This window comes from Camelus bactrianus, chromosome 1 (assembly GCF_048773025.1).
Source record: "Camelus bactrianus isolate YW-2024 breed Bactrian camel chromosome 1, ASM4877302v1, whole genome shotgun sequence".
Taxonomy (NCBI): Eukaryota; Metazoa; Chordata; class Mammalia; order Artiodactyla; family Camelidae; genus Camelus; species Camelus bactrianus.
The window spans coordinates 106,784,304-106,856,392 of NC_133539.1; the positions used below are offsets into that span (position 1 = coordinate 106,784,304).

Sequence of the window (72,089 nt, forward strand, 5' to 3'; positions counted from 1 at the left end):
AAACCCTATTCCTCTACCTCAGAAAGATGCGCCCCTGCCCAGGGACCCTCTAGGGTGTGCAGGGCCCTGAGCAAATATTTTTCATAAAATTGTCTATATAAACCATTTTGACTAAGACAAATAATTGCAATTAACTTAAAATTTAAATTAAGTTAATTTTGAAGAATTTAAAATCCATGGGCTCGTGTGATAGAGTGATTGATTGTTGGCAATAGAGAAAAAAGGGTGGAGAAGAAGCACTTACGGATTTGTTTATTGTCCAGTTGGTGCATGGGAAGACTGTAGACATCACACCCTGTTCAGGTCCAGGAATTATCTCTTCATGTTCTTCACTGTCAAATGCACCATTCCTGGCTAATTTCATACCCCTCATTATGAGGAAATGTGGTAATGTTATTGCCCCCATTGCTGTGGTTGTTTGTACTGAAACAAAATAGATCTGCTTGTACCTGCAATTCCCTGATCCCTGTTATTTAAAGCTGGTGACATCGTTGTTTACGAGGCTGCATCTGCCTCATGACACCTGTGAGTCCTGGTGTCCAATGACCCTCTCCAATGCTGTGGTGCCTCGTTGTTGGTGAGCACAAATACAGATCTCATTTGCAGTATACAAGAAAATGAGAAAGATTAACTTTCTGGTCTTGTTACCTTTACCATTTGGAATTTTATAACATGAAGGTAGAACCCATCTTCCGATCATGTCTCCTCTTGAAATTTTTAGGCTTTAGTCACTGCCTTCCTAGAATGTGGTCTCTCTCTGTAACCAAGCAGGACTTTATGGGGCCTTCCCAGGACAGACCCCTCCCCTATGTCCTCTGCTGTAGCTCCTCTGTGAAGTACCCAGGTAATAGTATCTCATTTCTAGTTCCTGAGTTTTTAAAAACCACCACCAAATGGAAGAAATTAATTACTTGATGACCAAGGGCAATGTAGCCCCCAGACTTTCTAGTGTCTAAGGGCTGCTCACCATCACTGTCAACCAATCAGAGAATTGTGCACAGCTGATCAAACCCTGGGATGCCCCTCCCTCAGCCAGCCTTTAAAAATGCTCAGCTGAAACCCTTCAGGAAGTTCGGGGTTTTTGGGGGGGGCATGAGCCACCTGCTCTCTTTGCTTGGCCCTGCAATAAACCTGCTCCAAACTCCGATGTTTCGCTTTGTTTGGCCTTATTGTGTGCTGGGCACACGAACTTGCATTTGGTAACATTTCAATATTGACACACTTTTGCCTGCAGGGAGGCTGGGAGTGGCGTGAGAAGAGCATGGTATTCTGCAAGGCATGTCCCTCTGTCCTCTGTGGTGGCTAAGGACTGGCCCTGGGGAGGACAATGTTGCCACATCAATTGGCGGCAAGAGAGGATGTCCATTAAAGGACTCGCCAGTGCTGCAAAGTAACAGTTTCAAGAGGCCCCGGGGGATGTAGGTGAGACACCTCGAGGACTGCTGGACACTTGGCATGGATCCTGTGAGGGCCTGAGAGGCTTCTCTGGGTGCCAGCAGCAGGAGAAAACGTAGCGTCCACACCTGCTGCTCCCTGATGGCGTAGGTAGAATGTGGAGGGATGAGAACTGATGCATGAGCCCTGAACTAATTCTGGGAAAAACGTGTCACCCCAAATCAGCGTGTTAACACCATTTTAGGGGCCCAATCTTTCCCCCCTTTTTTCAATTTTATTAGGCAGAATTATTACAGTTTGACTGCACATATACATTATATTGCATGTAAATACCTGTAAATAATATACAGCACATATTTTTTTAGTTTACGTATGTGTACTGATCATTGTTTCTAAGAACAGTTTAGAGCTTTAGCTTTTTAAACTTATATAGTTATTAAAGGAATAAAGCCAACCACAAAATAAGAATGAACAGAATGAGGTAATCCAATTGTAAAGGACAGTGAAATGTACTTACACATATTCAATAAATCAGTCATCTAAGTTATAAGTAATAAGTAGTTCATTTGTGTCCTTGCTTTTTAATTTAATTTTACTTTTATATAGGGGCCCAATCTTGGATGATCTTCCAGAGAAATATTGTACTAAATAAGAAGAGGGGTTTACTGGCTCAGCCACTGAAACTGGTGGCACGTAGGCATGTGTCCCAGAGCTCTTTGGGGCATCTGAGCAATCCCACATTCAGAGTGGAGAATCAGTGCTGAGAAAGGAAGAAACAGGTACTGAGTTCTGTGTCCCAGTCTGTGCTTGAGGTGCCTTCTCAGTCGGCACTGCTGGCCTCAGCCAGTTCTAGGGCCTGGAGGGGGACTCAGGAAATTTCCAACAAGGCACTTGAGAGAGCAGACCCCCACAAGGCCTGGGGCCCCTTTCCTGCCCAGGTCAAGCGTGTATTGCTCCTGCTCCTCTCCTCACTCAGGTGCCCACATCTCCAGGTGCACGTGTAGAGCTGAGCCCTGGTCCTCTGCACACGGACACGGGAGGAGACGATAGGCCGTGGTGAGTTCTTGTTTGGTGAGTGAGGGTAGATGTGGGTCCTCTGACTTACGTCTTCCATTTGGGGTAGTCACTTCTTTTACCAGTGGATCAATGAAAGGAAATACTGTCACAAAAAGAAACATTTATTTTGTTCTTGACATACAGCCTGAATCTGCACTGAGGACAGGGCGTTTCTCCCATCTTGCGGAGTCTGCCCTGACCTTGGCCTCAACAGGGCTCTATTCTTGGATGGAGGAGCTTTACTTTCTTGCTTCACCTGGAAACCTTCCACTAAATGTTTGCTCTTTGCTTACCTGAGGGAGGCCTCCTGCCTTGGATAAGCTCTCAAAGCTGGAGATACCACCTAGTGAGCATGAATGTCTGTGTACGTGGTGTTTTGGGGGCTGTTGTGGGTGTTATTGTTTTGTCTTTTGCCAATTATTCTTGTGACATAAAATATATTTTTAAAAAAATTTAGGTGTGTTTCATGGTACAGTAGGTGCTGGATTCCTAACTTAACAGTGAGGCGGGAAGCCCCATAAAAAGACCAGCAGGACCCCTATGCAAGGCTGCTGCTCTCCTCTTCGCACCGTCCGATTCCCTGGCCCAGAGGCTCTATCTCACTTTTTGCCTCTAAAGCGGCTAACTTACACCTAGAATTCTATTGGCTCCCTGAGCTCACTCTCCTTCACTCCTGATTGGTTATTACTCTGACTTCTGATTGGTTATTACTTTCACTTCTGATTGGTTATTACTCTCACTTCTGATTGGTCCACTTCCCTAACTTCTGATTTGTCCATTTGTAGTACTTCATTTGCATGGAATGCACTCCTGATTGGTTTATTTCTACAAAGCTTGTTCCTGGTTGGTCAACTTCTGTTGTACTTTATTTGCATACGATGTTGCAAAGTGTAAAACTGGCAGCCTATAAAAGGCCTGTATAAACCTACAAACGGGGTTCAGAGCTTGAAGTGTTAACTTTTCTGGGCCGGTTGGTGTCCGCGTCCTGCTTGGTCTCTCACCTGGATCCAGGATGCTGTCACAACTGAGCTGTAGCACATTTTCCCGCAACAACAGAGGAAGAAATGAATGTCCTGAGTGACTTGATGCAACTAAGGTCCACGGTAAGGATCTCCAACCTGGAATCACACGTTGGGACTGTGGACTGAAGAAAAATGCACAGTCTAAAAGTTGCAGGTTACGTTCTTCTCGGGGACCTTACTGAGGACTGTAGTCTGGTAAGGCAGCCTCTCACACATGTCAGAGGAACAGTTCCAAAGAGGTAAGGGAGGAGCCAGGCTATATGGAAGTTTTCTTGTTGAAAAAAAAACACGTATTTGAACATCAAAAGATTTTTGCTAGTCACACACAAAAAAGACATCTCAAGTTAATGATTTTAGTGCTTTTTGAAGATGCAAGAATCTGGGCTCATTGAAATCATTTCTCAGATTTGCATCTTAATTATCTAAAGCCAGTATCCTATTTTTCTCCATCCAGAATTCCTGTCACAAAGCACCACATTGGGCGCGGCTATGGTGGCTGATGGCTTGAAGGCAGGAAGAATTTCCTTGTTTCCTAGAGTGCCAGGCAACTCGGCGCTGGGACGACACCCAGGACACCGGGAGCACACCCTGGTAAGCCTGGTTGGCTTCTGACGCTTCTCAAGCCCTCATGCGATGGTGCTGCCACAGGGTTCTCCAAACCCCCAGGAAAGTAAGGCGCATCTTTGTGGGGTATCAATTTTATTTAACTGTCTGAGGGGATAAACGTTAAGCATTTTAACTGGTAAATAACTTTAACCCTTAAAACATTACAACAAATACAGATATATTATGAAGCAGAATGCAACGTGCACAAGACTCCCTACCTAGAGCTGGGATTGAGATGGCCCCTTCAGGCTTCCCAAGGCCGAGTTTCTCTTGTTTTCTTTTTTTATGTTTAAAAAATTATTTTTGAGATAAAATTCGTGTAACATAATGGTCACCACTTTAAAGTGTACAACTCAGTAGTTTTTAGTATATTCACAATGTTGTGCAACCATCCCCACTGTTGCCCTCTTTTCTAGTTGTATAAGTTTTTTAAAAATTTTATGAAAAAAATTTTAATGGGAGTATTGGGGATTGAACCCAGGATCTCATGCATGCTAAGCACACACTCTACCACTGAGCTATGCCCTCCCCTTCCACATATTAATTACCCTCTTTTTAAAGAGGTCCTTTCATGAAAGAATTTGGGATGCTGCCTGCCTGACACTCTGCTACCAGAGTAGAATTCACAGCATCAGGGATAGGAGGTGAGGAAGAATTCTTTTTGGTGTCATGGGGATGCATTTTCAGTTCCTGTCAAGTCCTTCCAGTGGGGATGCATTTTCAATTCCCGTCAAGTCCTTCCACCCTAGCAAACCTCTCTGGGAGGCAGCTCGTTCCGTGAGTATCCCTGCTGTGCTGTGGATGGAAGGTCACTAGAAGAAACAAGGATGGAGTCTCCCTGCCATGGAAATGACTGAATCATAAAGGACTAAACAGTTTAGAAACTGTGAAGATTCCTGAGAGAATAGTAGGGGCTGGTCTTGCTTCTAATTAGGTTTCAATGCAGAGACAGGTGTCCTGTCAATTCCCTCATTCAGGGATGCCTTTGGTGTGGCTTTAGCAAACAAAGTCAGCATTCCCGGGTGATCCAATGTGAGTTTGTGTCTTTCTGTAAAGATTTGAGGCAGGGATTCCAGGCAGTTTAGATAATGGCCGCCTTCTCACTGAAGATGCCCGTGGTTATTCCAGGGGGCCAGGATTGTGGTTATGTTGTTTATCACTTTTCATGCAAACTCACAAATGGGTTGCAACAATGGGGAGTCTGTTTGGCATTCCTGGCTAGTATCTCCACTGCATGAGGACACGGAAGTGGGAAAGCCAGTCTCTGAACCTGCCTCTGATTTGGGATTTTCTCTTCTTAAAGATTTTCCAGAGATTTTTTTTTTTTTAAAAGAATTTTTATTGAGAGCAAGAGCCATACCATAGGACTGTTTCTTAGTGTTTCTGGAAGATTTTTTTTTTTTGTACTTTTTTTATTGAAGATTTTTTTTTAAAATTTTTATAGTCAGTTTACAATGTTGTGTCAATTTCTGGTGTACAGCACATTGCTTCAGTCATACGTGAACATACATATATTCGTTTTCGTTAGAGATTCTTGAGACAACCCTAAACCTTCTCAAAACCATGTAGCAAAATCCTGTTAACTTCGATCCTAGATTTCATAACTTATACCCACTGCAAGTTCTGAGGAGTTGGTGTGTAGGAAAATGGCTCCTGCCTCTTTGAGAAATGATAATTTGCATATCTGTGAATAACAATAATTATTCCTTGTAGACTAGTACTACGTGCTAGATGCTTTACACATATTATTTTTAATCCTCCCAACAACCATGTGAGGTAGGTATCAGTCTACTTGACGGGGCTGCTGGGGCCAAGAGAGGTTTGTAACAGGCCCACTTCTGTACAGCTCGCTAGGGAATGCTCTGGCTCCAAATTTCCGGGGTCCCTCCTCCCCCTTTCCTTTGGGCCTTACTTCTCACTTGGCCCATTGTAGTGTTGCATTGAAGCACAACAGGCTTTGAGTCTGTTTTATTTTTTTTTTTCTTTTTATGAAAACATAAAAAATTTTAATTCCTGTGGAAGATTTTTGCTCTTGATACATGTTCTTTTTTTTAAACATTTTTTTCTTTTCTTTTTTTTAAACTTTTTTTTATTGCGTTATAGTCATTTTACAATGTTGTATCAAATTCCCGTGTAGAGCACAATTTTTCAGTTGTACATGAACATATATGTATTCATCACATTTTTTTTTTTTGTTGTTGTGAGCTACCGCAAAATCTTGTATATATTTTCCTGTTCTATACAGTATAATCTTGTTTATCTATTCTACACTTTGAAATTTCAGTCTGTCCCTTCCCACCCCCTGCCCCCTTGGCAACTACAAGTTTGTATTCTATGTCTATGAGTCTGTTTCTGTTTTGTATTTGTTTGGGTTTTTTTTTTAGATTCCACATATGAGCAATCTCATATGGTATTTTTCTTTCTCTTTCTGGCTTATTTCACTTAGAATGACATTTTCCAGGAACATCCATGTTGCTGCAAATGGTGTTATGTTGTCGGTTTTCATGGCTGAATAGTATTCCATTGTATAAATATACCACTTCTTTATCCAGTCATCTGTCGACGGACATTTAGGCTGTTCCCATGTCCCATGTCTTGGCTATTGTAAATAATGCTGCTATGAACATTGGGGTGCAGGTGTCATTTTGGAGTAGGGTTCCTTCTGGACATATGCCCAGGAGCAGGATTCCTGGGTCATATTGTAAGTCTATTCTTAGTCTTTTGAGGAATCTCCATACTGTTTTCCACAGTGGCTGCAGCAAACTGAATTCCCACCAGCAGTGTAGGAGGGTTCCCTTTTCTCCACAGCCTCTCAAGCATTTGTCATTTGTGGATTTTTGAATGATGGCCATTCTGAGTGGTGTGAGGTGATACCTCATTGTAGTTTTGATTTGCATTTCTCTGATAATTAGTGATATTGAACATTTTTTCATGTGCCTATTGATCATTTGTATTTCTTCCTTGGAGAATTGATGGTTTAGGTCTTCTGCCCATTTTTGGATTGGGTTGTTTGTTTTTTTCTTATTAAGTCATATGAGCTGCTTATATATTCTGGAGATCAAGCTTTTGTTTCATTTGCAAAAATTTTCTCCCATTCTGTAAGTCGTCATCTTGTTTTACTTCTGGTTTCCTTTGCTGTGCAGAAGCTTGTTAGTTTAATTAGGTCCCATTTGTTTATTCTTGCTTTTATTTCTATTGCTTGGGTAGACTGCCCTAGGAGAACATTTTTGAGATGTATGTCAGATAATGTTTTGCCTATATTTTCTTCTAGGAGGTTTGTTGTATCTTGTCTTATGTTTAAGAGTTTGATCCATGTTGAGTTTATTTTTGTGTATGGTGTAAGGGAGTGTTCTAGCTTCATTGATTTACATGCTGCTGTCCAGTTTTCCCAACACCATTTGTTGAAGAGACTGTCTTTATTCCATTGTATATTCTTGCCTCCTTTGTTGAAGATTAGTTGACCAAAAGTTTGTGGGTTCATTTCTGGGCTCTTTATTCTGTTCCATTGGTCCATATGTCTGTTTTTGTGCCAATACCATGCTGTTTTGATTACTGTAGCTCTAGTATTTTATGAAGTCTGGGAGAGTTATTCCTCCAGCCTCTTTCTTTTTCTTCAGTAATGTTTTGGCAATTCTAGGTTTTTTGTAATTCCATATAAATTTTATTATGATTTGTTCTAGTTCTGTGAAATATGTCCTGGGTAATTTGATAGGGATTGCATTAAATCTGTAGATTGCCTTGGGCAGTATGGCCATTTTAATAATATTGATTCTTCCAATCCAGGAGTATGGGATATCTTTTCATTTTAAAGCTGCCTTTAATTTCTTTAATCAGTGTTTTACAGTTTTCCGTGTATAAGTCTTTCACCTCCTTGGTTAGATTTACTCCTAGGTATTTTATTACTTTGGGTGCTATTTTAATGGGGATTGTTTCTTTGCTTTTTCTGTTGATTCATCGTTAGTGTAAAGAAATGCAACTGATTTTTGAACATTAATCTTGTAACCTGCTACCTTGCTGAATTCGGCTTTGAGTCTGTTGACTGAAAAAAAAGACATAACATAAAAGTTGAGAGTTATGTTTTATTTCAGGACTTACTAAGGACTTAAGCCCTGGAGACAGGCTCTCAGATAGCTCTGTAGGACTTTTCCAGAGAGGTAAGGGTTGGGGGAAGGCATAGCTCAGTGTTAGAGTGCATGCCTAGCATACATGAGGTCTTGGGTTCAAGCCCCAACACCTCTATTTTAAAAATAAATAAATAAACCCAATTACCTGCCTTCCCTCCACCCCTCAAAAAAAGAGATAAAGGAGGAGTGAGGACATACAAGAGTTCAAACAAAAAACCCAAGTTGTAGAACATCAAAAGATTACTGCTAACTACAGAAAACCAGGGACCCCAAGTTGATTTTAGCACTTTTATATGTATGGGAAGATGTAAGAGTCTGGGCTCATTGAAATCATTCCTTTGACCTTCACCTTAACTATCTAGGGCCAGTGTCCTGTTTTTCCTCCATCCTGAATCCCCTTAGGGTTCACAGTCAGGGGCTGATGGCTTGAGGGCTGCAACATCCTTTGTTTACTGATATGGCAGGTGACATTTTTTTGTCCACATGTCAGATAGACATGATTCAACTGCCAGCTCCATTAGTCACTAGAAGAATGACTGGGCGAGTCATGTAACCTCTCTGAGCCTCAGTTTCCTCAGCTCTAATTGTGATAATGATGCTTTGGGAGGTTGCTGTGGGAATGAAATGAGCTGAAGCACTTGCAAGTCCTGGCGTGGTGTTGGCACAATACAGAGTCCAACAGCATCTCAACAAGTGATACTTTCTCTTTCTTCTTTATTCATCTCTGCATCTGCCATGGCACCTGGTACAAAGTAGGTACTCAAGAAATATTTGAGGACGTAAATTCAAAGGATTCTCCATGACCTTGTTTCATAGGGACGTTGTGAAGTTGGACCCTCTCCAAAAGCTCCCTGAAAGATCAAAAGCAGTTTTGAAGGATGTCAGAGCTCCTCACACTTAAAATCTTTAGGATGAAGCAGGAAGACAAGAAAAATCCTAAAAATAACAATAATCCTAAAATTCTGAAGTAAAATTCGCCAGGTGGAGTGCTGTTGATTTTCAAGAAATAGTGAGTTGAGGATTGCCAAGAGCCCAGAGGCAAGGGACAAAAACTGTGACGAGAATGGCTCTTGGGCTTGGAGGGCTGTCCAACAATGAATTGGCTGGAAACAGTGCACTTTTGTTAGTGTATGCTTGTTTAAGAGCAGTTAAAACATAAAACACAAGACTTTGAATACATAATGTTTGAATACGTGTTGGAGGGAGTGCATCCTCCCTGTGAGGCAGGAGTGGTTGGCTGAGGTCTTGGAATCTCAGGGTCTCAGGAGGGCGAGCGTGTGGCAGGTGTGCTGCCTGTCCCCAGCCAGTTCCATGACAGACACTGCTCCCTGGTCATGGCATGCTTGAGTCCTTCTCACCAGTCACTTGGAATCAGTCTGAGTTGACATTTCAGATCCAGTCATTTGTTGTCCCTGGCTCCGAACAGGGGAGACTTTTGTGCCCGTTTAGTACCCAAGGTTCAAAGACCCCCCTCTTCCCTCCAGGGAAGCTTCAGTCTAGTCTCCTGACATGGCCAGGTCATGGCACCAAAGCTTCTAGAACCTCTCAGGATGCCAGTAAGATTTTAGTGAAGTGTGGTAGTTCCCCCTTATCCATGGGGTACACATTCCAAGGCCCCCAGTGGATGCCTGTACCCACGGATAGCACCTAACCCTACATACACTATATTTTTCCTGTACCTACATACCTATCATAAAGTTTAATTTATAAATTAAGCACAGTAAGAGATTGCTGTTAAACAATAACTAGTAATAAAATAGAACAATAGAATAATATACTGTAATAAAAGTTATGTGAATGTGGTCTCTCTCTCAAAATATTTTATTGTATGTATTTAATGCCTTTTTGATCTTAGCTGAGCATTTATCATGCACTGTGGCTGTGATTTCTGCAGTTTGAGTTACGACAGCAAAACTAGCAGGGATTTCTTTTTCCTTCTTCATAACTTCACGGTAGAAGAGTCGTCTGAACCGTTAAGTCTTAACAACCTCAGCATATTTTTTCTTCCCTTGTGTCAAGAACTTTCACTTAGTGGAAGCACTTTACGGCTTCTCTTTGGCATATCCAAATTGCCTGCATCACTACTCTCGAGCATCTGGGGCCATTATTAAGTAAAATAAGGGCTACCTGAACACAAGCACTGTGATACCATGACAGTCAGTCTGATAACCAGGATGGCTACTAAGTGACTAATGGGCAGTACATGCTGGACAAAGGGATGAGGATGACTTACTTCCTGGATGGGACAGAGTGAGATAAGAGTGGGACGGCATGAGATTTCATCACGCTACTCAGGACAGTCACAATTTAAAACTCAGCTGGAATTTTCATTTGCAGTCCTTTTTAAAAGCAGTTCCTAGGTGATTAAAAGTAGAGTGAATTTAGTTTCATTTCTTTTAAAATCTTATTTCCCTAAAACTTCGTATATATACACAATTCTCCCACCATCACCCTAGTGTGAAGAAGTTATTTTATCAGATACTTTCAGTCAATCAACTCTGTGCTAGGCATAAAGTTACTTTTTTTTTCTTCTATTATAGTCTAGAGGTCTCCCATTCCTTAGCACATCCTGGTTGAGAATCAAAGACTATGAAATTGACTTTGTTCTTACTGATACACCTTTAATCCGTAAACACAAAACAAAGAAGCTCGTGTATTGCACAAAATATTCAAATATTAACACACAAAAAGGGGGAGATCAAAACATAAGAAGAGATGTCTAAACCAATAGTTTGGTGAGGAGTATAGATTGAAAATAAAAATTTTTTAAAGCTAACACTGTCTCCTAATAGGAGACAAGACATCCGGTAATGGCCATTGATTAGTTCTTTGTTTGCCTTTGTTTTTTACCTAAAGACCTGTGAAGAGGTACCTTAGAGTTATGGAGATTGTGAAGAAATTCTCATCCTGGAAGCGTCCACCTCTATATCAGATGTATGTAAAGTAACATCTTCAGAGACATCTTCAGAAATACTTTCAATTAAGTTTTCAAAGTTAAGAATTTCCTGGTTTAGTGTTGGGTTTAAGGGCTGCCAAGATTTGCCTATTACTTACTCAATGCTTTTGTGTTTCATCTTTGTACATAAGCAGATATGTCCCTCTTAATGTGACTGTTGCTACTCCCAGTTATGTAGGGGAGTGTGGGAACCCTGACGGCTGCCCAGGAATGCTGTGATGCTGGAAGGCTGGATGCAGTACACTGACTGTCTCAAATTCTCAGGCTTTGAGCCATGCATTATACCTAGTGATCCATAACGTCCTGTTTAATGAGGTCTGTATCTGATGCTCTTCATTTCTTCCTGAAGATCCTAGTTTGCATCTGGTATCATTTCCTTTCAGTCTGAAGAACTTCCTCTAACATTTTTTTGTATAGTAGATCTGCTGGCACTGCATTCTCGTGATTTCCTTTTATCAGAAAACTGTATTTTCCCTTCACTCTTAAAAGATATTCAAGCTGAATATAGCATTTTAGGCTGACAGGTTTTTCTTCCAGCACCTTAATTATATCAAACCACTGTCTTCTGGCCTCCATTGTTTCTTTTTGATATTGTCTTACAAGCCCCTGATGTTTTTTCTTTCTGTTCTTGGATAATTTCTACGAATCTATCTTCAAGTTAACGGATGATTTCCTGTCATCTCCATTTTGCTTGTAAGTTCATTTTTTATTTCAGGTATTATTTTTCAGTTCTAGAATGTCGTTTGAAAAAAAAAAGTTTCTCTTTCTGCTGATGTTTTGTATCTTTTCATTCATTATGAGCATATTTTCTTCTATGTATTTCAGCATAGTTACAATAGCCGCTTTAAAATTCTTGTCTAATTCCAACATCTAGGTTATATTGAAGTCAGTCTCCATTGATTGCCTTTTCTACTAAAAATGGTTCATGTCATGTGCATATAAAATAATTTGGATTCTATTTTGGATGTTGTAAATGTTACATTCTAAAGGTTTTACTTTTCCAGAGTATCGATCTGTTTGTTTGTTTGAGTTGACAGTTAACTTGCTTGTATTCAAATTGCAAACTCTGTTTCTTGGGGACGTTTCAAATCTCCATTCTTTTTTTTTTTTTTAACTTAAGCCAGCTGTTTCCAGTCAGCATTGTTGTTGTATAGTTCAGAGTTTAGTCAGAGATTTAGAGGAAAGTTTGTCTTAGACCTTATCCCTCTGAGTGTCTTCCTTCCAGAATTCCTCCCGCCCTTTATGGTAGCTAGAGTTACTTTGAACTCTGCTTCGATTCTTCAGGCCACAAAAACTATTGGTTTTCTAACAAAGTTTGAGCTGCTCTTTGCTGCCTGACTTTGTCCTTTCCTTGGGCCAGAAGCCACAAAAACTCGCTTGGCATGAGTTTCCTTTCTTCCAAGTGTCACCTGCCCTCCTGAATATGCCCGTCTTTGTGCACTCTTTAGTGGATTCAGGTGGTTGCTTTTTCTATTTTCTACAGAGTTTATATTTGTTATCTGCAGGAGGATCGGTCCGGTAGGAGGTTTCTAAGCCATACTGGAAGCTCCTTCAAACCACTTTGGTAATAATTTTTGTGCCAGGCAAAAACCTGAAGTCAAAAAACATGTGGAGAAGCACAGATTGTAGACCATGAGAGGAAGACCTATATACATGAAGTCCTGCATACAACATGGAATGTGGGTTCAGTTTTCTCACAGGTGATTCCTTTTCTGTCTTTGGTCCATGACTAGTGGCACATTTCTGGTCAGTGTTTGTGGGCCAATGAGGGCATTATTTCTATTCCCCTTTATGCAGTGAGCTCAGTTCAAATATCAAATGTGTGGGGTCTGAGACTTCCCAGAGGAGGTTAAAATACAAACTACATGATGGGTATCTTGTGGAAACCCCCCTGTGGGCCATTTGGCATCAACTCTCACTCATCAATCTGACTTTGAGTTCTTTCTTCATTTCCAGCACTTGCAGGTGACCTGCTCCAGTTTGGCTAAAGAGTAAAAAAAAAATTTTTTTTTGGTTCAGTTTTGTACAGCCTTCTTACCCCCAAACCCCCTTGCCTCTTGTTTACTGGAAAGCTGAAGTCTCCTAGGCCTCCCTGAGTCATACGAGAGCAGGCTTAAGCAGTTGATTAGGACAAGCCTGTAGGCACTGGGGAATGGCGATGACTCTCACCACGTATCTCAACGATTAACTGAGATTATTCTTTCATTTCCTTTTAAAACTTTCATGTCTGAACAGAATCTTTGGCGACGGCTTTGCCGAGTCCGCAAGGTTGCAGGTATTCTGGTTAAAAGCAACTTTTCTTTTTGTTACCAAGGCTGTTGTTCCCAGGGTAATACCCCTGCCCCTCCCTCAAATAGAAACCAATTACTCTTGTCTAAGTATCAGGAGGCAGCAGCAGAGAAGAAACAAGAAATGTTTAGAATCCAGTCCAAGATGGTGGAGGATTTGACTTCCAGTGGACCTTGCATCTCATCATATGCTTATCGTAATATATTAGCATGCTAAGTAACACACCCACCAGCGCCATGACAGTAGACGGTTGCCATGACAACCAGAAAAGCCCATACAAGGACTGAAAAACTCACACAAGGCCTGATGGTCTCCATCACAACCAGAACAAGGACATGATGGTGGAAGCATCTCATAAAAGTCCACATGGCCTGACCTGGGCGAGCTGTCCCTACTGCCCAACTTGGCTGATGGCTTCCCACTTGAGCACCTCTTCCTTGCTTGAGTGCTTTTTTTCTCTTCTCTCTGCTTGAGAACTTTCCTTCCTTTTCCCCTTCTGAGCAATAAAGCAGCTGTTCACTTAGTCCCTCTGCCTCTGCTGTGTGAATTCTTTCAGTCGGCAGCAAGAACCCACACTTTGGTGGGCCTCCTAATTTAGGGGTCCCTCCATCCACTAACATTATCTATCTATCTATCTATCTATCTATCTATCTATCTATCTATCTATCTATCTATGTTATCTATCTAATCATCTACTTTGGTGGGTGAGAGAAGGAAGTAAAAAAAGTTTGGTTTCTGTTTCAAAGAACTTTCCCAAAGAGTGATGATTCATTTACGTTACACACCCTCATGGTAAACCCTGTTCTCCTGGCTTTCATGACAGTTTGAGTTCAATGTAAGATGTGTGATAGATGCTTTTCTGAGGTCCAGTGTATTCACTTGGGCCTATGTGAAGGGTTCCTCCTGTTCTTGATCTCATATGAAAGGTATTGATATTTTGGCTTCAAGAACAAATTAAAAAATCATAAATAAAACTTGTGTTTGATTTGGGTCTGGACTGATTACGAAGGGCTGATTACAAAGGAACCATTTAGCAATAATGGTCTCAGATATTTAAGTAGTCTGTGGAACTACAATTAATTAAGGGACTGCTGATTTGAAGAACTATGAGACCAACAAGGGAATAAGGGGAGAATTTTAGCAAAAATGCTAATCTGCTCACAGCTGCAATATCTATAAATAAAATAGAGGGAGAGGATAAAAGAATTATTCATATAATAAGAATTATATGAAAATGTTAAATATGCATATAAACCAGGAAATTTTTTCTATTAAATTTGCCACTTAATTTATTGCCATTCAATACAATGCTTATAAGGAAAGTAATGATTTAAGGCAGAAGACTAGTTACATTGCTGCTGTTCAGAACTTCTTAAGAGCAAAAGAATATTTATCAGCTTCTCTGCTTTAATTGTCTTAAGACATGTTATTTTCTAACTTGAACATCTATGTTATCCTTTGAAAAGTCCAAGCAGAAAATAAAATCATATAGAAAGCCAGCAACTTCATCAATATATCCAGACAGATGTTTGCTGGTGGCTTTTGGTATCTAAACCCCTTTTTCCTCACGTTGCATAGATGCTGTTTTTCTAGGCACAGCCCTGGTAGTAATGAAAACCTGGTTGGTGCACAGAACTTTCACTGCTCCTGCAAGTTGAGGATTTATTCTCTCCAAGTGGATTGAATTTTGCTTTTTTAGAAGTCAAAGTTTTATTATTTATTTTATTGAAGTCTAGTTGGTTTACAATGTTGTGTTAGTTTCTGCTGTATAGCATAGTGATTCAGTTATACATGTATTCTTTTTTGTATTCTTTTTCTTCATAGGTTATTAAAAGCTATTGAATACAGTTCCCTGTGCTATCCAGTAAGACCTTATTGTTTTCCTATTTTATATATAGTAGTTTGTATCTGCTAATCCCAAACTCCTAATTTATCCCTCCCTCTACCTTTCCCCTTTGGTAACCATAAGTTTTCTACATCTGTGAGTCTGTTTCTGTTTTGTACAGAGCTTTATTTTTGTTTGACTTTCTCTCACCACTTTGGATGGCATTTCTTGCACGTGGGAAGACATGTACCTGGCATGATAACAGTACCAAGTTTCTTTTCACATTTTCTGCATGCCGTCCTTCAGGTGATGGCTCCCTTAGCCATAGAAACACAGCTTTTTTTTAAATTAGAGTCAGGATGCTTTCTTTTTGGCAGATTTCCAGGAATGGGACCACTTGGTCACAAAGAATGAACCAGGTAGCAACTTGGAGTATGTTGCCAAAGAGGCCGTGAGGGTCATTCTGACACCACCTTTCCAGTGAACCCTTTACTGGCTTCTTTCTGTCCCATTGGCTGTGCCCATTTGCAGATGGATTGGACTGGTCTGTCTGCACAAGGGCTACTGGTGGGAGGGGTCTGCCAGCCCTCAGGAGAAGACACAGTCACATACCCACCACTGGTTTTCACATCATCTCTATCTGCATTCGACCTTCCCACCCTCACCCTTCAAAATGTTTGCTGGACATTTTTCTTTTTCTCACGCTCTCCTAATTATGACTTAACTCCTAAGACTTGGGCAAACACTCCCAGTATCATAAGGAGTTGGCTGGCTGGGCAGTCTTTGTCCCATTATGGTATTTTATTCACCCTTCAGCCAGACTCCATCCTCTTTACCAGAGCCATTGCCATGGCAACTGTCCTCCTCTGGGCAATGAGTATGGGTGGCAACGTCCTAGATGATTAATATGTTTGATATTTTACCTTTCAAAAAGTTCTTTGGGGAAATTCAAGTTGGCTTGTTGAACAAGATAAATAAGCCTTTTATTGTCAACAAGGGCTAAGGGCGGCAGCTTTGATAACAGCAAAAGCCTGGACTGGTCACAAAAATGAGAGCAGAGTGAGCAGGTCACATCCAGCTCCACTTGAGACAAGAAAGGAATGGAAAAAACTCCTGATGGTGGGGGAAACTGACTCACATCCCAGAGTGCTGGGGAGTCCGAACCTAAGATTAGTGCTGAGATGAAATGAGCCTCAGCTCACACCCGATCTCTGTGATCTTTGGGTGGCGTTTGGCTGCTACCACTGGAGGGGTCAGAGATTTCACCTGCGGACAGTGCATCTTGGGGGCCCTGGACCTTTCCCTGACCCTCTGGGTGGCTTCACACCCCAGCCCTCTTTAGCCGAGAAGCCCTGACATGTATATCCATGCCACACAGCTCACTGAGAGTTTTGCAGAGGCTGAACGCGTCAGCTCAGAGGGACCAGCTAGCCTGATGTCCGCCCCCACCCCATCCATCTGTCTGTCCACCATTTACAATAGATTTCCTCTTGTTTGACATTTTTTTAAACTTGAGAATTAAAGATTGAAATTTTACAGTATGTTTTGTTTTAGGTATTATGTTTTTTGGTTTCGTAGACAAATACTTTTTCCTTTAAAGTAGATTTCCTTCTTTCCTTCCTTCCTTCCTTCCCCCCTTTCTATGTATGTATGTATGTATGTATTTTAGTGGGATTCACTCTGGCATAGTGGAAAGAGAGTGAGGTATGGAGCCAGATAAGCCTTGACTGGAATTCATGCTTTTCTATTAGCTATGTGGTTTTGACATAGGGTGACCAGATGTCCTAGTTTGCTGAGGGCTGAGGGTTTTCCTGGAAGGCAAGACTTTCAGTGCTAAACCCGGGACAGTCTTGGACAAACCAGGACAGTTGATCACCTTACTTAGGCAAGACATTTTGACTCTCTGAGCCTTATTTTCTTCATCTGTGAAATGAGGATGATAATACCTGTTCCATGGGTTATTTTGAGGATTGGAACTAGTGAACAAGAAAGGCCTGAAACTGATCTACTAGATCTCAATAGATGATAATGATAGCAATACTAATATTAGTAATTTTCTGTGTTTTTTAAGCCTCAGAGTGATCTTTCACCATCATTCATTTCTGCCATCGATGCTTTTCCTTAATCTCTAACGTTTGTTCAGGAGAGGGGAGTTTATTTTGTTTTCTTCATTTTAATGTAAGTCTAGGTTTCTAAAACGTTGCTTTTCCTAATTAGAAAAAAAGCTACTAAATCTTGCTTCCTAACATCTGAGTGGAGTCTAAGGGTACCACACCAACTGAGATCCAGATTATCCTTTAGAAACATTGAGGAACTCATTAAGGCCCCTCAGTCTTCCTCTTCACATACAAGACACATGGCTTTCACCAGCCCCTTCTTTACTGGATGCAGGTCTGATGTGTTCCAGGAACTGAAGGTTTGGGAGCTGAGAGTCTGCTCTACACAGGGGAGTGGAGGTCCAGGCCACCTGCCTACATGAGGTCACCTGATCCCACAGCAAGCTCTCCTGGCTCTTTTGGGTTGGCCCTTCTGTCCAGAAAAAGGAGTTGGAAACTGGGGAGGCCAGTGAAGTGGGAATGTGTGGCCTTGAGGGGAAAGTAAGAGGTTAAACCTGGGTGTGGACTCCAACGTTTGTTCTGGCTCCCCTGACTCTCTGCTGGTCCTTGTCCACTTTGTGAGTGTGGGTTTCTGCTCTCCCATCTTCAAGGATGAGTAGAGGGGCTGAAATAGAGAAATAAATGCCAAAGTCTCTCCAAAGGGGGAGAAAAACTAAACAGCACCATAGAGGTCAGTTTCTGGGCCTGTGAGCATTTTATTTTATTGGTTCAGAATAAACAGAGAGCTCTACTCGTAGCCAGGACTTATCAGCCCCCTTCTGCCAACCTGCCTGAGATGGTCAGGTCTCCAGGTAACCGGCTGCACCTGCCCTTGTGGATTTCCTGCTGGGATGTTATTATCATTTTTAAATTGAGGTAAAAAAAAACTCATAACATAAAATTTACCATAATATTATTTATTATTTACCATAATATTATTCATTACTATTTTCAAGTTTCTGATTCTCTGTAAGTTCTTAGTTTTGTTTTTATCCTCTGGATATAAAATGAAGACATTCTCATAGAAGAAAATTTGAAAAGTACTAAAAAGTATAAAGAAAAAGAATCATATCACTTTAAAAGCAACCACTTTAAAATATTTGGAATATATTTCTTTCCAGGGCATTGTTCAATGCACTATTTAAAAGAATTAGTATCTCAAAAAATCTTAATTTAATGGGTGTCTATTAGTTTACACATATAAACTATTACTTATTTAGTTGGATTTCAGGTGGATCCAGTTTCACTATTCTAAACTATTGATACATATCTTTGGACAGAAATATTTATAATTATTTCCTTAGGGGAAATGATAAAAAGAGAATTGCTGGATTAAAGGACAAATATTTTTAGCCTTCTTTCATGTTAGCTATTACATTATTTTTACATTTCCCCCCCAAACCTAAGTTAAAAAATAAGACAAAGTATGATGTTCTCTATAGAAGGGATTTGTATGTTCCTCATCTCCAAGTAGGACCCAACTTTCCCTGAAAGGTTCTCCAAGGAAGAAATCTCTGATTTCTTAAAAAAAATTTTTTTCGGGGGGTGGAGGAGATAATTAGGTTTATTTATTTATTTTTAGAGGAGGTACTGGGAATTGAACCCGGGACCTCGTGCATGCTAAGCATGCACTCCATTACTTGAGTTACACCCTCCCCCTAGAAATCTCTGATTCCTTTTAGCAGCCCTCTATCGTAGGGGTGGCTAAGAGATTTCATCTTACTTGGTCATTAGGTAGTAGCTGCCTTTAGCATTGAGTATTGGGGTGGTATGCCTATTAAAACCCACCACTGTTAGACCCTCCTTTTTTTGTATCTAAATTAAATATTTTTGCTCCAAGATAGGAATTAAATACTTTTAAAGAATTTTAGTGACTTTTTTCTCCACAATATAATATCCTGCACTTAATATTAAACCAAAAGGAACCGCTGTTTACTCTCCATTCCTAATCCCTCTTCTGCTCACTTCATGTTGCTTTAGGCTGTTCTGAAGAAGATAATCCCTTTCGTCTGTACGACATGTGGATCGGATGAATGATAAGTCAGCCTGGCTTCAGCTGGACAAATGGAATTGTTCAAAGTTCTGAGGCATCAGCAGAAGCCTGAGAATTGAAAAATCAAAGAGGTTGGTCGCTGTTGAGGATCCAGAAATACGGCTGAGTGAGTGTGAGTGTCTGTGAGTGTGCGTTTACGCAAGTGTGGTCCTTGACAAGTGTCTGGGAGCTTCCGGCCACTCAGACTGAGCACAGGATGGAGGTTAGTAGGGGGGAGATCAGGGTTGTTGGAGGATTAGAGATAAAGCATTGTAAGGCACTGAACGCAGTACTCATGATGACAAGGATTCGGTAAAGAAGCAAAATAACGACAATATGTTGGTGAATCACTGTAATTGATCCTTCAAGGTCCCACAACTGGTTGGCTGCGGAGTTGGGACCAGACGCTCTGGTTTCCTCAAAGGCAGGATTCTAACTCCAGGGCTCTCTCTAGTGAAATGCTCCAACTCTGAGAGGCCAGGAACTTTGGCAAAAATTGTGATCCTTGCCGTTGCTCACTCTGTGTAATGTCTGTGGAGGCAGGATGGGGCTGACTATCACCCAAGCAAAGAGTAAAATAATTGGGCATCCCATGGAAACACTGATTAACCCCCTTTCTTTTGGACCTTGGGGTGGATGACGGCAAAACACCGACCAGCTCCTCGGGATTCCCGAGGGATTGTTATGGAGAAGAGTGGTGAGTCATATTTTGAGCATGTACATTATGACTTGATTCCCCCATGTCTGTCTTTGCACAGAGCCTTCAAAATATCCCTAATTTTAGGAAATCTAAGTTTGAATAGCTCAAAATTGTATAGCTGAGGACAGTTTTCTGGTCTCCTGTTTGGTAATCCCACTTGTGTAAAATGGAATGTGAAGGGTTTTGTTTTGTTTCAGCCATTTTTAGGTTGTAATTATCAGTTTCCTGTGAGAACAAAAGTAGTCTCTCAGGTTGTCCCTCTCTGTACTGTAAATGCTGTGCCATTGGGTAAATGGTCAGTGAAGTTCAGAGGTGGCGCCTCTGAGGCTTTTCTTGGAATTCAGCCAAATGTATAAAAATTAGGCAAAGTGTTGAGTCTGCCTGATTGCTAAGGACTCTGGGTCCTTAGCTTACAGTCTTTGTGATTTACGGCAAATCCCCATGTTTTGACTGCTGGACTTAGGCCTGGCCAAGCGAAATACCATTGCTCTGGCTATAGGAAGAAGTTTAGGGATGGATACATGACTCCAATAGTCCAATGAGTTTTATCAGGATTTTTTTTTTCTCTTACAGATAGCAGGAAAGAGAGACCTTCATTTTAGCAAGTTTGCCTAGCTGAAAGATGGCCTGTTCCTGGAAATATGAGTAGCCATCACTGCTATCCTGTGGGGACCACCTGCCTGAGAAGCACACCAATTGCAAGGAAAGCAGAACTAAGATGTGGGCAGAAAACGGCAGTCTTGATCATATCCCTTGATCCAAGGATCCAACCTTGGCCTCATATCCTACTTACACAAGTCAAGTCCCTGTTTGTCTTAAAATTGTTCAAGTTGAGTGTTTGTTGTTTAAATAGATCTTTTATTTGTTTCAGTCCCTTAGCCGTATTATCCCCATTCTAAAGATAAGGAAACTGAGCTTCAAAAAGGTTAAGGGCTTTGCTCAAGCTAACACAGCTGGGCCAAGTGATGGGGCCTGGAAATGAGGTGGGATGCTCTGATTCTGTAGCTCATGTTGTTTCTGTAGTCTGATGCAGCCTCACTGAGCACGGCTAAATGAGCTGTTCAAGCTGGCCTTTGACATCCTCATGAGGACGGGCACCGGCTATCTTGTTTTCCTAGCTCTTGTGCTGACTGATGACAGATACTTCAGGCTGGCGCACTCAGGGTCGGACAGGCTAAAATTGGTTTTCGGGTGCCTGGAAACTCTGGGAATCCCTTTTTATTTAAGTTTCCTAACTTGCAGGAACTACTAATTGGCCTGGAGCAGACCTAGTTGGCCTCCAGGCAGCCAGGCTGCTGCCGAGAAGATACAGATCCTGCAAACAGAAACACTCTCGGAAGATGCCCTCAGCTTTGAGGTACTGAGACTCCCACCTCCACTTCCCGAAACTTTGGAAAAAACAGCTGAAGTTGTTCAAATGTGAGATAACAGTATCTTTAATATGTAAGTAACAAAACAGGTCAATACTCAATGCATATACAATAAGACAGGGCAACAAAAAAAATTACAAAGCACACTCTAACTACATGGAGGCTTTCAAATAATTAAGTGTTGGATAGAGAATGTGTACATTAAAAACCCAATCGAGCCACACCTCAGTGCCTCCGACCTGACCAGGGACTTTCTGGTGATGGGAGGGTGAGCTCACTGTGCCCATGGTCTTCAACTCAAATCCTGAGACCCCTTAACAATCTCCATGTCCTAGACTGCTCAGATTTCTCTACTTCCACCCCCAATTTTTTTCTTGATTTATCTGTTCATCCTTTACCCCATCTTAGACAAAGAGTTTCGTGAGTAATTTTGTCTGATTTTGCCTAAAACCATTGCTGCCTCAGTGACCAGGGTCTCTGAGTTACTGTTTTGGTTGTTAGTGAACACAGTTCTTTTCTATTTAATGAGCCGTGATCTGGTCTTTTCCCCAGACAGAGTCTGTCCAGCTTGAAGACCCCAATGAATATTCACCATCTCCTTGGAGGCCACTTTCACAAGCACTATTGCTGTGAGGACCTTGCCCCCTCAGATAGTAAACCAGTGGTCAGAGTCCCCCCGTGCCAGCGCTGCTCTCTGACTAGGTAGTTTTGAGAGACTGCCCTTACCTCACTGGAGGGGCTATTCTGGCCCTGGTGCTGGGGCAGGATTCTGGTGGCCTGGAAGAAGGAGGCTAGGCTCTCTGCAGCAGTGATGCAAACACAGGAAGGTGCGTGGCTGCAGAGAGCTTCCAGTTCTTGAACATCCAATGGTCCAACCACTCTAGGTGAATTTAGTGAAGGGAAGAGCAGTCTCAGGGTCACAGAGTTGACCACAGTGCCCAGTAAATGCTGCTCTCAACTAACAGTGTAGCCACGTAAGTGTGTCACCTGGAAACATTACATTACCCTCAGGCTCATTGTCACTTTTTTTTTTTTTTAAGAAATAGTCTCAGGTCCTTACTTCTTAGGACCTGCTGTGTTCCATCATGTGTTTTTTACATGGATTACACTGATTCTATCATCTATAATCAGAGTCCAGGAGACCTCAAAGGGAAAGAATTAGGATCAGTGAGCATTTCATGAAATTCAGACTTAAATGTGATTTTACGAAGTATAATATAGACAACATCAAAGCAATTATTTTTTCATTTCCTTCTATTCATGTGCAGGGGTGAGGCTAATTCACAGAGACAGTGTATCATTTCACTAATACATATTTATTCTAACTATATTTAGAATACCAAATATATTTAGATTACAAAAAAAGAGAGAGAGAGAAAGAAAAAAATCCTTTTCTCATTCCTCTAGGGACACTTTTTGCTGTGACAGAAAGAGGACCTGCGGTGGCGAGCCCAGGAAGCTCCTGGGAGAGTACAGCTGGAATCAGCAGATGTTAGCAGAAGTGGAAAAGGCTGCTTTCCTCAGACTGAAATCACTTTGGTCCAAGTCATGTTCAAGATCACAGTGTAAGAAAATTCAGATAATGAGCTGGAGAGATGGGAAATATCTTTCCCTTGTCACCTTGTCTTCAGTGTTTTTATTAGAAGCCAAATTAGGGTGGGAGGGGGGCAAAATCAAGTAGCAGAAAATGATGTCTTTTGATTGATTCTGTTTTTCCTTTCCGAATTGTTCTGGGGGATGAGCTGGGAAACAGATCATCAATGGGCTGTTGGCTGGAAGGAGGAGGGATTGTCTGTCTACATTATCTAGGTGATTGATAGGAATTCAAACCACATTCTATCATCAGGTTAAAAGGTTATATTTAAAAAAAAGGAGTAAGAGGATTGGAAAATGTGGGCTATCACCTCTAACACACATCTGATAACTCAGTTGTTTTGTGATAAAACATGTAGAGACAAGAGACCAGTGGCTAAGACCATCTGGCTGCACCACAGATGAAATCAAGGCTTTCTAACTTCCAACTGCGAGTCAAAAGCAATCGGGAATCAAGGTAAAATTTCCTTGTCTTTTTGGGTGAGCTCTAATGGAAGAGGTGGTTTCTTCTGTCCATGCTGAGGTGTCTCGGAGAGCTACACGTAGTCATACTTGGAAGGATGAGACTGTCCCTCATCCTCTGTGCGGGCACCACCATCATATGTCTTCTTGTTTTTCATGCTGGACTCAAAGCCACTGCTGGCTTTGAAGCCACTGGGCCTGTAGGCGACGTTTTGGCCCGAGGCATGGTAAGACACGGCTTTGTAACTGAAAGAAAAAGAAACAGTCCATGACTATAGACGTATTTGGTAGGGGAACAAAGCACCCATTTATTCTAGGATGTCTGACTTTAAGCACTGGAAGTCCAGTGTTCCAGGAAACCCTTAGTCCTGGGCAAACTCAGTCAGCTGCTTCCCTGGGCTTTGGGAACACTGGATTTTCTGCCTCGGCAGTGGAGCAGAATTTCTTGCTTTGTATTAGAGCTGGTAGCTAGTGACTAGTGAGTTCCCTCTGTTAATCAATTAAGATCTGAAGCTGAACCAGAAACAACGTCCAGGGGAACATAGTGATGCCAAAGAATCGTAGAATCTGTGAGCTGGGAGGTACCGATGTGAAACCCATCCTCCCTAATCTGCTCAGAGTGTGGATGAGGTAACACAGGCCCAGAGAGGGCAATGACAGGTAGAGGTCACAGGGCTGGTTAGCAGTAGAAACAGTGGTCCAGGTCTCCCAACCCCAGGCCCAGTTATGGAGGCAAAGCGGGCTCTCCCAGCAGCAGTGTTACTACCATTCTGGAACGGGTGCATCTAGGTGGTGGGGGCCTGCCCTGTGCCTTGCAGGATGTTCAGCAGCATCCCTGGCCTCCACCTCCTGGGGTGGCACAGAATTGCTCCAAGTTGAGAACCACTGAGTTACAAAATACTGGAGTCAGAGGGAGCCTAGAGGGCTGGTTTTTTTTTTTCTTTCTGTTTTTATTTTATTAAAAATTGAAGTATAGTCAGTTTACAATGCTGTGTTGATTTCTGGTGTACAGCATAGTGATTCAGTTATACATATATAAATGTTCCTTTTCATATTCTTCTTCATTATAGGCTATTACAAGGTATTGAATATAGTTCCCTGTGCTCTACAGTGGGACCCTGCTGTTTATTTTATATGCAGTAGTTAGTACCTGCAAATCCCAAACTCCCAATTTATCGCTCCACCTCCCCTTTTCCCCCTGGTAACAAGAAGTTTGTTTTCTATGTCTGTGAGTCTGCTTCTGTTTTGTAAATAAGTTCATTTGTGTCATTTTTTAAGATTCCACATATGGGTGATATATGGTATTTTTCTTTCTCTTTCTGGCTTACTTCACTTAGAATGACAATCCCCAGGTCTGTCCATGTTGCTGCAAATAGCATTATTTTTATCCTTTTATGACTGAATAGTATTCCATTGCAAATATATATATATATATACACACATATATATATATATATGTATACACATACCATATCTTTATCCAGTCATCTGTTGTTGGACACTTAGGTTGCTTCCATGTCTTGGCTATTGTAAATAGTGCTGCTGAGAACATTGGGGTGCATGTATCTTTTTGAATTAGAGTTTCCTGCAGATCTATGCCCAGGAGTGAGATTGCTGGATCATGGGGTTTTTAGTTTTTTAAGGACTCTTCATACTGTTTTCCATAATGGCTGCACCAAACTACATTCCCACCAGCAGTGTAGGAGGGTTCCTTTTTCCCCACACCCTCTCCAGCATTTATCGTTTGTGGACATTTTAGTGATGGCCATTCTGACTGGTGTGAGGTGATACCTCACTGTAGTTTGATTTGCCTTTTAGAGGGCTGGTTTTCCCTTCAATAGGATCACTTCTAAATCTGCTCAGGCTGAAATAGTCCTATTCTGTTCTTTGCATTCCCTGTGAACGAGAAGGTACATGATCCTTTTGTCAATGAACTTCTTCCATACACCTATGCTGATCATTCTGGTTGCAAATTATATGTTAAAATGGACTTGGATCAAGCGTCTGATTGCATCAGGATGGGGAGACTTACCTAGTTTCCTCGGGCGCAAGGCCCCGGCAAGCGATGCACATCATCACGCCTCCAATTAGCGTGAGGCCTCCGGCGACCCAGCCCACAAACAGGGCTGCCCCAAAAGTGTACCTGGGTGGGGAGACAGGGGCTGTGACTGTGGTTGACTCAACTCTCCAGGCTCCACCCACTGCTCCTGGCCATGCCCGTCCTCTCTGTCCTCAGTTTCGGATTCTACACCTAACTCAGCCTGCCCCAGAGCACATGCTCCTTTGAACCACAGCCAGCTGAATCAGGTGCCCTGGAGAACAGAATTGAGACTGAAGTCAGTCAGCAAAACAGTGGTGGGATTCTTGGACCCCTAGCATCACTCAGGCATAGAATGAATTTTAAGTCTCTAATCTCGGAGAGACATCTCAGGAAATCCCCTTTCCTCCCTAGTGGCAAAGGGGAGTGTCTTGAAGGCTTAGCAAGGGAAATTTGAGAGATATGGAATCAGTCTCAAATTATTCTTTCTGAAGGTATTTTAGTCTCTTGAGTTCTTACTGTGGGTCAAGAAACTTCCATTTTTCCTACCTCAAGTAACCCTGACCACCATCCATGCAGGTAGGAGCATTATCTTCAGAAAGAACAAGTGTGAAGAGTTTTTCATTCGTTTCTTTACTCATTTGTTCAACAAGTATTGACTGAGCTCCTACTACATGCCTGGCACTGGGAGAGAAGGGTGAACAAGACAGACACAGAGCCCACCCTCACGGTGCTTCTGACCCAGCCCACACTGAATTCTAACCTGTGGTCATCTGACTCCAAACTGGTGCCCTTCCCCTTTGAGGGTGGCCTCTAGTGGGACTCAGTCACATCCAAACAGGATTGTCTGAGAACAAAATCTCTGAAGTTGCCTGTCCAAGGGACAGGGGTGAGTTCTAGGGAGATGGTGTGAGAGAGTGATGGTGGGCATTAGTGCTGGCTGCCAGGTGGGTGGGTGACTCCTCTGGGCGGGGGTAGTGACACTAGACACCCAGATACTGCAGATAAGGTGGGCTCTTCTAAGTAGGATCTCATCCATCCAGATTTGCCTGTGACAGAAGAGTTTCCCAGGATGTGAGATTTTCAGTGCTAAAACTGGGAATGTCCCAGGAAAACCAGGATGAGTTGCTCAGCATGCTTCTAAGTTGCCCTTGTAACCAGGAGTCCATGGAAGACCAGAGAGGAGGAGGAGGGTAGCTGGTGGGGATCATGTCTTTCCTATTCTTGAAAAGGATGGTGAGTGGAGTTCCAGGGATCCAGAGAGTGCTGGGTTTATCACGTGCTCCCATCCTGCCTCCCATGATGGTGTTGCTGGAGAAATAACCAAGCGTATCCACACTTAGAGACACACTTAGGTACATGACACAAAGGCCACTCAGGTATAAAATTTACATTGCTGTCCCAGAAAAAGAGCTTTCTCCTTCAGGAATTTGCTGCTGCTTCTTGCTATGAAATACATCCCTTTGAAGTGGCTAAATGAAAATGGGTATTGGAATTGCTCTTCCATCTTTTAAAAGTTCTATCCTGCTTCAGACACCAGACGACAGTGGGGTTTTGTGTCTCTCTGCTAGACCATAACCTTCATGAGAACGGGGACCTTGTCCTTATCCCCAGAACTCAGAAGAGTTCCTGGCTTACGGCAGGGTTTTGATACATTTGTAGAATGAATGAATTGATGAATGAGAGACCGAGCAGCTGTACAAGGAAGAAACATGACCTCGCTCACCTATACTGCACCTTGCTCACTTCTATTCAAGCTTTTCCGTGTCCCTAGCCAGGTTCCCGTCATGGACTGGAGACGTGGGTTGATGTTCATTTACACGCTTGGGTTAATAGGGCCTGTTTCATTGCCCCCACAAAGGGGCCTGTGTAAGAGTGTTAGATAAATACTGTGAACTGTCGCTGTATTTCAATGCAAATGTCAGATCAGCCTCAAGTCATATCACCAAGGATAGAAGCTTATGAATTTACAGATCATTGTTGATTTATGATATGGCGTGGTTGCCTCTGATAAATTTTTGCTATTTCAGGCGCTGACAGTAACATTAGGTGTATGTGTTTCATTGGATTTTTACAATTTTCACCACAGACTACTGAGACTAGACTAGGAGGTTACCTGGTCTGAAGAGTCTGCACCATCCCACCCAGGCCGGTGTACATGCTGGCTGTAGACATCCAGAAGTTAGTAACCAGCATGTTGGCAAACACAGACACTCCAGCGATTGCACAAAGACCTGCGGGCAAAGAACGAGAAAGCTCTGGAGTCAGCTTTAAAGGGATTGTGTTGTTTCTGAGACAATGTGTGTTGAAATGAGTTCAGATGAGTAGGCTGCATTTAGCATATCCCACTCCTGTAACAGGATGGTCAACCCAAGCACCGATTACTGAATTCTCACTGTGAGCTAGACATTGTGTGAGGTGCTTACACTCTCTCGTCTCTCTAGCTGTGGAAGGATTTGTATGTGTGCAGAAAGAGATTTTCCATCTTGGGACCAGGGGTCAATAGTACAAATATTTGGGGCTTCGTCCTTTGATGGTGTCAAGAGCTCTTCCCTTAAAGTCGTTTTCTGAAGACTCACCAAAATAATGCCTTTAGGGATTGAGTCACATGGCTGCCTTAGAGTTGAGAATCTCTCATACTGAGACGAGGGTGGCAGGTAAGAGGGACCTTAGTACTCATGATAAATCTGTAGAGTGTAATTGAGCCTTAATCTCAGATCTTGAATCCCAGTGTGTGAAGCTCTGATCCATGTTCAAACCAAGCTCAGTAGGGAGAAACTGTGTTTCCTCTGCCAGAGTGATTCTGCTTGACATTCCTGGATGCGCATTTGAGAGAGGGAGCCCCTGGCTCCTTGTTTACCTGCGATGATGAACATGATCCCAGAAGTCAGAGTCATGTTGGCTTTGGCGGAGTCCTCCATGCTGCCAATGCGGATGCACTTCAGGGCGAAGATGGACACTATGAGGCCAATGGCCCCCAGGACGATGCCTACAATCATCAGGGCTCGAACTGCCTGTAGCATGGCTGAAGAACAAGGGCCAGACAAAGAAGACCACCTCAACATGATTGATGAGGCTTTGGTTTAATACAACAAAGCAACCACAACTAACCAGCACCAAACTTCTGAGAAATAGCAAGTCCAATGACTGTGAACCTTGTCACTGTCAGGGGATATGAAATTGTGGAAAATGCAAAACCATCATTTGCAATCCTCTGATTAATGAAAGACATGCACACAGATGTCTGTAGAATGAGAAAATTATGGACTGTTGGATCTGGGAGTGCCAATGGAACTTAGCTATTTCATTTCCTCATTTTAAAACTTGCTAATCTGGGGTCCAAGAAGGGGAAACGGCTTGACTAAGGTAATATTAAAAATTATTGATAGAATCTATAGTAAAACTGTGTTGCTTTGACTTTTAACCCAAACATTTTTCTTCTCTAGCTTTCCATTGGGGCTCAATGGTTCATAGAGTTGTGTCCGCTTTAGAAAAACCCAGTATTCATTTACAACATATAATGAAGCAAGGCCTCTAGGTGGTAAACCAAGAACACTGTAATTTTTGCCTCTTCCCACAGGGACTACTAAGGTCATGGGGAGCTGTAGGCTTTGGGATATATATACATGAAGACTACTATATCGATCTCAGGCCTTTTAGCCCAATTACAGTTTATCAGCAGTTCCCTTTCCAGGAATCAATGGAAGCAATATGCCCTTCTGGGGGCTCTCCTGCAACGACTTCCTCTCCAGATATTTCCAGAGTGAATTCTAGTGCATCCTTAAAGTGCAGTGACTCACCTCAGCAGTTTCTTACTGAGGCCCCCCCTGACTAGGCATAGGGATGACAGTAATTAACAGATCAGCTGGTCTTCGCCGTCTTGGGGCTTATGCCAAAGTGGGGAAAGACTGTCATTAAACATGTCCACTACAAGCACAACGAATTTTACAAAGGAAGACAAATGCATCCTTGGGTCTTCCAGAGGGAAAGACCCTAGTGTGGGTAGTTCTGGTAAAGCGGAACTGAAGAACCATGGGAAGCAAAGCAGAAAGTGCCTAGTTGTCATTGCCAATTGCTACTTTTAATTGAAAGCTATTAGGGACTTTTCAGACATTAAAAAATTTAATCCACATACCCACCTTGCAATGTAGGGAATATTACTTCTATTTTATAATTGAAGTCATTGATACTCAGAAGTTAAGTAACTTGCCCAAAGGAAGACATCAAGGGAAAAGCAGACCTGGGGGTCAATCCAGACTGTCTCAAAATCGTTCCTGTCCCATCATAGTACATTGCTCTGAGGTATCTTATCCTGGAAAAACAGGCTGAGTTCTAGCTGCCATCAAGGTACAGGGATCTGTAAGCTCCTAACAGAATGTATCCTCCAAACTTGGAGACTCACCATCAAATGTCATCCTCTGAAATGGATGCTAGGAATGTATAAAGGAATATTCTCCAAGTCATCTCAGGGAATTACCTGTCCCAGAAGATTATTTATAAACATGACTCTCAGGACAAGGGACCCCTGGAAGGGATTCACTCCAATCTCTTCGGGAAGATTTCCATCTCAAATATGGCCAATATCAGTGGAGCTGCCTGCTCATTCACTCTAAGGCGTGTATCACAAAGCAATTTGTCATGATGGAAGGGTTGGTAATCAATGAAAGATACCAAAAAAAGAATAGGTAGATCATGCAGAATTTGTTAAAGAGTTTCTGCAGTGTCTGAGGAATGGAGGCCCTGGCAACCTTCTCACCAGGCATCTCCCTGTGTGTAGATGACGGTATCCAGCTACTCTGTTCTGTGCCCTTCACCTCCATTCATTTGATTCTGAATCTCTTCTCCCTAAATAAACTTCTGATTTTAACTTTGCTTCTCTGCTGGGAAGAGACTTCTATAAGTATCCACCATCAGTCTTGGTCCTATTAACAATGATATTCCCGGAAAAGTGTGTTGGCTTACGGTGTGGAGCAGTCCTCCAGGATCTGACCATTCGTTCCAGGGAGTATTGATTAACATTGGCTTCTTGGGCTCGCAGCTGAGTTCTGATGCTGGAGCCACGGTGACCCCAGTAAGGTGAAGGGAACTCCTCATGGCCTTAGAATGGCCTTTGAACCATTCCTAATATAAGAGGGCTCTGGTGTGTTCTCCAAAGCCTTGCCGAATGGCTTTGCTGGCCTCACAGGATATGGGAACAGACACCCCGTCCAGTCCCTAAATGCAAGCATGTGTCATCTACTTGGGTATGCATTTATGCCTTTGTGTATTCACCCAGCACATGTTAGTGTACTCTCATGTTAACATATTCATATGCTCATTCATTCATTCATCAAGTAGTATTAAGCTCAGATTTTTCTGCAAAATCCTTTGCCAGATGCTGTAGGAGGAATAAAGTTTCATGAGAAATAATCTCTGTCTTCAAGCAGCTTACACCCTGGGAAGATTATAGTTTTCATTGGAAATCCTGAACCTCAAATTTCTTTTCCCCTCAGGAGTACCTTGGCTAAAGTAATCATAGTAGAATGACTTTCTGACAGTAGCTCATAGTGTCATTCTTGTTCTCTTTAACACACACAATTAAACTGTAAGCCTGTGGTTCAGGACAGCTATGGAGAGGACATTGTGGGGCAGTCCCAGTCTTCAGGAAATACCCTCAGGGCTCTTCTGTTTTTGTATGTTGCCACACGAAAACTGGACATATGAGAGGAGGAAGGGACTTCACTTTTCTACCATCTTGTCCCCATGGGCCTCTTATGAACTTCAAATTGACTCAGGAACCTGTTAGAGGCTTTAAAAATTTCTCTTCTGCTGTTTTAAGCCATAGACCATTCAGAGGACAAAATCATTTATCCCTTTTGAGAAGCACCTGGCAAGGCATCTGGTAAAACAACCAAAATCCAATCAACTGACCGACCAACCAAACAACCAAACAAATAGACAGTATTAACCAAGTAGTATAAAGAATGTCTCTTCCTCATTCTATAAAATTACACTTATCCTAGACTCTTGGTAAGGATGGAGTCATTGAATCTCCTTCAGTTGAGTAGTTTTCCTATTTGTGCCTAAAAACAACACACATGTGCTATGGCTGAGGTACGTGGTCTTCCTTGACATTGCTGATTAGAACGGATGGGGATGTGGCAAGGGGGAGGTGAAAACACTGCGGGCTTACCGGATGTGGAGAGTTGCTCTGCCACAGGAGCCCTTGGGTACTGGAGCCCTAGCCAGCCTGTCTTGCTCAGCCTTTGCCTCAGGCTGTCAGACACCCTCTTGCCCCTGCTGGGTCAGATTTGCATGACAAGGGATCCTGCTCTCTCTTGATCTCTGGATTTCTGATGAACACTAGTTCCTGCTTTGAACCAGGGGTCGACCCTGACCCTGGGCTCTTTTTTTATTTTTTAGTATCTCCATCTACCTCACTCCTACCAGTTTCTTTTAGCCTGTGATTGGACAAAGACAGAACACTGTTTTATATCTGTGAGGCCAGTGCCAGAGCCATAACTCTGGACCTGGATGGATAAACCAAGCTCTTCCCTGCTTTGGAGACCTCTTGAGGGGGCTCTTCTGGGGGTGGGAGCTGTGATGGGGGCAGCTGCCAGGAAATGAGTGGAAATGTTCTTGACTGCTCATTGTTAGAAATCCCCTATGTCTAGTAATGACCATGGAGATGCATGGTGGTGATCTGAACTTCCTTTCCATCTGGAAGAGTCTACCACCTGGGATTCTAATCCTTCATAGATAAGTAACCAGAGGAACTGCTCGCAAAGGAGGTAGATTTCTCTTTTAGCCACTGTCTTTTATTTGATATTCTGAGCAAGAGGCATAGGCTTATCAGCTGATAACAGGTGAGTCAACAGGCTCTGTAGACAGATTCCCTACACCAAAGGTGTGACTAGAGCAGTCTTTCCAGTGATCAAAGAGGCGTTATCAGACCTAAAGGGTGGGCAGGATTCAGGGCTGACAAGCAAACAGAAAAATGGGAACTCAGTATTCCCTCCCTGTTACAAAATATCTTATTCTCCAAAAGTAGTTGTGGACTGACAGGCAAGGTGCTTTTGGGTGTAGTTTCTAACCCTGGCTGCACAGTAGCATCTAAGGGGAAACTTAAAAAAAATTAAAAAAAAATTTTTTTTGGTAGAAGGGAGGTAATTAGCTTGCTTTCTCTTCCTCCCTCCCTCCCTCCCTCTCTCTCCCTTTCTTTCTCTCTTTCTCCCTTTCTCTTCCTTCCTTCCTTCCTTTTTCTTTCTTTCTCTCTCTCTTTCTCTCTTTCTCTCTTTCTTTCTTTCTTTCTCTTTCTTTCTTTCTTTCTTTCTTTCTTTCTTTCTTCCTTCCTTCCTTCCTTCCTTCCTTCCTTCCTTCCTTCCTTCCTTTCCTTTCCTTTCCTTTCCTTTCCTTTCCTTTTCTTTTTCTTTCTTTTCTTTCTTTTCTTTCTTTCTCTCTCTCTCTCTTTTTCACTAGAGGTACTAGGGACTGAATCCAGGACCTTGTGCATGCTAAGCACATTCTCTACCACTGAAATATACCCTCACCCTGCAAGGGGCAACTTTTAAAGAAATACTAACATTTCAGCCCAATGCCTAGGGATTTTTACTTAATTGCCCCATGACACAAAATTGCAAGGGATAATCAAGGTTTAGGAGGAGGTGCTCAGAATGGGGACTTCAGAGGAAACAGTTCCTGGTGACTGACATCATTGAGCTGATAGGGGAGCTGGAAGGGGGATGGGGGGTGTGGTTGATGAGACAGCAAGTCACCAAAAGCCAAAGACTTGGCCATGGGGCCTCTGTCGGGGTGGGGGAGGTGAGAGGATCCATATCTTCAGGCACATCTTGGCCTCAGATTGGAGGCAGGAAGGGCTGGTAGAGGCGTCCAAAGTGGGGGAGCTCAGAGGAGGGAAGTCTGAGACCAGACCTCAGAAAAAAAGGCTCTTCACAATAAGGTGGGAGGGCCTTGATTCTCCAGAGAGCCCAGGGGGCCAATATGGAGGTCCTTCGTTTCTCATGAAATCCTACAGATGTGATACCAAGTGAGTATCATAGGCAAGTCTTTTAACCTCATGGACGCCAAGTCTCCTCAACTCTGGAGTGGCCTGGAGATATCTCTTACACAGAGATGTTGTGAGGATCAGATGCTACTTGGCACCATCATAGAACTAAGCCAGGCTCAGTAAGTTTCAGTCTCCTCCCCTTCCCTAAAAAGAAGTTCTCTCTCTCCAACCCCACGTGGCTTTGGCTTGTACTGTGTACAAGCTGGAATGGTGATAAAACACGGTGGATTTGAAAAAGCCATGCAGGAGGGAGTGTGAAGGGCAGGAGTGGAAGATTTGACAAGAGGAGGAAGAGAAAGGCTCAGGCAAAGGTAGGGAGGAAGATCAGGAAAAGTGGGGTCAGGCACTGAGCAGGGGGTGGGTTGAGGGGTGAGGCAGTGTAGGGGTTTCCATCCTCAATGCCTTTCCTTTTCATCTCTTGGGCGAGCTCCAGCCACAAAACCCCACCAAGAAATGATGCCCCGCCACTGACTAGTCCATGCTAGGATGTGATGCTTTGCGGGTGGCTGCCCTGCTCTCAAAGCATCAACCTCTACCACCACAAGCTGAGGAGGTGTCTGATTCTTGGGTCTACATAGCTCTGATTATTGAGAAATCAGAGCAAGCAGCCCCAGTTTACACCTAAGGTATAGGTTCTCTTAGCCTTTGTAGATGTGTTCTCAGATCTCTGTGGGCTCTCCTTCAGATATACAAGAGTATGGGCACATTTAGATGTTTGTCCTCATATTTAAAAAGGCACATTGATGCTAAAACTTGTCTCTTTTTAGAAGAAAAGGAAAGCAGCTTGACTGAAAACCAAGAGGCTCCCCCCATCTCATTTCAACACTGTAACTAACTTATCATCACTCTGCCTCTTGGGATCAGTTTCTTCCACCTGACATCGGGGAAAGACAAGCTGGTTTTACAGGATCATGAGCGTTGCACTTTATGTGAAGCATTCAGCCAATAGTAAGAAGAAACAGATGAGGCAGTTCCTTTAGAAAGAATACTTAAGGGCAGTTTCATATTTTTTTCCCTTATGGATTTTTGCTTTAGAGTTTGTGGCACTGTTCTTTGGGTTAAATGTGGTTTCATAGGAAATATACATACAGAAAACTGAATCACTATGCTGTACACGAGAAGCTAACACAACATTGTAAATCAACCATACTTCAATTAAAAAGAATATGGTTTCATTAAAATCCCCCATTGCCATGTGTGTAAATATGATTGACAGGTTGATGGGAAATTCCCTAGTTCCCCACTGGCTGTTGTTTTCTTCACACTGAGCTAGTTAAGGGTAAATGCAGCCAATTGTGTGAAACAAATCAAGACCCTCAGTGCCTGCAAAGGGGCTGAGAACCAGTGAAATGTCCAGAACACAGCAGGAATCGGGGGTGGAAAGGAGAAAGAAGGACCCTAACTAATCTTTACTTTGGATATTTGGAGTCACAAAAGGTGTTTGATTTTGGAGGAGGAAAAAACCTGGAAGATCAAATGTCCTAACAGATCTTTGGTGGTGTAGATATGACAGTAATGATTTAATGACACCAAGAACCATCTTGTAAATGGGTTGCTGAGCACTTTCACACAAATGCCTTCTTGTGAGGCATTTCACACTTGGGGAAGGTGAGGTCAAGAGATGCAGGTGGCCAAGCTACGCCCTCTGATCCCAACCTACCTGCCTCTAACCATAGGGCTCTGCCACTGCACCAAATTCAGTCCAAATATTTGCAACCATGTTAGAAGAAACAAGACTTGACTATGATATCATCATGGAGGCCAGAGACATGAGTTTGCAGGACTTTGCCTCCTCTCCACCCTGCTCCTCAACTACCCATTGATTTTCCCTCCGACTGTGCCCAGGGAGGGGAAATGGGAATGACACACAAATCATCCACTCTTTAAACCTGACATTCTTCACTGTGCATTGTTAATGACGTTGCTATAAGTCGGTGAAGGTGCCGATGTGCCTTCTACTCATCTGCTCAAGCCCAGACCAAGCTCTTCAATTCTAAAGGGAGCCCCTTCTAGCTGGAATGAGCATGGGTCGACTCAAGTTGAGTCAAGGACATGACCTGGGAGACTTTCAGCCTTGGGTTCACACCCTGCTTCTGCCCAATCTTCTATCCATGGGAATTTGGGCATGTGCCTCCCTCCCTGGGCCTTTCCAATCTTGTAAAAATCAAGCTAATACACATTTCCTTATATTGCTGTGAAGATTAAACTGGAGACTTTTTGTGCAATCCAATGAACAATATCTGTTTTTATTTCTGGGCATGGTTTTGGAGAATTCCATGCTACATTGACTGTTCAGAATCCAGTGAGGGAGAATCTTGGGCTGTAAATTATACAGAGCTGATAACATACAGATAAACAGTCCTGCTGCTATCACTGTTTATCTCATTTCCATCCATCTGTAGGTTAGAGAATACAGCTAGTTGAATAGAATTAAGTTATTCTATGGCTGTCAGTTCCAACTAAACATGATCCATTTTTATCAGATGAAGGAAGAGTTAAGTGAAATTTTGGCAAGAAAAGAGCTTATACTTAGGAAAATTGAATAACTGGTAGTGATGATTATGATTACTAAGTAAAGTACTAGGATGCTATCTGCCGCCTGCCTTTCTAGCACATTTAGGCTTACTTCTCTGCGGGAGGGTGGTACTCCCCTCTGAGTCCTAGGTCAAAATGAAACTCTCTGCAACCTTCCATTTCTACCTCCAAGCATTCCTCTCAGCTCCTTGAGTTCAGGACTCTCCTCCCCAAGCCCTTGGTCATGTTCAAGCAGCTGTTCCCAATAGCCAAGTCCACTCCTGGCTGCTTAATGTCACTCCTTTCAGCTCTCTCAGAAGCCCCACAAGTGTCCACAAGCCACCCTCTGGCCTCCTCTCTGGCTGCTTCATTGCTTTATGTCCCTGCCCTCAGCTTTTGAGTTTTTTCCTAGCCTGTTCTTCCTGATATTCTTCCCACCCTTCCCTCCCCTCATTAGTTAGCCATATCTTAAGTCATCAAACAAGTATTTGCATTTGGGAATGCCAGCTTACACTGTAGTCACTCCTGCTGTGTGAGGGCTGGCTCCTCTTAAATTCACACTGGTCTCCATGAACACACATGATCAATGATCTAAAGTATCTCCTTTTCTACAAACTCAGTCCCAAGAAACGTCTTCCCTGGCTTTTGGTGGGATCCTGTTCCCCCGATGCAGACAGGCAGGGTGGGGGTACACCTCTGTGAAGGCTGCCGGGAGCTTTTCAGATCTGTGAGCAGTATCAGGACGGGATATGCTCAGTGCTATCCGAGTGCTTGGGGGTTGGTACCCAGATCTGGGGGAGCCTACTTAATTGGGGGATGTGAGGAGGCATCAGGGAAGAGGTAGTGTTTGAGCTGGACCTCCCATATGGGAAGATCTGTGGAGATGGCAGTTGGGGTGGTAGAGGGGGGCATTTGGGCAGTGGGGTCAGTGGGCATCCGAGGCCAAGCACAGGGTAGAGTAAATGGACAGGGAGAAGCACAGCCTGGGGGAGAGGAATAGTAAGAGGTGGGTCAGGGAAGGCAGGTGAGGGATGTCGGAGGGCATGGTGTCAGGTTGTTACCCCTGCACCTAATTAGGCTGACAGAAGGGAACCATGGAAGGTGTTTGTGTTTTGAAATCTCTAGGGAGGTGAGAATTGAGAACTGGAAGCTGGTGGTTGAAAGATTCTGCCCTACCTTCTACCATAGTCAAAGGGGCAAACCCTTTAAAGGGATGAAGGAGAGAAACCAGATTGCAAAAGGTTGAGAATGAGGGGTGGTAGAAAAATTCAGTCTTTTAATTTGGTTGTTAGGGACACAGGAAGAGACAGAACTTGACAGTGATCAGAAGCAAGAGAAGATTTTCCAGGAAAGGAGGCTATAAGCATGAGTGAGGAGGAGAGATGAAAGAGGCAAGAAGGGGGGGGGGGCCCATCAGTGGAGATGACCAGATGGTGGGTGTAGGGTCTCCAGAGCCTGGGATGGGGGTGGGGAGAGAGGTTGGCTTTGGATGGGAGAGAGAAAAGGGATTTTGTTCTGCAGAGAGTCGAACTGCTGGTGGGGAGATGAGGAGAGGTTCTGAGAGGGCTTAGGGAGGATAGGATCCCTCTGTAGAACAGGGAAGACACATGAGAGGCAGCAGTAGGGGCTGGCCATTTAGGAGAGAGGGAATATTTGGGACCCCCATGGGTGGAAAGATACAGAATGAGCAAGAGATTGATAACGTGTGATGGGGCCTTGGGAAGAGGTTATTGAGCCAGAGTTCTGGAATGTTGTGCCTTAATTTTGAATATAAGATCAATCTTATCTTTTCATTGAATAGTTAAAGTTAGGTGTAGCTAGCAACTTAACAACCCACGGTCTTGCATCTACTCTCTTCTGACCTTTCGCATCACACTACAGCATCATCCCTCCTCCCGTCCTTCCTCTGGAGGTTTCTTCCCTCTGGCAGAGTTCTACCTCCCTTTGCTTTTCTCTAAGCAGGTCTCAATGATTGGTTTGTCCTGTAATACAAGTGGCTTCTAAAAATGGAGTAAATACCCCAATTCTTCTACTTTGACACCCACATTCTATTTCTTTCTGCAAATGAAGATGAATTAGTTGAAGGGCTTTCACAATTCAGTTTCAAGGACTTCACAAGCTCTTAACAGTTTTGTGTAAATTTATTCCCATCCACCTGTCCACAAGGTGTTTGTTTCAGAGAGGCAAAACCCAGCACTTTTCTTTTCCTCACCAAACTCACATTTTGGTCAGTCCTTGGAGCCACTGATTAGCCTGACCTTTTATTTATTTATTTATTTTTTGCTTTTTTCTAAAACAACAACAACAACAAAAACAAGTAGAGCTCCCTTAAGATCTAGAATGCAAAGCTCTTATGATGCTTACTTGAAATAATTATCTGTATTAGAAGCAGGGATTTAACAACTTTCATGTTCAAGGGAGAAACGATGTCACATTTATAATTATATTTATATTCTGAAATCTTTATCATATAATTATAATTTTATACTTATATTCTGACACGCCTTGTGTTTTAGGCGTGCAAACCAGAACCTCTCCCCACAAGAGCAGGAAAAGGATAGTCATAATTTAATGGCAATATAGACTTTCTAGCACCTACGGAGACTCCAACTTTTCAAAGAAAAATTGCATTGACATGCAAATGAAATGACATTAGCTCCTAAAAAACGTTTTCGGCGTAAGAAAACAGTCACCATCCTACGTCCCTGCTCCCATGTATGTGGGGGCAAGAGCAGGTCACACGCAGGTACGTGCACACAGTTACTTTCCTCTTTGAGAATCATTGTCTATTCCAGTACTACGGTCCTGCCCTCACCATAGACCCAGTCTTTTCAGGGCTGGCTTCCTTTGTCCTGAGAATGAATTCTCCTTTGTTCTCCCCTGTGACTATACCCCTCCTTGACCCGGGGCCAGCTTCTCTCATTCACACCTCTGCTCCTGAGCCAGCGCTGCTGCGAGGGTCAGGCCCTGCGCGTGTTTCCGAGGCCCCGTTCCGGCCGCACCTGCCCCGCGCGTACCTGGCAGGCCCAGGATGGTGAAGTAGGGCCGGCACTCGGTGAAGCCGGAGCTCTGCTGCACGCAGCTGCGCCACAGCCCCTCGTACTGGAACACGGAGGTGACGGGGCTGTCGTAGAGGTCCTGGGTGCTCCACCTGTCCATCCCCGTGGCGGCGATGCAGCCGGCCAGGCCCAGGACGGACAGGAGGAAGCCCACCACTTGGTAAACGGTGGTGGACATGGCCTCGGCCCCCGTCCCAGCTGCCGCCTTCGTCCTGCCACGCTCTTGGGGTAGCTGCTCTGATCAGATGATTTCCCTCGGCCTTTGGTGTTTGCTCACAGTGTTTTCCTTAGATAGTTCAGTTTCACTCCAGATTCAAGGGCATTATTTTTTCATTTGTTAGCGAAGCAGCCCAAGAGGCACTTGTCCCGCTGAGCGGCCCAGTCTCAGCTAGTTCGAGGGCGCGGCGGTCTGAGTGGACCTCCGCCCCATCCCAGGTCGGGCTGCGCCCGAGCAGGCCACCACCTGGGGAAAAGGCACCGCTGAGAGCCCCCACAAGCCCGTCCTTGAGGCTCTGCTCACCACGGAAAACCACTTGGCCTGACCTCACTTAAAAACAATGGCCCCAGGAAATCTCCGCTTACAGCAGACGTTCACATTTTTACCTCACAACTCATAAACCACCTTTCACTGACATCTTCCATTTTAATCTTACAGAAATGGATAGGGCAGTATTATCCACCACATTTTTTTTTTCGGTGGGGGGAGGTGAATCAAGTGAGGTACAAATAGGTTAAGGAACTTGTCCAAGTACTTTGAACCACAGATGCTTTAAAGATGGCGAAAGTGGGGCTTGCACCTCAACTCTTTCTCTGTTTCCATATGGAGTGGCAAGAGCAGGCAAAGTTGTCCCTATTTTCAAGAACAGGAAGCCAAATCCTATAGATAGGCTCTTGGTCCACAGGCATGGAACTGGGATGAGGAGAAGCAGGCATCGTGTGGACCCCTGCTTCATCCTTTCACTCCTCCTACAAGAACCACATGAAGACCATGTGGCAGGCAGACAAGGAAGTTCCACAAAGTCAGTAGGAGAGAGCAGGGCAGGCTGGGCTCCGGACCCTGACCTGGTTACTGAGAGGCTTGGGATCCACTCCCGACGCTGACCCTAACATGCTGTTTGCTGGGTGATTTGGGGCAAACTGCTCAGCCTCTGTGGGTCACAGTTCCTTCATCTCTAGCACGGGCAGACTAAACTAGAATATCTTAGCTCCCTTGCAGGTCTCACACACTGTAGTCTTCTACATTTGGGAGAAAAGTTTTCACTACAGTTGGCCAAAATATCAGGAATAACACAATCATGAAAAAGATCGGCTTGGCCGGAGATCAGCCATTGCACTTTGTCTACATAATTTGGTTTTCAAATTACGTTAGTGCGTGGATGGACCTGCTGCTGCCTGTGGGTCATGGGTGGCAGCCTCTGAATTCAGATACCTTTTATTCTTTTTTTAAAAAATAAACTGAAGTATATTCAGATACATTTTGATGAGACCTTCCCCAAATCTGGTTGTCAAGGCCCTGCTACACACCCACACCCACCCACACCCCAACCCTAACCTGTGCAGGTTCTCCAGGAAACAAGCCTGTGCATCTAGACATTTCAATGTTATCTTGGGTGCACCCAGCTACCACTCCCACGAGTTTATTCCCAGCAAACACAGAAAGCAGATACGCAAGCTCGCCCCTCTGATTTGAATGGAGGTAACACTCCCCTCAACCTACACCTTGCTCTCGGTTCTGTGATCAGTGTTTGTGGACAAAGAATGATCCAGAAAACCCCAAAGAAGAGAGCAACAAAGGGTTGTATGACTTAAGGTGAAGTCGTGTTGGTGGTTCTGTATCCCATGAACTGAACTACAAGGCCAAGTCTAAAAGGTGGGGACAGGGCAGCTAGACAAAATGACCCTAGTCTCTGCTGGTGGACCAGGTGGGGTGATTGACCAATTTGATTGAAAAATGTTGGAATCATTCAGGAGTGATTATGCCACCGTTTCTGTGGACAGAATTCATATTACTCCTATTTCAACTGAGAGGCAGGCTTTATATTCACAAAGAGATCTAGAAGGGCTTAGTTTCCAGCTGTTCATTTATAACATTTGTCTAAACCCTGCCCCCCTCCCCCGCCTTGATGACAATGCCACCAAAACAGTAGACTGAAAATGGAGAAATTAAAAAGAAAAGGTTATTATAGTTATCGAGTCTCACTCATGACAGTTTTCCCTCCTATTTCCATATGCAAATTTTTTTATGCAAAACTTCAAAACAGGAAAAATAGTTATTTAGGTAATAATGAATTAAGCTTTCTTTCTTATTTGAAATGGTGACAGTGACTTTCCTTTTTTGGAGGAAGGAAAAGTTAATTATAAAGGTTAAACTAAATCTCCCATTACCTAGGCAGAATATTGAATGAGTAGAGGGAAACTGTAAGTCTACACACTTAAAAAAAAATGTGAAATAAATATTGACATGTTTTAAAACATCTTAACAATGGGAATTTCCACTTCCTGGCAAATTTTCTGTGCGCTGGAATGAGCGGACCACTGCTTTAGCTGTCATTGCCGAAGAGTGAATGGGGGTCCACAGAGGAAAATCTGGCTTCCTTGTTCATGTAAATAGAATTTGTTAAAATATATTAAATGTATCTCTAATAATAGTGGCAGTTCATGGTCTGATTATAATAATATATAATAAAATAATGATAATTCATGTTCTAATTCTTTTGAACAATAATGGGGTTATTACAACTTTGTTTAATCACCTTTAAAATGGAGCAAATTTTTTGCTAGCTTTTTAGGGGGTATCACCTGTAGGGAGAATATATTCAGCTTTAACTATGGTTCTGGTAGTGCCATGTCAGGCTGTGCATTTCCAGGGACTTACATTCTTTCACTGTCATTGGCAAAAACCTGTCCCCTACCTCTTCTTTACTTCTTTATAGGAATATTAATATAACACCATCTATGGTAATTAGGCAAAATGGTGGTCACCTAGCAATATAATATTATATAATATTACAGCTAGGGAGGAGTAAAATTAGTATATTAGCAAGAAAAATAATTGCTACATCTATTGATTTTTTTTCTTTTAAAATATTAACACACCTAATATTCCAAATTTCTTTTCTTTTTTTAATGGAAGTGTAGTTGATTTACAGTGTTGTGTTAGTTTCTGTGTGCAGCAAAGCGATTCAATTATACATGTATTTTCTTTTTCATTATAGGTTATTACAAGCCACTGAATATAGTTCCCTGTGCTATACAGTAGGACCTTGTTGTTTACCTATTTCATATATAGTAGTCTGTATCTGCTAATCCCAAATGCCTAATTTATCCCTCCCCCCAGCTTTCCCTTTTGGTACCCATAAATTTGTTTTCTACATCTGTGAGTTTGTTTCTATTTTGTAAGTAAGTTCATTTGTATCATTTTCTAGATTCCACATGTAAGTGGTATCGTATATATATCCTACATATCCTAATTTCCGGCTCCACCTTTTGGTGTTCACAGTAGAAAATTTGGAAGTCGGGAGAATTTTTAATAATCACTCATAACCTGAAAGTATTTTGCATACTTTCTTTTTACCCATTCTCTGTATATATATTTTTACATGATTAAGAGATTATACCATTTAATGTTTTGACTCTTTTCACTTAACTGCATACATGTGCAATTAAGGCACCTCATAAACATTGTTTAATATATTCAATGTTAAACATTTAATTTAATATGAGTATGTTAGTGTTCCATTATGTAGAAGTGCTCTTATTCACCTAAACAGCATCTATTCTTATATAGTTAGATCATTCCCCTGCCCCAATTTTTTTTGGTATGAAAAACAGTGTTATGATGAACATTTTTCACATAACTCTTTGCTAGCATTTCTGATTACTCTTTTAGGACAGATTCCCACGAGTGGAATTAAGATATCAAAGGGAGTAAAGCTTAAAAATATCTTTTTTATGTAGAACCAGATTTTTGTCTATGAATTTTATTCCTAGCAGCAGTATTTGAAAGCCCTTACCTCACTGCACCCTTCCCTACACTGTGAATTTGGTAAGTTTTAATTTGCATTACTTTGGTTCTTAATGAGCTTGAAACTATTTTTTTAAACAAATATTTATGGAGCATTTGTTTTTCCCTTTTCTTGAGTTGTCAGTTTGTACTTCTTCCTTATTTATTTACTGGAATTTTAGCACTTTTTTTTATAAATGTATATGAATTACTTACTTGTTAAGGATCTTATATTGCTAAGATGACAAAAAACTTTTCCCATTGATTATTTGCTTTTTAATTTTTTTCATGGTTTTAGAGAAAAATACTGTATTCCATTCATATGCTCCACAGTACCTGGTGCATAATAGGTGCTTAATAAATATTTGTTGAATGATGTAGTGAAATCTTTTCTTTTTTTGTTTTTCTCCATCATTTCTATGCTTAGGAAGTTATTTTCCATTTAGAAATTATATTAGAATTATTTTAGAATTTTAGAAAATTCCAAAGTATTTTATATATTTTTATACTTAATTATCTAGGATCTACTTTGGTTTATATGCTGTAATTCTTTTTTCCCTCAAAAAAGCTAATCAGTAATTTTTGCAGCACTTATACTGAATAACCTCCCCTTTCCCCATGGCTTTGTAAAATCTTCTGTCTATATTAAGTTCACGTATATGTCTTTCTGTTTTAAGGTTTTATTCCATGACCTGTCTGTCCACATTTAGGCCAAAGCACCCTTTTAATTATTGCAGCTTTAGAATTTGGCTTAATATCTTCCTGGCAGAGTTATTCCCCTACTTTTGTTTTGTTCTTAAAAAAAATTTAAAAATCGATTTCCTCTACTTCTTATAGATAACCACTTTGTCAAGTTCCCAAAGGAAAATGCTTACTGGTATTTTGATCAGAATTCTTATAATGAGGAAGAGCTTGGGCTGTGCAGAAAGTCTGCCTGGGTTTGAATCCTCACCTTCCGCTTACTACTACAGTGTCACTGGGCAAATTCTATAGCCCTTTTGTACTTCAGTTTCCTCATTTATAAAATGGAGATAATACTACTCCTTACTTCACAGGGTTGTTGTGAAAATTAAAGTCAGTATAGGTAATTTATGTAAATGTATACAAGTATGTCAATTATATTTAAAAATGTAAATTAACACACGCTAATTTCTTGAACCAATGCTTTAGCACATACTAAGGTCTCAATACATTTTATTATTATTGTATACTTATACTATTTATTATTACACATTAATTAGGAAAAAATTCACATCTTTATAATCATCATATCTAGGAACCTGTAGTGTATATTTCCATTTAACCGACTTAAATTTTTCTTGCTAAACCTCTTTTCTCGCTTTGATTCTTGCCAAATATTTAAAGATATTATTCATTTGTGTTTAACACATATCTTTGTGCTGTACTGGCTCCCTCCCCGGTTCTCATCACACACAAAGAGAATTAAGTTATTTTAATTCTCTTAATACACTACACAAGCCACTGTGTCTTTTCCAAAGATGTTCTCCTTCTGGAAAATACTTTACCTCTTCATCTTTTTGGGTACTCATTCATGACTTTCACTCAGCTCAGCTGTCCTTTCCTTTAGGAAGTCTTCCTCTCCTCACGTCTGCCCCTTGGACTGTACAGGGCATTTGCTATGCCTTACTGCAGAGATTCTTAACTGGGGCTGGTTTTGCCCCCAGGGGATATATGGCAAAGTCTGGAGACATTTTTGTTATAACCAGGAAGGGGGAGGGTGCTTCTACTCCCATCTAGTGGATGGAGGACAGAAATGCTGCTAAATATCCTTTACTGCACAGAACAGTATCCTGGATAGAAGAAATGGGCTTAAAATGTAAATAGTGCCAAGGTTGAGAAACTTTGAGTTGCAATGGCTTGTTTACCTTTGGCCTCTCTTTCTAGATTTGTAAGCCTTTTGATATCTATGTCCCACATCTGCAGACAGCTTGGGGCATAGTAGGTGCTCAATAAAGTTCTTTCTAATGCCACATTTTTTGGGGGAGGAGGGAAGAGGTAATTAGGTTTGTTTGTTTATTTATTTATTTTAATGGAGGTACTGGGGATTGAACCCAGGACCTTGTGCATGCTAGGCATGCACTCTACCACTGAGCTACACTCTCCTCCCTAATGCCACAATTTCTGTGTTACTGTTTATTTCCCTATTACTTCTGCAAGTGTGGGAGGACCAAAGACTTTGTCTTTCCTTCCTCATCCCTGCCAAGAGGGGATCTTGTCCAAAACTGGTTTGCCCAGGACAGGTTGGTTGCCAGTTATAGTTTTGGTGAAATGACTTTGTTGAGGAAGGGTGGCTGCCTGTCCTATGCCTCTGGTTTCTCTAGAGAGTTGGGTTGTGCCTGACTCCCTCCCTCTGAGCCTGAGTGTCTGTGCTTGCATTCTTGGGAACACGTAGCTTCTCAATGGGAATTTTAAAATTCTGTTCTTTCATTTCAGTGGCAATGGAAAAGAAATTGAAACAAGTATGTTCCAGATCCTCAGGCTGCCCACTTACGGTTTATGTTTACGTTGGTGTTTATGATCATGTTTACACCAGGAGACGGTGAAGTGATAGCTTCAAACAGAAACAGTCAGGGGACTTTCTCCCCACCTGGTCACACTGGCACAGTGAGCTCAGATACCTGTGCGTGTGACCTTGGGCAAGTTACCCCAGCTTGTTTCCTGTTTCTAAAAAGGTGGTCATGATAGCAGCAAGTTCCCGGGGTGATTCGTAGAGATTACACAGAATATTGCAAGGCAGTTGTTGGCTCAAGTGCTAGCGCTCGGTTCAGCACTGTTATCTTTCCTTCATGAATCAGTTGGAACCCCTCAGAGGTCAGGCTGGTTCTCGGTGTGTGCAAGGTCAGTGTTAAGCTGACTTTCTCCTTCGTGGACCCAGGTTTGAGCCTCCAAAGGGATTTTGGGCATTTTGCCTTTGAAGGGAGGGAGAATCCCAAGGGCAGGTGGTTCAACCTGGATCTAAGGAGGGATCAGCGGGACATGCGACGTGGGAGTGGCTCATCTTCCTCCAGTCCCTGGTGGAGGGAGACCCCACTGAATCAGCAGCTGGGACCTGGCTTAAGTTCCCGTTGATACCCGGTACCTTCCTCTCTGAGCTTGGCATTCGATGCTCTTTATAATCGTCTCTGCATAAACCCTCTCCTTTAACCAAGGTCATTCTTTCATTTTCTCCTAAGAAGGACTCGGGTGGAAGCACCCTCATGTCTTTGCCCAAGATTTTCCTCCTGTGATGCTGCCCCTCCAACTCCTCACCACCTTTCAAGGCTCCCCTGTGGGATTCCCTCCTGGCTGGATCTCTTCCTGAGTGGTTCACCCTCATTTCATCTCCTGCAGCACCACCCTTTGTCCTCCCTACTTGGTATCTTGCCCTACCCAGCCTGGGGTGCATATTCACATGTTTTGGGGTGCTAGGCCCACAGAATCCTGAGGTTGTAGTGAGCTCTCCATCCATAAGTGTGGAATAAATAAAAGACTGAATCACTGAGTCTACACTGCTCACCTTCTGTGCCTGTCTGTCTTGACCCTACGGCCAAATGGGAAATTCCTGGAGGGGAAGCCCTAATTTCTATTTCTGATACTCCTTACTGTGACCCCCTTAGATCAAAGCCCCTCTCCAGACTTCGATGTGTATTTATGGAAGGAAAAAAGAACTAAGAAATAAAAATGACAAGTGTATTCATGATCTTATACTCTGTTACCTGAGTGAAAGACACTTAACGTTCTCTACTCATTCTTCAAGTTAACACAGCCCATCTACCAAGCAAGCAAATCCTTGTGAGGCTAACATGCCAGTCTGGGGAGGCGGGCATCACAGCCTGCATCCCTTTGCCCTACGCTTTCTACAAGGGTCCTCTGTGCAGAGAGCTCCCTGAATCTGGTTCCATGTGGCCAGTACTTTCTGGAGGTCACGAGCCTAAAGGTACAGAGAAGGGAGGGACCCATCTGGCATCCCCCAAAGAAACACACCACTCAGTTCTTTTTCTCTGTCCCTTTCCTCTTTCCCCTTTCTGTTGCTGCCACGTGTGTAGGTGCCCCCTGGAAAAAGGGACCAGGGAAAAGGGGGCCTGGAGGTGGAACTCTGTTCCGGAGACTCACAGTCCCCAACTCAGGGAAGGAGGGTCTTGGGGCTAAAGGAAGTGGCTACAGTCTGGGCCTCCTGAGTGCTGTTCCTGTGGGTGATTGAGACCCAATGCCATTGCTCACGTGAGAGTTATTTTTAAAATGGGCCCGTTGAGGAAAAATGGGTACCACCCAATTAGGGGTACAGGAGCCCTCCCGGCTCCAGGAAGCTGCTCTCCGGAAGTCCCCTGCACTTTTATTCCTACCTTGGTGGTGGGGGCTGTTGCTCCCCCCGCCCCCCACCTGGGTCCCTCTGCAGGGCCGCTGGCAGAGGCGGCCACCTCCTGCCAGCCCCCGGCTCCCTGCCAGCCTGCCTGGCCGGCGCCTACCTGGCAGCCCCAGGATGGTGAAGTAGCCCCGGCACTCGGTGAAGCCGGAGCTTTCTCGGACACAGGAGCGCCACAGGCCCTGGTAGTTGAAGACGGCCGTCACCGGGTTGTTGTACAAATCCTGGGTGCTCCACTGGTCCATGCAGGTGGCTGCAATGATGCCCGCAATGCCGATCAGTGAGACCACAAACCCCAAGCCCTGGCAGGCGGTCACAGACATGGCGGGGTGCAGAGTGGACACGGGGCGCCGCTGGACTGGGGGACAGACCAGTTCTGAGAGTGCTGAGCATCGGATGGAGTTTTCTCCGAGAAGCTGGCACCCACGTCACCATCGAGCCATGTGATGGAGGAGGGGACTCCACAGTGCCACCTGGGCTCACCCTGCCCCTTTATCTACCTCGGTGAGATAATTTCCACAACATGGTACCAAGAGCCATTTGTTTCCCACCAAATGTACACTCCACTCACTATTTACCTTCAAAGGGAGTTTCACTCCTGATTAGCCAGGCTCCCGTCTGTGGAGGGTAAAGCAAGAGCAGAGGGCGTTGCCTGCAGACCCCGCAGGCCGGCGAGGCAGGGCCCCCAGCGGCTAAAATCTCAAAATACTTGGAGGTGAAAGGGCTTCATCCCTGTGGCCCTACCAACGTCCCACTGCCACTTTAAACACCCAGGTAAGGCAGGTTATGAGGCAGGATGAAGTACAGCTGATTCTCATCAACCACGGTCGTAAGGGTCTATGAAAGTCACTGAATCAGCGAATATGGAATCATTGCTCCTGAGGGGATGCAGATGTCCGTTTCTGTTAGCCTCTAGTCCCATTTTCATCAACCGGTCAATGTAAGACCATGTTTTATGTGTTTCTGTTTGATGACTCCTTATTTAATAGACATTGTTGATTTATTAACATTGAACTCACAGCCTACAGCACCAGAACCCGCGCCGAAGGACGCTCACCAAACGCATCCTTTTCCCCGCGAACACATCACAGCCGGCCTGCGCTTGGGAGCACGAGCCAGCACTTCAGCATTACGCTTGGGGACATTTTAAGTAGAAAAATCAGCAACCAAAAGCACACAAATGTGAATAACATGGCACTGAATAGAGTGCGAGAGGACTCGTGTTTACAGGATGAACCGAACAAGGAAGCCGAGGGTCGCCTTGCTCTGCCAGCCTCAGCTGGGAGCACGCAGCACCCGCAACCGCCGCCTTCCGCCCTCCGCGTGTGCACGTGTCCAGTCATGGCTGAGCGGGCACCTGCAGTGTTATGATACGTTTTAGTAAGTAGGCGAATCCGCAAATGGGAATCTGCAAATAATCGACTGTAGAGGTTTGATGGAACTGAGCAGTGAACGTGGTCAAGCTGTTTGCAGCCTCCGTGGTGTTGACGCCGCCTTCGCCCAGTGACCACAGAGGAGGGAAGACTCCGGAGGGAAGGAGCTGGAACACCGCGGGCTCTGGAGCCAGACAGGCCAGGTTCCCCCTCCCCGCGCTGCTGGCTGGCCGTGTGAGAGAGCTCAATCACTCCACTTCTACCAGCCTCATTGTCTTCACCTGTAAAATGAGATAGTAATAGCAATCATCTCCCTGGATTGGTTTGTAGCATAAATGTGCTAATGCATATGAAATGCTAAGTATTGTATACAGAGATCTGAACTCAGAAAATAATAGCAAACATTAGCAGGGCAGACTGACAGTAACGGAATTAAAAGCTTTGGTGATTGACAGATCACTCTCACATGGTGTTTCTTCACATTGATTAGAAACTAAACTCCAGCTTCTCACACACTGTCCCTAGTTATGGAGAGGTTTAAAAATTGGGGGGGTCCAAATATCATTTCTACCTGTCTTGAACCTGGATTCAAGTCTCAAGTTTTATTTTTTAATTTATTTTTTACTGTTAAAAGGTTTATTGCAATAATACAATAAAAGTTTAGAGAACATTTGTATGATTCAAACTGGTTTGGAAGTTGCAGAGCAATGGGGGCTTCCTGCAACATGACACAGCAAAGAGATTCTCCGACACTGTAGCTCTTTTAACAGCATACCACCAAACACTCTTCCCCAAATCATCAATACATTAATCCTCTTTACCAAATCATAGGATGATATTATACATTGTTGGCTAATACCTCTGTGCCTCAGTTTCCCCATTATTAAAGTAAAGGTTTTGTTATGAACAGAAGTAGTGAATCACTATGTTGTGTATCAGAAAGAAAATAAAGAAAAAGTTTCAGGATATCCCAGAAATTTCATAATTAAAAAAAGAGGAACCTCCTTTCGTTGTCTGTGGTATCGTCAGAAAGACTAATGTGGGATGTAGATAAAAAGTGTGTTTGTGTGCGAGCTTGTGTGGCAGTGCAAGGGAGGAGAGGGGTGTGGTACCCTGGTGTAGGGAAAATGGAGTCACTCAGTCTCCCTTGCCGGACATCTGGTGCCCAGTGACTCAGCTGTGTTATCCTGCATGCGCAGGACCCACGTAGTGTTATGTAAGCATGATTTGCACTGTGCAAGCACACTGGTTCGCTCCTAGGTAATAGCTGGCTGGGTGCTGGCTTTGTTTGCTTTGATACATAAGGCAGATGGGATTTTTCGCCGCCACCATTGAAGCCTGTGTACTCCTCCGTGATAAAGGCATGTCGGAGACACCTCCGGCTCTGAGAGTGTTCTTCTGCCTGCTCGAATCCCGAGTGAACCCGCTAGGCCTTGAGCACTGGCAGTACACCTGGTTCACAGGATGGAGGCAAGAATCTTCCCACTTTTCTCTTAATCCCTGAAGTAGCTGCTTGGGTCATTTATTAGAATCCCTCAGAGCATCAGGGGACAAAATTTGAAAACAAGTAGACAAGATTCATTCAATAACGTATTCATCAATTTATACAGTGAAGGGATGGACTAGAAAAGTCAGCTCACTGGCCCAGGGAGAAAACAAGGAGGCTTAGTCCAACCTGGTCTCTATGCAGGAAAAAAGAAAAATCTTCTGAGAATATATTATCATGAGTTTATGTTTCATACACGATTGGGTTTGAATTGACACAGCCTGCATCACAGTCCTGGAACTCCCATACTAAGAAAATAACATGAAAAGGTGATTCTGGGCTGATAACACATCAAGAATGACTTGTAGAAGCAATTGCACGAGCCCGCAGTGTAGATTGAATAAATGTCTGCATTTAAAGCCCTGTCAAATTTGAGCTCAAAACTCAAAATTCGAAATCTATGATAAATGGTGGTAAGCCAACTCTCAAAAGAAAAAAACAATTGCTGACTTTATAGTTTTTGCCAGTTTGTGTGGCATAAATACTCTCACTATGGCTGATTTCAAGCTACCAAATGTGAGATCATTGAATGTAGAGTTGGGAAGAGATGTACAGAATCAGCTCCCACAGGAGACTCCTGCAGATCACTTGGTTATGACTAAGATCACAAGGCTTAACAAATAGTTATAATGGATCCCCCCCCAAGAAAATCAAATAATACTGGTTAAAGACATAAAGGAAGGAACCAAAATTACAAGTAAATAAAAGTCACCATGAAAAAAGAACAGGAAGATTTGACCACAACCACCACCCTCCCCAACCTAGAATTCTTAGGAATTAAATACATAATTATTGAAACAAAAAACTCAGTGGACAGTGTAGGAGGCACAATTTTGGGCCCTATGATTTCCTCCTCTTTATGTTATATCACAGTTATATTATGTTATGTGGCAAAAGGAATTTTACAGATGTAAAGTTACTAATCAGGGGACCTGAAAATAGAGAGATTATCTTTAATTATTCAGGGCAATCCAGTGTAATCCTATGAGCCCTGAGAAGCAAAAGAGGAAGGCAGGACAGGGAGTGAGAGAAACGCAGACAAAAGGAAGAGATTAGAGGAATGAGAAGGATTCAATGCACCAGTTGATTCGAAGATGAAAGGATTCACAAGTCAGAGAAATAGGGACCTCAGATCTACAGCTGCAAAGAACTGAATTCCTCTAACCAACAGCAATCTCAGTAGAAGACCTCAAACCCCATATGAGAACTACAGCCATGGTTGATACTTTGATTTAAGTATCAAGTAGCCAACCACAGTGTGCCAGACATCTGACCTACAGAAATTGTGACATAATAAAAGGGTGGTGCTGGAAGCTGCAAAGTTTCTCAAAATTTGTTGTGGCAGCAGTAGGAAACCAACAACAGGTAATTAACAGATTAAATACAGCTGAAGTTAGCATTCATAGACTACAAGATAGAACTGAGAGTTTGCAAAATACAGACACAAATAAAGAGATGGAAAACATGAAATAGCAGTAGGAGGCACAGAGGACAGGATGAGAAGTTCCAACATACATCCAATAGGCATACCAGAAGAAGAGAATAAAGAGAATGAGAGAAAGACAATGTTTGATAAGCTATTGGCTAAGGATTTTCTATAATTGATGAAAGCCTTTAATCCCATATGAAGGTTGTACAGTAGTTCCAGGAAAGAGAACCAAAAATAAAACCATATCTGAATGTACTGTAGTATTGCAGAAATACCAAAGAGAAAATCTTTAAAAAACCTGAAAGAAAGGAATTACAGCCATTACATCAATTGCACCATAGAAACCAGGTGACAGAATTGTATCTTTAAAAATTGAGAATAAAAATAACTATCCACCTCAAGACAATAAGATAGGCTACAGATGGAGAGAAAATACTTGCCAAAGGAAGATATTTGCAAAAGAAAAACATTTGTAAAAGATTTTTTTTTATCCAAAAAAATTTGGGGTCAAGGACTCATCCAAAATATACAAAGAACTCTTGAGAGTCAACAAGAACAAAACGAACAACCTGATTAAATAATGGAGAAAAGATCTGAAGACTTCCTCATCAAAGAAAATATACCGATGACAAATAAGCATCTGAAAAGATGCTCAACATCATATGTCCTTAGGGAATTACAAATTTAAACAACAACAAGATACATAACTGTTAGATTGGCTAAAGTCCGAAACACTAACACCAAGTTCTAATGAGGATGTGGAGCAACAGGAACTCTCATTCATTGCTGGTGGGAATGCAAAATGGTGCACCCATTTTGGAAGACAGTTCGGCGATTTCTTAGAAAAGGAAACAAACTCTTACCACCTGATCCAGCAGTCGCACTCCTTGGTATTTACCCATATAGTTTGAAAACTTAAGTCCACCAAAAACCTGCACATAGATGTTTATAAAAACTTTATTCATAATTGACAAAACCTGGACATAACCAAGATGTCCTTCAGTAGGTAAATGGATAAATAAACTGTAGTATATCCAGACAATGGAATATTATCTACTGCTAAAAAGAAACGAGCTATCAAAACATGAAAAGATATGAGGGAACTTTAATTGCATATTTTTAAGTGAAAGAGGCTAACCTGAGAAGGCTATATACTATGTGATTCTAACTATATGACATTCTGGAAAAGGCAAAACTATAGAGGCAGTAAAAAAAAAAATCAGTGATTTGTCAGGGGCTTGGGGTTCTAGAGGGATGAATAGGAGGAGCACAGGAGATATTTAGGGCAGTTTGGCTATTCTACGTGATACCATAATGAGTGGATATCTATGATACATTTATGGAAACCCATACCAAAAGTGTTACGCCTAATGTAAACTATGCACTTTGGGTGATAACGATGTATCAGTGTAGGTTCATTGATTGTAACAGATGTGCATTTTCGATGCTGGATGTTGGTAGTAGGGGAGACTGTATGTGTGGAGGTAGGACTTACATGGGAACTTTCTGTAGTTTCTTATTTTTAAAAATTTTTATTGAAGTGTAGTTGATTTACAGTGTTAGTTTCAGGTGTATGGCAAAGTGATTCAGTTATACATACACACATAGATATGTATTTTCTTTTCAGATTCTTTTCCGCTATATGTTATTACAAGAAATTGAATATAGTTCCCTGTGCTATACAGTAGGTCCTGGGAATTCTGGGAAATCTGGGAGTGGGCAGGAGACTTTCCCAAGGTGTGAAATGAGGGCTCAAAACAGTCTCACATAGAGGGGAGGATATAGCTCAGTGGTAGAGCACATGCTTAGCACGCATGAGGTCCTGGGTTCAATTTCCACTACCCCCATTAAAAAAATAACAATAATAAATAAATAAACCTAATTACACCCCTCCCTTCAAAAAAAAAAAAAAAGAAGAAAAAAACAAAAACCAGTCTAACATAGGTCTTCCAGGACAGGGGAACCCCTCGGGGAAATCTCAGTTACATGACAAGCAGGAGGAGCAGGGACCACATCCTGGTGATGTGCTCAGTCAGGGGAGGAATGAAGTCAGAATACACGTTCAAACCCTCAGTAATGGGGCAGTTGTGAAGCCTGAATTGGGAAGAGAGAATTCTGACTCAAAATGTCCTGCAGTGACTGCGAGGCTGGCTCCCTGGGGCTCTGGCCCTCTGGCTGCCAGGTGTACACCTCAGCCCTGTGGCCAAGAGCACAGGCCTGGTATCTCATCTTCTCTCTAGTTGGTCAGTGGTAAGGGATTCTTTAAAAACTTGTAGAAACTTTTTTTTTCACCAAATTTGGGACTCAGAGGTAAAACGATCTCAGCATGTACACTAACATACAAAGAAGTTCATGTCGTAACTCTAGCGTTGTGGGACTTTATTTATATCATTGCACCAAAACTGGGTCTCTGTCCTCCAGAGGAATAAGGAATATTTCTTATCCACAGTATAGAAATATTTTTGAAAAATAACAGGCTGAATACCACTATGTCCAGAGATCTTCGGCCCTGAGTGTGGGCTCTGAAAAAACAAATTCAGAAGCGGGAGAGCCAGCCTGCTCTTTCCTGGTGATAAGTCCATCCCAGATTCTGCAGGAGAAACTCAGCATGTCCTTGTCATATGCTTATGCTGCTGAATCAGATATGATTAAGAAAAATGACGATTGAACCCGGAGTTTCAGCCTCGTGTGGGTGTTCCAAGGACAGGACTCAGCCATGCAGTGACTCATTTCCATTTGGTTTGGCTTGTGGGAGTAACAAGATAATATTCCCTTGACTGTGGACAGGAGGTATAAATGGCTCAAATATACATCTCATTTGAGTCTCAAAATTCAATTTGAAAGCCAGTAAACGCAACTAATCAAAATACTGCCCAGCATTCATCAGCTTTCTAGACCTGGCTATGTTTTTGAGTCCCAGTTGGAATGACTAATAATATATGGATTTTTAATTTTAAAAAGTGCCCAGCATATTCAGAAAAGAATTTGAACAGTATGCATCATTTCAGGTCCCTATTTGTTTGCCAAGCAAGGTTTTGGGTGGGAAATCCAAATCTTGCTCCCTTTGGTGATAAAGCAAAATGTGGCAGGAATATGGATGCTATCCACAAAATCCATGTTTTTCCTGTTGCCAGCACATGCCAATATCAAGGTGTCCCCTGAATTATAGGTAGTTCTTTTAGGGCCAGAGTTCTAGGGCAGAATTAGCCCTTGCACAGGTGTGATGACATCACAGATGTCCCGTCTCACCTGTCCCTCTTCCTCACTGATGCTTAGTGCCCCAGGCTCCTCACACTCACTCCCAGCTCTAAAATCCGCTATTAAGAAAGAGATATGCTAAGGCGTGATGGTTGAATGGCAAAGCTTAATTTGTAACCTCTTCTGGACTCTTTGTATTTTACCCCATGAATCAACTCCTCCTCTCTCCACCTTAAAAACAAATAAAACAAAACACATTTTGTATTTGTTAATGATTTGGTGATCTCCAGACTTTAGGATTATGTGAATGAGTAAATTTTCATATAAAAGGTTCCAGGCCCCAAAGAAGACCACTAAATTTTTATTTTGCCCAGTAAGGACAAAAACTAATTATTAGAATCACCATCATTTAGAAGAGAAAAATATTTTGATATAAAAATTATGGAAAACCACAATCTCAGAATAAAGGACAGTCATGGACAGCTAGGCTATGTAGGTTCCACACGGTCTTCATTTCTTCCCTCAATTCTTTTTAGATGGGAAAACCATCATCATGGACATACATGGTCCATGTAGCAGTATGGGTGCAGAAACCTGCAGCTAGAGGACTGGGAGCTGTCCTACAGCCAGTGAGATGCTCACTGCCAAGATTTGTTGTGGGGGAGCAATGCTAGGATATAGACTCCAGGAAAATGATCCTTGAGCAGAAGATGAGGGCAGGAATTTTGGTGATACTGAAGGGAGGTGCTAGTTTGGGGAAGAGATATAGAGGGGCAGAGATGGGAGATCTTGAGGACTTAGGGTGATCTGGTTTGGAGGGGCGGGGACTGAGGTGGGTGGAAGTGCAGGTAGTGAAAAATCATTGTCATCAGAAAAGCATCCCCTGTTCATGAAAAGGAAAACAATATTGTTAAGGTAGCAATACTCCTCAAATTGATCATCACATTCAATGCAATCTCTCTAAAAGTTCCAGCTGACTTCTTTGTAAAAATGATAAACTTATCCTAGAATTCATACAGAAATTCATAGGATCTGGTATAGCTAAAACAATCCTGTAAAAGAAGAGCAAAACTGAAGAGCTCACATTTTTCAATTTCAAAACTTATTACAAATCTACAGTAAACAAGACAGTGTGGTGTAGGCATAATGGAATGAAACTGAGAGTCCAGAAATAAACCCTCACATTACGGTCAACTTATTTTTGACAAGGGTTCCAAGACAATTCAATAGAGGAAAGAATAATCTCTTCAAAAATGGTGTTGACCAACTGGGGTACCCATATGCAAAAGAATGAAGTTGGACCCCTACCTTACATTATGTACAAAAATTAACTCAAAGTGGACCATAGACCTAAATATAAGAGCTAAAACTATAAAAACCCTTAGAAGGAAACATAGACATAAATCTTCATGATCTTGGAGTAAGCAATGGTTTCTTAGATATGACACCAAAAGCGTATGCAACAAAAGAAAAGAGAGAAATTGAACTTTATCAAAATAAAATTTTGCGCATCAAAGGACACCATCAAGAAAGTGAGAAGAACCAATGGAATGTGGTAAAATGGTGGGAAATTATCTCCTTTAAGAATTTAAAGTCAAGCTTTCACTTTGAAGAGTGGAGATGTGCTAAAGGAAAATATACTGCTAGTCCTCCCAGGGAGATTTCTGTAGGTTGGGCTGGTAAAAGCGAGCACGGTGATGCTTTGGAACATTCCTGATAAAAGTTCTGGATAATGACTGTTTCCCAACTAAAGAAAATGTGTACGTGAACTGAGGAGGGTTCCCTCCCTGCACCCTCCGCTGGCTTTTGATTTAAATGAAAATTTTTAATGAAAAAAAGTTGAGATAAAGTTGACTCATCTTTAGTTAACGTCTGCAGTAAGATGAGAAGAAATCCCCTATAGGATGTGTGGTTGGAGTGATGGTCATAGGAGGTTTCATTTACCACCAGCGCAGCCTTATCTGAGCCGACACTCACATCAGGAAGCCGTGGCACTCCGTGTTTCCCGCTCTCAGGAAGAGAATGAGGCAAGAGAGCAAACAAAGTGGGGAGGGCTGGTTTCTGTTTGATTAGCTGGGGGCTGCAAGGCCCCTGACTCCTCCTAATACTCAGCACAGAAACTGCTTGTTCACCTTCTGCTGCTTTTACATGGGGGAGCTGAAAACATTCTCAAAGTGTTTCTGAGTCATGGAAAGAGGAAAGCTCCAAACTGCATTTTCCTTCACAGAAGAGTTTCTTTCAATGACAGTATTTTTTTTTTTTTTTATCGAAAGAGTAATGTGAAATGGTAGAAAATGTTAAAGAATAAAAAAAATTTTAATCCAAAGAGGGATGAATGGGTGGAGCAAAGAATTTTTAGGGCAGGGAAATTACTCTGTGTGGTACTATGGTGTCAGCTTGTATTTGTCTAAGCCCATAGAGTGTACAACACCAAGAGTGAACCCTAATGTAAACTATGGACTTTGGGTGATATTGATGTGTTAACGTAGGTTCATCATTTGTACCAACTGGACCACTCTGGTGGGGGATGTTAATGCTGGGGGAGACTATCCATGTGTGGGGGCAGGGGGTACCTGGGAAATCTCTTACTTTCCCCTCAGTTTTTCTGTGAACCTAATACTGCTTTAAAACATAAATTGTAATAAAAAATTTTAAAATAAAATTATAAAATGTAAAAAATCCAAAAAACAAGAAAAGCATAGAGAATAAAACAATAAACTGTCATTCTACCTCTTAAAGGTACGACTATTAACATTTTGGCTTTATTTCCTTCTAGTCATCTTTCCTTGAATACATATTTTTTTACACCATTGGGATTGTACTACACGTGTAGTTTTTATCAAGCTTTTCTATTTAACTTTGTCTATAATATTTTCTTTATCAAAATTTTATTGTAATTATAAGTTTTAACACCCTATTATGTGGATGAACCATGTTTGTTTAACCTTTCCCCCACTGTTGAGTGTTTAGGCTATTTGTCGTGTTTACATTTTATGTGTAATCTGATTTTTGAAAAACCAGAATCTCTGATTTTTGAAATCTGGATGGGTAGAAGTTAAAAAAAAACTAACATTTAAATTGTAAGTAGTTTTTTGTTTCACCAGAGATAAGAGACTCTAATATTGCTTCAAGACAGGCTGTATTTTGTTATAGGCACCACTGGAATTAACAATGTAATCACACACATGCAAATTACTTGCTCACTTACAATTCTTGGGGAAAATGTGGTGTCATCACCACCAACCATAGTATAGATGTTTGTAGACTGAGAGGCCAAGTATCCTGATGGGTAAGATACATTTTTTTGCTGTATGCTTGAGTCAGAATTTTGTCTCTAGAATTTTTTTTTTTTTTTTTTTTTTTTTGTAAAGAGAAGTTAATGGAGTGGAAAAAAAAAGTTTTTCTCATTTTGAAATGAAACTGCTTTTTGCCCGAAGCCTTGTTTTTCCCGGGGATATGGATATGCAAGTATGTTAACGTGATTACCCAGAGCACTTAGTCTCTTAAGAGACTAATTCTGTCTCTCATTCTACAGCTCATGGGTCTACAAAGCCCTGCCCACCATTTCTGCAATTTCCTGACAGTCTTATGTTCTCACGTCACCTTTGCACCTGGGATCCTGCTCCTCTGAAGCTGTTCCTGCTCCATACCGTGTACACTTAGATCTCAGTTCAGTGTCTTCCTCAATTTCCGTGGCACTAACTCACACGGAGCATTCTTATGTAGAGAATCAATAATAATGGCCACTGACGTTTACTGAGCACTCATGCTGTGCCAGGCATCATTATAAACACGGCAGAGGTACTGCCTAATTTAATCTTCGTAACACTATCCCAGCTTTCCAGATGAAGAAACTGAGGCACTGAGAGATTAGGTACAATTTATGTTCAAGTGTATTTGCTAAAGCATTAATTTATTTTAAAAATTAGTAAGCATACTAATAATTCTGGAAGGTGCTAGGGACTGAGTGGTAATACAGATGTGGTCTTGGCCCTCAGAGAACTCATGGTCTAGAGGCAGGATGTAGATAGTTATGAAATTACCAAAAACATGACATAGATGAAGTACAGGATTATACTCCAGAAAATATCATTTGATCTTTGTATTTAAGGAAACTTCCTGAATGAAATGGCAACAAGGATGATTGGAAATGAGCCACAAAAGGGGAAGTGGGAAGAGCCAGGTAAAGAGTGTTTTAGGTACAGAGTAGTTTGTGCAAAGCTGGGAATGAAGAGTAAGGGTGGGAGGACCAGGTGCTAAAGGAGGTTGGAACAGCTGCAGCCCAGAGTGAAGCGGGGTGAATTTGAGAGAGGGGCTAGGGAGTTGGGGAGCTGGGCAGAAGCCAGGACATAGAGGACTTGTAGGCCATGGAGTGAACATGGAGGGTCTTCTAGGGCTGTTAAGAATTTTGGACTCCATTCCAAATGTGGTGGCAAGCCAATGAAGGATTTAAGAGTGGAGGGACATGCTCGTATTTACATCTTACTTACTTTGGTTGCATAGGGAGAATGAAACTGATTAGCGGGCAACTGCTAACAGCAGGCAATCCAGAAGGCTTTTGAGTGAGCCAGGCAAGAACTTACGGTGGCCTGGACTGAAGGAGTGGCAATGCCAAAGCAGAGATGTAGATGGATTTGAGGTTTACTTAAAAGGTTGTATTAGTCTGGGTTCTTAGTTGCAGAAAACAGAATCCATTTCAGGTGATGTAAGCAGGAAAGGATTTATTGTAAGATATTAGGTAGCTCGCAGAACGTATAGGAAGACTCACAGAATAGACTCAGTAACATCACTAGGTCCCCCCTAGCGGCAAGGAAGCAACAGAAGTGTACAATTTCTGTACAGGAACTCATGCTAGAAAGTAACTGGAATGGCTTAGAATGAGTCAACTTGCAGTACCTGTTTCAACGGTGGCTGCGCTGATAGGCTTTGGTGAGTGATTTTGAAGAGGGTAAGAGAGAAGAAGGTGTTAAGAAAGATCCCTAAATTCTAGCTTAGATTTTGAGGGTACAATGGTAGATTTTATTACAATTAAAAACTTGGCAGAAGGAGAACTCTTTGGAGGTTGGAGACAGGAGACAGCTGAGTTCATCTGGGGAGGGGCTGACTTTGAGCTATCTGTGGGTTGTACGTATAGAGGGGTCCCGTAGACAGTGAGATGTAGGGCTCTGGAGGTATAGGTTTCTGAGTTATCAGCATATGGACGGTACCTGATGAGAGAGAAGAGACAGTCATTAGAGGAATGAGATCACAAGGAATATAGTGTCAGTAGCTGGGAGGGCCAGAGACAAGAACCCTGGGATACTCCCAATACCAGAGGACAGGCAGAGCAAGGGGCACTGACAAAGACACTGGGAAAGGACAGGCAGAGAGGTGGAAGGAAATTGGAACGTGGGGTCATGGAAGGCAAGAGAAAAGAGTGGAGAAGAGAGAGTGGGACACTGTCGAGTGCTGCTGGAGGTCAAGCTAATGGAGGACTGAGTGGTATTCAGTGGATTGAATGAAAAAGAGATCGCTGGTTCTCTTCTGTCCTCTTCTGAGGGTAATTTCAGTAGAGAGACAGGGAAGACAGATGCAGGGAGTGGAGGAGTGAATAGGATGTGGGGAAAAGGAGAGAATTACAGTAGGTGTCTCTTCCCAGAAGTTTGATGAAAGGGGAGATGAGAAAGGAATATAGGGTTGAAAGAATGTGGGGGGGGGGCGTTGGGTGAGAAGGCATGGCTGGAGCATGTAAGTGCTGGTAAGTGGAAACCAGGAGACAGGAAGAGGAATAGAGGTTCAGAAGAGTGAGGGAATAGTTGAGAGATTGAAGTCCTGGAAAGATAGAAGGAGTAAAGCCAGAGTTTAGTCAGGTAGACAGAGGGACATTCATTCATTCAATTCATTTTATGTGTTCATTCACTTAATTTATTTTTTCTGAGCCACTGCCTCCTTCAGCTGGGTGCAGTTTACTACGAGTGTGTCCACCAAATCATCCTCCTATTTGCTCTTTTTTTTCTTCCTATTTGCTCTTGAATTTATTTATTACTCAATCACTCTGGGGCCAGGAGGTGTGCACCTCCTTTCATGGGCTGACCCTGGGCATCCAGTATTTTCATTTCCTAAATCTGCCGAGCTTCTATATGATCTGAACCACACATGCAAACCACATAGGTGACTTCAAATTTTCTCATAACTACATTTTAAAAAGTAAAAAGAGGTGGGTGAATTAATTTAAATGATATATTTTCTTTAACTCAATATAGCCAAAATACCATTTCAACATGTAATTAATAGAAATATTAACAAGATATTTCACATTCTCTTTTTTGTATTAAGTCTTTGAAATCCAGTGTATTTTACACTTGTGTTTCATTTTGAATTAGCCACATTTCAAGTGCTCGATAGCCATGTGTGGCTAGTGGCTACTGTGTTGGACAGCACAGGTGCACATCTCCCCAGATATTCCTATTTCATTGACCTGGGCTGTGGGTTTTAAGAGCTCCCAGGTGATTCCAGTGAGCAGCCCTCCCAGATGATTCCAGTGCCACCTCCGCTCTGCAAGGCTGCCTGGTCACAGATCAGTCTGTGATGAGCAGCGGTTGCCACAAGAGGGAGCCAGCCCCTCGGAGAAAAGGCTTCTCAAAGCCACAAGGTCTTCACCAGGCAGGGACTCAGGAAAGGCTGGGAGAGGCCACAAGCACAGTGGCTGGACCGCTCCTCAGTGTCCCTCACGCTCACTTACCCTGCCAAGGTTTCCCACAGTCTGGGCCGCTACTTCACATCTCTCTTTAATTTCTCCGGAATTATCCCTTTCATCTTGATCTCTCCTCCCTTCTCCCACCATCATAAGGCCTTTCCCCCGTGTAGGAGTGTGGAAAGTCACAAGGACTGAGAACTAGGGGTCCAGCAGATTGGGGTCATATCCCAACTGTGCTGCGTACCAGCTAAGGGCACTTCCAGCGCACCACATAACTGTTGGCAGCTCCTTCACTAGGGTGGAGATACTCTCAATCTCAAAAGCTTGTCGGGGAAGGACAACATATGATAATATACTTAGAGCAGTACCCAGGAGATGCTTGTAATTAAGCAAAGCAAGGTAGGTGCCCAGGAAACAGTGGCTCACTCTCCCACATCCCCTACCCTGCAGATTTGTTGGAGGTCATGTGACACACCTAACATGTTAGTTCCCCAACTCAGCTATACCACAGGATCACCTAGGGAGCTGATGAATAAATCTCATTTTCTGATCCTCCTAGAGATTCTGATTCAGTAGGTCTGGGATGAGGCCAGGGATTATGGATTACGAGTTTTAGAGAAGTTCTCCAGAAGATTCTGAGAAGCTAACCTGATACTGGTTTTGTGGGTTGTTTGGTAATCATTGACATGTGGAAGGAACATGGGATTTGGAATTGGGGGATCCTAGGCTTTTCTTCATGCTTTGCTTTTTACTCAATTTTTCTGAGCCTCAGCTCTGCCATTTGTCGAAGGAGACCACATAAGACACCTTGCTCAGGAGGTGGTGAGCTATACAAGGCAGAGTAAGGGCTGGGCAGCCATGGTCCCTGCCCCCCACCCCCAACTCCAATGCCCCTTCTTTCCTAATTCCCTGGACTACCTACTATTTCTTGCACAGGCTGTTTGCCTCGCCTCCCAGCCTCTCCGTACCTTTCCCGCTACTTGAGATGCCCTCTGCTCCTTTCTCCATCAGAGCTGGGCCAGCTTAACCAACAGCGCTACCTGCTTCCTTTGGACTTCAGAATGGATTCTGGCTTTAGTGCCCTATTGCTCCACCCTGATTTTGGATTCATTTTCTTCTTTTAAAAAAAACTTTTAATTGAAGGGTTGTTGATTTACAGTGTTTAGTTTCAGTGTTCAGCAAAGTGATTCAGTGATACATATGCATACATATTTTCTTTTCAGATTCTTTCCCATTATATGTTCCTACAAGAAATTGAAAATAGTTCCCTGTGCTATACAGTAGGTCCTTGTTGTTTATCTATTTTATAGACAGTAGTGTGTGTCTGTTAATCCTCAACCCCTAATTCAGATTCACTTTCTTTGAGCCATGAGTTTATCATTGGGCAAATTCAAATAAGGCCTTTCCTGTCCACTCACCACCCTTTCCCACCCTACCCGCCACCCCACTTCACTCAACCCCAAGGAGCCAGACTTAGCTGACAGGTCTTCCTGGGAGGTCGTGGGTGTCACAGGGGAAGGAAAGAGGAGAAGTTCTATGTGGAAAAGAGCAAAGAAGACAACCCTAGCCTTTGCAGTTGCAGATTTCTGGCCTGAAACAGATTTGCTCTACAGCAAATGTATCAAAAACGAAACTAAAAGACAAATGACAAAAGGTTAGTATCTTAATAGGTCTTGTATATAAATGATATTAAATCACGTTTGCAGTTTTGATTAATATTGTGGACCAGGCATTCTGATTTTTCACTTGAGACAGCAATTGTAGCTTAAAGTGACTGTGGGATTGTCTAACCAAGAGTGAGAAGAAAAATCATGGCTCGCTGCCGGTTCCATCTAGTTGCAGGAGAAATTTACACCCACGGACCAAACTTTAAAATGACAATAGCAGACCGAAAATAAAATTGCATTTTTGTTATGTCAGCAGTGGTACCCCCGTCTTTTAAAAGATTGCATAGTATTCCATCATTTGACTATATGGTAATTTATTCAATCAATTCCATATAATTTATGTTTAGTTTGTTTCCAGTTTTTAATTATAATTATTTATAATGATATCAATGATACTGAGATTGTAGAACGTTCATCTTTTCCCACTTGTTTCATTAGTCCCTTAAGATAAAATCCCTAAAGTGAACTATCTGGTATAAGCATAAAAAAGTAATGCATTTAAAATTTTGATCATATTGTTCTCTCAAAAAGTTAGATCAGCTTATACTACTGCTAACAAACCAGTATGTTTATTTTTTTATTTTTTATTTTTCTAATTGAAGTATAGTTGATTTACAATGTTGTGCTAGTTTCTGGTGTGCAGAAAAGTGATTCGGTTATACATATACATATATATCCTTTTTCAGATTCTTTTCCATTACAGTTTATTACAGTATATTGAATATGGTTCCCTGTGCTATGCAGTAGGACCTTGCTTATTTATTTTATACATAGTAGTGTGTATCTGCTAATCCCAAACTCCTAATTTATCCCTCCCCCCACCCTTTCCCCTTTGGTAACCTTAAGTTTGTTTTCTGTGTTTAAAAACAATATGTTTAAATGATAATTCTCCATATTCTCAAAAACTGAGGCTTATCAATATTTTATTACTTTTGAGAAAGAATAGATGGAAGTGGTACCCCATTTTAACCTACAATTCTTTGATGATTACCTGCCAGTAAGCACCTTTTTCTGTATTTGTGGACATTTTTACTTCTTCTCTTTTGATTTGCTTGTTCACGTTGATGAGTAAAGTTTTAATCAGATTAATAATTCCATTACAAGGTTGTGTCTTAATATCTTCTTTTAGTGAAATTAATGTCAAATTGGTGGGCAGAGGTCTCTACCCTCCAATTATATATAAAATTAATGCCTCCATTACCGTTTTAGATTAGAGTACTTTTCAGATTCTTATCTTCTGTGTAATCAAGGTTTTGTGGTATTTCTATTTATTTTTTAGAAGAATGTGAGTGTGGCCTGAAGCTCCGTCAGACAGAAATAAGGCTGTTAATGTGGCCTTTGGTGGGAGAGGGAGCTTCTTAACGAGTTGCCTCTCTGCAGGACTCACTGATTCTAAAAGCCAGACTGTCTACATCTATTTGAAGCAGTCTTTGGGGATGTTTAGAAAGACCAAAAAGAAGTTTGTTAATGAGATTGAACTCTTTTTCTAATTTTTAAATTTTTTTTGCTAGACGGTTACATATAAATACAGCCATCTGATTAAGCACATAGAGACAGGTTCTGTGATCACTTTTAATTTTCCCTTCACGAAGGAGCTTTTTGAAAGTCACTACCTGGGATGAGGAATCGAATGCCCATTCACCGCCCTTTGGCAGTGACCAGGTTTCTGGCGACCCCCTGTGTGTCTCCACAGGTCTTGCTGTGCCCAGGCACGTCCTCACACGAGGTGTGATGGTGGCACTTGCGGTTGGCTGATCTTCCCCGCTCATTCTGTCATGTTTCAGTTCAGTGTAATCGTGAGAGTACAGCTCAGGTGTTCTCTTCTCTCTGGTATGTTTTGCAAAATACAGTGAAGGAGCTGAATCTGTAGGTTGCAAGCCCAAGACAATTTTCCTTCCCCGATGTTCACTTAACCCAGTCTTGGAATAGTTTTTCTCTGCTCACGGATGACATCCCAGGCAGGCCCTGTAGCCTTCCCAGTCATCCTTAGAAACAGAAGTTCCCCTAAAGGCCAAAAAAAGGTGCTATTTCAGTGATTAGCATGTCAACGCTAACATTGCTGTGTGCCCAGTATATTTGACACCACAATCACTTGTTAATGTTTCCTCCCTGCATGTGACCAAATTATTTTCAGTATAATCATGAAAGGAAACAATAACAGTGGCCAAAGGAAAAATATGAACAGTGAGAGTTTACTTTTCTCAAACTTCCATATCATGCTAATAAATAAAAAAATAAATAAAAATAAATACAGAAAATGGGAAAAGTAACGACTTAATACTTTCTACTTACATTAGGATCTTTTTTGAAGAAAGAAAACATACTGTTGTTTGCACTCTGTTTTAAAGTTTGAAATTAGAAAACCTCTAAGTGGTCTCTTAGTATGACAGAATTGAAATAACACATGTTCTTTGTCTTTATAATAACTGTGCTGTCATGGCTTATTTAAATCTACTGATTAAATGCAGGGGTATGTGGTCCTATAGGAGCTGGAGATGTTAAACTCTACCTGGAACAAAAAAACACAATGATGCTGCACCTTTAAAATTTACCCTTAAAATGAATGCAGGAAGCTAAGTTCGAGTGTGTTGGTGCCAACAGGGCAGCAGAAACTTCCTGAATTAAATGTAGAAAATGTTTATTGAAAGAGAAATAATAAAAAGTCCTAATTTGGAGCCTCCATATATAATACTCAAGAGTATCCACAGCAGTGGTTTAGATATTAGACCAACAAAAGATATCTTTGAGGAGAAGTTCATCGTTGACATTGTACAGAATAGTCACATGATGATAAAAAAAGCAGCTCGATATGGTGTAGATTTTATTATTGCTTTTACATTCTCTGCAGACAATGCCTCCCTGATGCCTTGATACCGTATAAGCTCTGGAGCTTGGATTCAAGCTCAGGAAAACATAGAAAGAAGATCTGAGTTTCAGTCATTGAGTGAAATGAGGCTAAAAGTAAACGTTATGCTTAGCTATGAAAAAAATGGACAAAGTTATTTTCTTAAACATCTGGGTTTGTAGTCGGACATCTGTACGCAGTAACTTGTTATTCCAGAAACTGCTGCTTGATGCAGTGACGTTCCCTTTCTCTCTTTCACCTGGGCCCCGAGGGTGCAGTTCCTGTTGTCTGGATAGAAGAGATTTTCAACTCTTGTTGTGGAGGGAAGAATCACTTCGTGAATGGGATCCAAACTGAACATGGATGTCCCCCAGGGCAGAAGCATGCGTATGTACCTCGAGACGCAATCTACACAGAATTCAGGGAACGTCCACGCTCAGTGTCAAGGGGATCACAGAGGCGCCTTTCATCCTCATTCCCTCCCCGTTTCAGGGTGTTCCACACCCTCATCTTTGGCAACCCCTGGCCTGAGGCTGCTCTGCGGAGCTAAAACGGCAGGTGCTGTGGATTTCCAATATCTTCACTCTGAAAAGCATGGATCTGAATGTCTGGGGCAGAGAGGGAGGGGCCTGCTGTTGTACAGGGTGCTCTCTCGTGGAGCAATGGAAATTTTCCCGAGTCGTGAAATCCAACAGGGCTCCGCAAATGACTGCTGGTGAGTGAGTCTTCAATCAGGATGCCTCTTCGGTGGTGTTTCAGCTTGCAATTATCTCCAGAGTCCTCAGGGGTTGGCACAGTTGTAGGGTCCCCCATCGGGTCTGATAACACTCCAAGGCCTCCCTGGGGGTTCTGCCCTTGCCAAGAAGGCGCCGCAGCAATTAAAGAAGGTTTTCTTCCCGAGCTCTGGGGTGTATTTATCTTGAAGCTAATGTTACAGTTGGTGCTTTCTTTTGCCAAAGCTTCATAACAACTGGGCCTCCTATTTCTTCGCAGTCTCATAACAGAGCGAGAGAAGGGTTCAGAACAAAACAAAACCCAACCCTCCCTCTGGTGAGGGAGAAAGAGTGCCAGTTGAATATCCATTAGATTCAATAAGTCAGCCTCACTTCAAAGACATCTTGTCGACCTATCTCGGGTCCTACTGAAGCTGTGACCCAGAAGAGGCGCCGGGCCCTTTGTCCCCAAAGGCTGGCGGGAGGGAGGCTCGGTGGCGGGGCGATGCCCTGCTGGACAATGCAGAGGGTTGACGGAGTGTTCCCATTTATTGGCTGAGCGAGTACATCCGTCATTCATTCACAGGCACAAGGTCTAAATTGCAGAACCAATTAACAGCACTAATAGCCCTTGCCTGAATTAATCTTTGAGACAAAGGGAGGAGAAGTGGAAGTGCTATTAGCAAATCAAGCCGTACCATCCCTGCTTTATTGCGCAAATCTCAGTGTCTGTATGTGGCTATTGTGCGCTGACTGCAATTACAGCCCTCATTTAAAAATGATTAAGTGGTTATAATTATTTTTCAATTAAAACTTATATCTTCCATTTAGGCAACATTTCAGACTTCAATTAAACTTCTTTTGAAAAGTGCCACTGAACCAAAAGATTCTTGCTTCCTCTTTTAACCAGGGAACCCTAAACTCAATCCAGATAGGATTTTGATTTCCAAACTTCAGAATTCGTCTTGTGACATTTAGACATCGTGATGAGAGTTACCAAGCGATATAGAAATGTGTGGCACCTGCTGGAAGTGACCACTGCCACCAAGGGAGTGGGGGAGGGGAGAGAGACAGTTCAGGCTCTTCCTGGAGATTTGTGACCACTGGGAAGAGCAGGGTATTCTTGCCATCAGAAGGCAGTGTCACTGGAAGAGCTGCCACCTGAGGCTAAATATTTAGAGTAACACGCTCAGCTGTGCTCTTGTGACAGTAATGATTTGCTGTAAGAAAGGTGTAAAGTTTTGAGCAATCTAATTCATTTAAAAATCAGAGAAATTTCCAGGTTTCCCCCTTACAACCTGTCTTATTTGCCTTCTTTTAGAGGGGAGAGGTAATTAGGTTTATTTATTTATTATTTATTTATTTATTTTAATGGAGGTACTGGGGGTTGAGCCCAGGACCTCATGCATGCTAAGCATGCACTCTACCACTGCGCTGTAGCCACCCCCAACCCCTCCCATCTTATTTGCCTTTAATGTGCCTTCTTGAGAAGGAGAGAAAGGAATTTCTAGGAATTGCACATAAACCATGGCCTATTTTATCTTGCTGCTGCCCATAATTGGAGTACATTTGTGGAGTCTGACCCTCATGGGGACATCATGCATCATGTGTGTGGCGGTGTTAAAAATGGTGCAAGAATATCTGGGCTCTAGAAGTTCCAGTCAGGACCGTGTCCTTGAGCCCTACTCACCAACTTTAGGGAAGACCAGAGCTGTAAAAAGCAATGCTTGGCTTCAGAGAAGCAGTGTAAGGTGTTACTTGTTATCCTAATACTGGCTGACCTTGGCCTCATTCTAACTGGCTGTGCTGAGTTAATAACCTCGATTTTATTCTGTGCTGTTGAAGGCATGCGTGCCACATGTAATAAGTTTAAAACTCACACAATTAAAAGAAATTATTTATAATTCTTGTTCCTTAGTAACAAAGCTCTGGTTTCTCTGACCTAATTCCGGCTTTAGTGAGGAAAATTATGTCTCAAGAAATGGAAGGCAATGGCAGTCATGAAATCTGGAGTCTGTGCTGTGGACCAGACCCTGCCCAAGAAGCTCAGACAAGACTGACGGCTCCTTCCTGCAAGGAAGAGATGTATTACTGCAATAGAATTTTTTCCTTTAAAAAATTAAGTAACCTATATTATCTGATATTGTTTATACCTCCAAAGCACCTTAGGTTTTTATGCTTATAAATAACATGTTAATTGTAGAAGAACAGAAAATTTGAGCAATAAGTCTAGGCCAAAAAAATCGAAGCAAACTAAAATACCTATAACCACTGCTAAGGAATTCACGTAATATCTTCTAGTATTAAAAAAATTATTTCCAATTACAGTTAGATAGCAATATCCTTGTTACCCTGAGCATCTTACTGGCCCACTGCCACAGGGAAGATGGGCTGTGTGATCTCCCTCCAGTGAGGGCTGCCTCCAGGGTCCCAAGAAAGGACCAAGGACCTTACTGAACTCTGTGTGTTTGTGCAAGAAACCTCTGAAAACTTCTAGATTCGAAGGAGAGTGAGGACTCATGCATGGTGCAGACCAGCATCAGAAACAAAATGGTGGTCAAGACCTAGTAGCAAGCTAGGAGCCAGGTCAAGAGTCTCTGCCTTTTTTTCTCTTTCTTTAAACACAGGACACACAGGGTTGGCAGTAGAGCAAAGAGGGCCCCGAAGACCAGGAGAAGCCAAAACATTTGAAAATTCAATTTTCCCAGTCCATATTTTAATAACACTTGTTAGAGCTGAATTACTATTTACAGTTTTTAGATGTACATCCAAAGACCCTTTATTATGTCCTTCCTACATCCTCCTGAACTGACTGCTTTGCATCAGTTATTTTCTGCAGTTTATATAACTCACCTATGATGTGGATGATATAAAGCTAATTTCCAGATGAGATTAAAGAAGTTGCTCAGAGAGGCTAAGAATTTTGCCCTGGTCCCATAGCTAATAAGTGGCAGAGTTGAATTTACTTGTCCCTCTTGGCACCAGTACCACTGTTTCTTAATTACAATGGCTTCACCGAAGGTCTGGTATCTGGCAGGGCAAGGACCTTCCTCCCTCGCCTCGCTGCCGTCCCACAGTCCCACCCTCTCCCCACCTACCCACCTCGTTCCTCTTCTTCAAAAGAATCATCGATTTTTCTTGGCCCTTTACTCTTTCATGTGAATTTAAGGACGAGCTTGTCACATTCCATAAATAAAACCCCAGTTGAGATATTGATTGGAATTACATTAAATTTATAGGTTACTTCGGGGAAGACTTGACATCTTTATGAGATTAAGTCTTCCTGTCTATGAACGTGGAGCATCTCTCTGTTTATTCAGGCCTCCTTTCATGTACTTCAATAATATGTTATAATTTTTTCATAAAGCACATCTAGTTATTCCAAGACTCTTTGAAATTGTGAATGAGATCTTTTCCTATTATCTTTCCTATTTGATTATTACCATTGTATAGAATTTCAATTGATTTTTGTATATAAATCTTGTCTCTAGCAAGCTTGCTGAATTCTCTCATTTGCAAACAGACAGTTTTGTTTCCACTTCTCAATTCTTATGCTTGTATGAATTGAATTGCTTGCATTCAATGCCATGGTGGATAGAAGCAATGATATAGGAATTTTTTGCCTTGTTCTTGATTTTAAAGGGACAACCTCTGATGTTTCACCATTAAAATATTATTTGTATTAGATTTTGATAAATACCCTTTCACACATTGAAGGAATTATTTTCTATTATTGTCTAAAATATTAATAATTATGTTATTATGTTCCTTTTAATCCTCATTAAGTGTTAGGCTTTATCAAATCTTTTTCTACTTCTACTAAACTAATTATGGTTTTTCTCATTTAGTCTGGTATTATTGTATATTATATTAATAGACTTCCTTGCATTCCTGGAATGTGCCCTATCTTATCATCATATAGAGTTGTATTCAATTTAATGATATTTTACCTAAGATTTTTCCAGCCAGTTTTATAAATGAGATTGATCTATAATTTCCTTCCTTCCTCCCTCCCTCCATTCCTTCCTTCCCTCATTCAAGTGCTGAGAATATGCCCTCCCCCACTGCAACAGAGAAGAACAAATCTGACTCCATATTGCATCCATTCCTCTAGCTCTAACCTTTGTGCTCTGTTGCCTGTGCTTAGTCACGCAGCTTTGTAGAAGAATGTTGCCTATAGCCTGAAATATATGTGAGAGCTCATTCTCAATGTTCTGCCTCCCAGGCTTGACCTTTAAAGGTAGAACATTCTTCAGTTCATATAGAGATAAAAAGTTGCGGAGCAGAAAATAACAATTGTCTTGCTGGAGGTTTATAGGAACATTGTGACCAGATCAAAGTGGACAGCTGCGAGAACAAAGGATTCCAGCACAAAGAAGTTTGCAGCAACCAGCCACATGCCCTCCCCTTTTAGTATAATAGAAGCTGAATTCTAACTCAGGGAAAATGGCTCTGTGGGACACTAGTCCACCATATTCTAGGTCTTCTAGCTTTCCAAATAAAGGTGCAATTCCTCATCCCAACATCTCTTCTCTAAATTTATTGGCCTGTTGTGGGGCAAGCAGTATGAGCTTGGACTTGGTAACACCATGAATTAATTTCCATCATTCCATATTTTTCCATTCTTTGAAACAGTTTATGTGTGATCAAGATTGTAAGACTGTTTATTTAGCACATACTTATTGAGTATTCACTTTGCACCAGGTCCTCTTCTGGTCCCCGGAGATATGATAAAGGATCAGGGAAAGTCTCACTTTACACATTTAACATTTTGACCAAATTCCCCTGGCTCTGGGTCTTTGGGAGTAAAAAAGAGTCTTTCTCTTTTCAACTCAATTTCTTTCATGGTTTTTGGTTTATTCAGGCTTCCTATTCCTCTTTAATTTGTTTTTTAGATTTTTTCTAGGAACTTTTCTAATATATCTGCTTACTAATAAATTGAGAGAAAGTTATTTGTAATATTAAATTATGATTTTTAGTCTCTACTGTAGATGTAGCTTTGTCTTCTTTTTTTTTTCCCTCTACAATATTGCTTATTTCTGCCTTTTCATTCTTGCTTAATCTTGTTAAAGTTCTGGTTAAAGGATTGTCT

General features: G+C 42.2%; 1 protein-coding gene, 1 long non-coding RNA gene and 1 pseudogene across 3 annotated transcripts; 1 reads left to right on the forward strand and 2 right to left on the reverse strand.

Annotated features, from left to right (window-relative positions):
* Positions 1-2,696: 2,696 nt before the first annotated feature.
* LOC123616094 (uncharacterized) lies at positions 2,697-21,389 on the forward strand. The gene is made up of 4 exons (XR_012509308.1): positions 2,697-3,554; positions 3,928-4,064; positions 19,350-19,493; positions 20,675-21,389. It is a non-coding gene; the product is annotated as an uncharacterized LOC123616094 (long non-coding RNA).
* Positions 14,957-16,554, reverse strand: LOC105066869 (cysteine-rich PDZ-binding protein pseudogene; annotated as a pseudogene).
* Positions 21,390-21,519: 130 nt separating the features above from the next.
* CLDN18 (claudin 18) lies at positions 21,520-47,948 on the reverse strand. 2 transcript variants are annotated; one of them, XM_010952302.3, is made up of 5 exons: positions 47,654-47,948; positions 28,425-28,589; positions 27,681-27,798; positions 25,559-25,669; positions 21,520-23,772 (listed from the first exon to the last, which is right to left on the reverse strand). In XM_010952302.3, exons 1-5 carry the CDS (start codon positions 47,871-47,873, stop codon positions 23,601-23,603), a joined length of 786 nt encoding a protein of 261 aa, XP_010950604.1. In that variant the 5' UTR covers positions 47,874-47,948; the 3' UTR covers positions 21,520-23,600. The 2 variants fall into 2 exon arrangements, with proteins under 2 accessions (XP_010950604.1, XP_010950603.1); XM_010952301.3 differs by lacking the exon at positions 47,654-47,948 and adding an exon at positions 39,143-39,515.
* Positions 47,949-72,089: the final 24,141 nt, after the last annotated feature.

Coding starts and splice junctions, on each gene's coding strand:
- CLDN18 (XM_010952302.3), bottom strand. CDS start 47,873: ATGTCTGTGACCGCCTGCCAGGGCTTGGGGTTTGTGGTCTCACTGATC. Junction 27,799..28,424: donor GATCATGTTCATCATCGCAG/GTAAACAAGGAG, acceptor CTTTGCCCGCAG/GTCTTTGTGCAATCGCTGGA. Junction 23,773..25,558: donor CTTGCGCCCGAGGAAACTAG/GTAAGTCTCCCC, acceptor TTTTTCTTTCAG/TTACAAAGCCGTGTCTTACC.